The following is a 54,963-nucleotide window of genomic DNA, read 5'->3' as shown; positions in this document are numbered from 1 at the left end:
TTGGCTAAATTAACCTTTATTGATTGAGACACCTGTCTCAGTTATTTTTTGGTTAACACAATGCAGATAAAGTAGGATCCCTATCTCATATCACACATAAACATTAAGACAGATGGACCCAAGCCCGAAATATGGGGGATGCATTAGTAGAAAATACAGGAAAATATCTCTATGACCTTGGGACAAGGGCTGAGTTTTTAAGCAAAACACAAAATGCTCAAATCATAGAGGAAAAGATTGATAGTCGCCTGTGCCACAATTTTAGATTTGTGCTTCAAAAAGACACCCTAGGAATTAGGGGTGGAAAGGAAGCAAGCCACAGAGTAGGAGCAAACATTTGCAATTAATGCGCTGAACTAGTAAAAGACTGGTATCCATGAAATTGTAAAGAACTACCAATCAATAAAAACCACAACCCAACAGAAAAATGGGCATAAAATATAAACAGGCACTTCTCAGAACATGAAAACAGAGTAGCCAATAATTAAAGAGAAGTTCAAACTTTCTCAAAGTAGGGAAATGAAAATCAAAGTTATAATGAATATTACATTCCACACCCATCAGGTTGGCACGCTCAAACTTATGTTTAAGATGCTATATTTAATGTTATTACAATCAAACTATGTTCAAGTTTTTTAATATGCTATTACAATCACTGTAATAGCAAAAAACTGGCAACACTCCAAACGCCCGTTACAAGAGGATGGAACAGGATATAGAGTGGAAATTAGCGAATTAGGCCCATACATTTGCGTGGGAGCATCTCAGACAACGGAGAGGCTAAACGCCGGAAGGGCACACAAACCGAGCCCCGCCCCCGGGAACTCCGCCCTCCCCCCCCCCACCCCCCACAGGGCATGCTGGAGGCTGATAGCTTGGTTTGACCTCGCCAGTTCCGCCTTCGCCTGGCCCCTTGGAGCCCCGCCCCCGCGCGGAGCATGCTGGGGACGTACGCATTCACTTTCCTCGCCAACCCCGCCCTCCGAGGCTACCGGCAACCGCCAACGGGCAGTGAGCAACGGGCGCATGCTGCTCCGTTAGGAGGCGGTGACCATCTGCCAGTGCGCCCAGGGCCTCTGAGGGCGCTGGATGGCTCCGTTGTGTCCGGGTGGCCTCGGGAGCTGCAGGGAAGGGGCGGGGAAACTACCCGGACCCCATGGGGAGCGCAGAGGCGGAAAGGGAAGGGCCTAGGGACTTCAGACTGTTTTGAATCAAGGGCAGAAAGCTCGGGTCGGAGGGAGGGAAGGAAGTACTTCTGTGCCTTCAGAGGGAGTCTAGAGTCCCAGGCCGTGTCGGGTGGAAGGAACTGTGCAGCGTCCCAGAGGGAAGGAAGAAGAAGGGAAGAGGGGTGGACTCAGAAAAAGTGGAGGATAAAGAAGGGAGATGGGAGAAATGGAGGGCAGAAGAGGCAACGTTCCCCAGCCCTGTAAACCATAATGAGCCCATATGAGAAAGCAGAAAGGTGGTTGGGGAGTGGGGGGCTAGAAAGAAAAAGAAACAAAAGCTGTCTTGGTCTGAGTCAGGAGCCCAGCTGTTGGACAGGAAGGGACCTCAGAGATGGCTTTCACAGGTGGCTGTGACTGCAGCTCTTTCTGGTGCCTCAAGCTCCCTCTTAACCCTTGGGAGACTTTTACCTTCGGGAGAGATTTACCTTCGGGGTACGGAGGGGAAAGAGGGACAGAGGGACAGTGGCAAGGGATGCCAGGAGAAGGTGAGGGAGAGGACACGTGTTAGGTTTTTGAAAAAGACGAGGGTTAAAGACAGAGAGCTGACCACTCTACAACACAGGTTTATTAACACAACCTAGAGCAGTGGGGACCAACTTAATGCCAAAGCCCCACTAGCACTTACAGGCTGGAATCATTATAGGCCTGGATGAGGGTTCTGGAACGGTACGACTTACTGCCCAAGAGGATGTTAATAAAAATATTTCTTAAACCGGCCGGGCGCGATGGCTCACGCTTGTAATCCCAGCACTTTGGGAGGCCGAGGCGGGCAGATCACGAGGTCAGGAGATCGAGACCACGGTGAAACCCTGTCTCTACTAAAAAATACAAAAAAACAGCCGGGCGTGGTGGCGGGCGCCTGTAGTCCCAGCTACTCGGAGAGGCTGAGGCAGGAGAATGGCGTGAACCCGGGAGGCAGAGCTTGCAGTGAGCCGAGATTGCACCACTGAACTCCAGCCTGGGCGACAGAGCGAGACTCTGTCTCAAAATATATATATATATTTCTTAAACCTTTGTCCCAACAAGATGTGATAAAGAAGTCAGACAGTTGGGGAGGATGTTAACAGCCCAAACCTCTGCAGAATGTTTCACTATGACCAGGGTCTATGAAATGGCAGGAAGATTTACAAAATAATACAGCTTGGACTAACAATGAGGGCCCAGCCTGGGGAGAGCTAGGCACTGATTTTAAGAGAAGTCTATGTCTTTGGCTATGCCGGAAGCACTGCAATCTTATTTCAAGGGCTTCTGGATGTGGTGGACTAAGTCTAAGACTAGGGGGTCCAGAGAAGACCCCATGTTTAGTAACCCTTGTCAATAGGGAGACTTCTCATGGAATCTGCTCTTTGGGTTTGACCCTCTGTCTTGATGTTCATGCCTCATTCATCCTTGTTAGGTTTTGAAGGGAAGGTAAGGGTTAAAGAGTTGGCAGCTTAACAGCAACACGGGTTTATTGCCAGTACAAACCTGTGGAGGGGGGTCCAGCTTAGTCTCAGAGCACAAGTCTTGCTTACAAAGTGGGACATTTACTATAAGAAAGAGGAAAGCAACACAAAGGGTGGCTGGACAGTCAACAAGGACAGGTTTGTTTTAGAAAACAAACTTGAGAGGGGCTTCTGGCCGAGTTAGCTCAGACTAACTTCTGTTACAGACTAAGGATATTAAAGGGTTTTGGAAGGGGTCTTATCGTCAGTTCTAAATGTTTCTGTGTGAGGGAAAGTTTATTGTGGGGTTGGAATGTCTCTGGTCGGAGGGGAGGCTGTCTCGGGGTTGGCATGTTTCTGGTTGGAGAAGCGTTTATCTTAGGGTTGGAATATTTGTGGTTATGCTGACATTAGCCATTAGGCTGATGTTTTCGGGCTGGATTTAGGCGGCTTTTAATTAAGGGGGAACTTAGAATGGTGGTATTTGTTCAAGATGGCAGTGCTCCTGCTCTGTCAGTTATAGGTCTGGACGGGGGGAGAAGGGGCAGTATGGGTTGCTGCCCGGCAGGATGTTGAAGATGTTCCTTGGGCCCTTCGGCCAGCAGGATGTGATAGAGATGTTCCTGTAGTTAGGTGGTTAGGCAGTATTTTTTTTTACGACCTGAACCCCCATGGAATGCTTTACTCCAACCAGCGTCTGTGAAATGTTGGGAAACATCTGCGGCCATACTGTAAGGCTCTTGTGTTGGTTCGAACCCCGAGAGTTCGCTAACAAACACCACAAGGCAGTGTGGAGCAACACGCTGTTTTAATGAGTGCCTGGGTGCAGACAGGCTGAGGCCTAAAATGGCGTCAGCCCCAAGTGAGGACGGGGCAGGGGTTTTATAGTCTCCTGTAAACAGGAAGTGTCCCAGTCTGACGTAACTGCTACATGGTACCCAGATGGCCTCTCTCTCGATCTTCAGGGGTACGTGTCTCCTGGCCAGCGCTCATCCTGCTTCTGCTATCTTGCTGACACATGCTGCTAGCACAAGTGGCCTTGTGCCTTGAGACTGGGCCTGAGAAAGGAGGAGTTATTCATCCCCCCAAAATTTCAGGCCCTGGGGAGAATCTTTCACATACCACCCTGAACACGCCCAATCTCTTCTGATCTCAGAAGCTAAGCAGGGTCTGGCCTCGTTAGTACCTGGATGGGAAATCATCACAGGGAGGCTTACAAAATGGTGCAGGATATCTTGTGGTTTAAGCCCATTCCCTCAGGGAAGACCTTGTTGGTTTTCTCCCTACAGAACCTGCTGTGACATTAAGCGAACAGCTCCTGGGGGTGCATCACAATAGGGAAGTTATTGAGCTCCCAATGTTTTTGTGAAGCTGCGTTGTCAACTGTGAAATAATTATTGCCCTGCCCACTCACTCCTGGGGTTGTTAGAGACCCAGTGAGATGCTAAAAGCGTGTTTAAAGCGTGTAGGGTCTGCAAGTGGAATAAAGTGTTGTCAGAAAGCCCAACTCACGTGGCTTTGGGGGCCACTGGTGAGAGAAGAGACTGGAGGCAGCCTGTTGTGGCCAGAGCCTCCTGCTTTTGTCAATTTCTCCTCACTGTCCCCTTTACCAGGAAGGCTGTGTCAGTTTGATCAGCTGCCAGTCTGTTTGCCCTCATTCTCCCTGGCCCTGCCCTGAGTCCAGGGACCTGGATTTGAAACCTGCATCATTTACTAGCTGAGTGATTTTGGGCAAGACATTTCAGCCCTTTCCTGCTTAAATAGAGCTAAGACGGCCTATGAATGAAACTATATAAACCAAGGCATTTCTGGCTCCAGTAGGAGGCAGCTGCTCTGAGGGAGAAGCCCTGGCTAGGAATCTGTTACAGTTATTTTGTCACCAACTGGAATGGCCTTGGGACAAAGCACAGCAGCTGTCTTGACCTCATCAATAGCCTTGACCTCATCCCTCGTGTCATGCTGTGTCATCTTCAACATCTGTCACTTCCATCAGCCTTAGCATTGGCCTTGGCCTCAGTTTCCTCATGTGTGACTTGAGGATGATGATTCCTATAGGAATCAATAAGCTTGGGATAAAGAAGCTATTGGATCACATTATACTTTAAATGCATTAAGTGGGGTCTGCAGTTCCTAGAGATTAGCAGATTGCATGGCGTGAGAACAGAGCCATGGAGAATGTTTGAGGTCCCATTAATAGCTGATAAGAGGCTGATCAGTAAACACTGGGAGGGGAGGATTGAGTCTTGGGTGACGAGTTGGAGGGTGGAGGATTGAGTCTTGGGTGAAGGGTTGGAGGGTGGAGGATTGAGTCTTGGGTGAAGAGTTGGAGGGTGGAGGATTGAGTCTTGGGTGAAGAGTTGATTGGAAAACAAAGCTGAACAGAAAACCAGGGCATCATCAACACTGATGAGTAATTTTTTTTCTATAAAATGATTATTTAGATTAAGAAAAGGAATGACAAATTTTGAAAAGCTGACAAACACCACAAACTCCAGGAAAAAAAAGAATCCTGACATTTTTACTAAGTGACAGACACACCTTCGCCTTTAAAATACTCTGTCCCCCCCCATATTTCTTGGCTGCAGACTCTTTGAGCACATTTTCTTGTGACAGTGATTTTGTAATATTTTCTATGGAGAGAATAGAAGGATAATTCCGTCTCTCCTTTGGCAGTAGGCATGTCCCTGTGAGGCAGGAGATCAGCAGGACTTTTCCAAGCACCTGTCAAAACCCTGCTGATCAAAACAGAATGTAACAATGACAAAGAATGGCCAAAACCAGCTCTGAATAGGAATTAAAATGCATTTGCATAAGATACTCCCGCCAGGTCCATGACAGTTTACAAATGATCCCACGGCAATAACCCAGGAATTACCTTATATGGTTCCAGGAACTTCCTGTTCCTTTTCCAGAAAGTTTACGAATAACCTGCCTCTTATTTGGCATATAATTAACAATGGGTATAAATATAGCTAGCCAACAATCCTGGAGTGCTACTCTACCTGTGGGGTAGCCCTGCTCTGTCTGTGGAGCAGCCATTTTGCTGTACAATGTTGCTTTAATAAACTTACTTTGCTTTCAGTTTTGTCTGTTAGCTCACTCTTGAATTCTTTCCTGAGCAAAGCCAAAAACCCTCCTGGGCTGAGTCCCAATATGGGGATTCACCAGCATCAGCCAGAAGTAATTTATGCACAAAGATAACTATAGCAATTTTTAGTAGATACAGAAGTGACTTCAAAGCCCAGAAGTCTATCCCACTAAACTCATACAAAATGATCCCCAATTTTACCTTCTCCCTTAGCCATATCCAAAGTAGCCACAGCCATTCCAACAGGACAGATGCGTGACAGAGGGAGAATATGAACTGAAAAGAGACAGTGGGCCTCAACCAACTTGTAAAAATGTCTTCTACATATTTTCCAAAAGCACATGACAAAAGCATTGATAGGGCTCCTCCCAAGGCAAAGAGGGCCCCTGAGGGTTAAGCTTAATGTTGTCTCTGAAGCCACCTCTGCTCTGAATAATTGCAGCTGCATCAGTTGCAGCTCGCTCTTCCCCCATGTCCCACCTCACCCTCTCAACAATACAGTGGGGAGGTTCTGAGATTTGTACCCACCGCCTAAAAGAACCCTCCTCTGGGCGGGATGGGATTCTCTGGCCCATAGCATGGCTCTAGCCTGCGCTGTCCTCTCCTGCACATGCACGAGCAGTAAAAGCTGAACTTTGAACCACAGGTGCACTTCTTGAAAGGGGGCAGAGTGGGAGGCAGAAAAAACACGTTGGATCCTATACATGCCTTTGGGAACTCCGAGTGAACTCTCGGGGTTCCATGTCTGGTCACCTTTACACTCTCTTCTAAGACTGTTGGGAGGAGCTGTTGAACACTCTTGCATAAGATGTCCACAACCATAAAAAACATGGCAGCAGGGGAGGGGAAATGAGAGAGAAAAAGAGTAGAAGAATTTGAATAAAAGACTGTAGCTTGGAAGGGAAGGTAGTGGGGAGGGGCACCCAGATCTGGTCATCCTCACTGTCCCTCTGTTGCTGTGCCGGAGGCTGGCCCTGCCAGGAAAGCCTCATACCTTACCTCAGTTTCCCCTTTAAAACAGGGCTGCGGGATGCAGGAAATCAACATGGCACATGGATACATATGTAACAAACCTGCACATTGTGCACATGTACCCTAAAACCTAAAGTATAATAAAAATAAAAAAATAAAATAAATAAAATAAAAAAATAAAACAGGGCTGCTAATTCCTACCTCACGGGGTGGTTCTCATGAGGATAGCGTGAGATAACGTCTGGGGAAATTGCTTGGGGAAGTGTAAAAGGCCACTCACACAGAAACCCCTCATAACCCATTTGGCCAAAGTGGGGACGTGGACTCAGAGGCCCTGGACCCAGGCCTGGGCCCTGCCTTGCCTGTCTGGGGAAATGGTCCTGGCCTTTACTCAACACTGACCCTGCCTTAGAAGGAAGAGCCCTGCCCAAGCCAACCTCCCGCGCCCTGACCGAAGCAGGTGCTGTCAGAGTCCTGGCTTGGGAGTCAGAGGGATTGAGCTCAACACGTGGGTACCCTAGAACCTGCGCCTGGAAAACTGAGTTGCTGATGCAGCCAGGCCCCCACTGCTGGGGTAGCCCAGCCTACCCCTCCGGGGGCCTTCAGGGAAGAGAACCAGCTAAGGCTGGGGGGACCAGGAGAAGGGTCCCCCAAAGTTGGAAAGTGTATGCAGGAGGATGCTCAGCAGGGGCTGCAACAAGGGGGCTTTGGGAGCCCACCAGGCAGGGATCAGCAAGGGGTCTGACTCAGCAAGGGACTGCAAAGCCAAAGTCTCACTTCAGTCTCTAGGCCCAGGGATCAGGCTCACCAACTCCCTGCAGAGGCCCCAGCAGCAGGGGACCGCAGGCTCACAGCATGGACCGTGGGTGACATCTGTTGTAAGCTCTCCTCTTCCCTCTCCCGCTCCCCATGGCCTCCACTGTCAGAACATATTCTGCCTCTTGCAATATGGACAGAGTGGGTCCTTAAAAAAAAATTACCTGAAATGATAGTTCAGGGTTCATTTCCAGAAGAGAAAATAGGTGTAAGGGGTTCTGGGACAGGCCTGCGGAAATCGGGAGTGATACCGAGGCTGACTGTAGCGTTGGGGATAAAAAGGAGGGAGGAGTCCCAGAGTGGGGTGGGGACCACATAGGACACCACTTCCTTAGGGCGCAGATGGAGGCAGGAAGTCTGATAACAGCAGTCAGTTGGGACTAGGGGTCTAGGGTGGTGGAGAGAGACCTTCACAAGTTGGGCAGGCTGCTCTGCTTCACCCCAGATGAGAGGGCACCACTGGACACCCACACGGCAAAGTGGCCAAATCCCAAGGGAAGACCCAAGGAGCCGAGTTGAAGCTGCCCCCTGCTCCTGAACTCAGGGGTCAGCGATATTGCTGCCACTTGCTAAGCCCAGTTGCCCCTGTGTTATCCACTCCCCCTTGGAGACCTAGGGGCAGCATAGATTCCCCCCACCTAGGACTTGGAATGGGTCATCATTCAATGCTATTTAATTCCCAGGGTAGCATGGACCCCAGACTACACATTTTTGCTACTCTTCCTACTTTCCCATCCTAAATTAAGTCCAACCTCAAAGTTCAAATGAGTCAGCGGTTCTGCAAATATATAAAATGCCAGATACGCAGATAAAAAGTCAACCTAGAAATATCTTTCATAAATGTCCTAGGGTCAAATTCAAGTCAAAAAATTAAGTTCCCTTGTCCTTTTAGGTTAAAGTTGAAAGGGAAAAAAAGTCTTAAAGTCAAAGGATTCAAGCCCAAAGCATTCAAAGAGAGCCCAGGGATCCCTCAGAGCCCAGTGGTGTTAACCTCCTCTCCAAGGCTCTGTGCTCACCCAGTGAGCAAAGTGGCCCAGTAGGCACGGGAGGGCTGGTGTCTCCTGGAAAGTGAGATCCTTCTTTCCCCATCTCAGCATTTTCACTAGCCTGCCATGTGCTCCCGTTTTAAAAGACCCAGAGTTACTAGGAATGAGCAGATGGTGATAGCCTCAGCCTCCTGCTCGCCAACCACAGGGAAGTCCTTAGAGCAGCATGCAGACCAGATGTCTCCAGGATCCCCGACTCAGCCCCAGCCCCATGTAGCCCTCTCCTCCTGCTACCTCAGTACTCCAGCAGGAATGCCCTGGCAGCTGCTGGAAAGAGAGTAGACAGGGATGACAAACCCTAGACCGCACAGCATAGCTGACCAGGTGGAGGGTTAGCATTAGCCCTGGCGACCCCGCTGGGGTGGAGCAGGAAGCAACTTCTGCTGTCCTCCTCCCTGAGCGTATCTGTACAAGCAGTCATCACCTGCCTGGGTCTTATTTATAATACCTTCTTCCTTTTCATATGTGTGAAATCTCATCATTTCCATTTCCCTCTGTGTGCCCATTGCATGGGTGTCTTCAGTCCTAAGAGATCCCGCCCCAGTCAGTGCAGCGCAGCCCGGCAGGTTGCTGAGCTGAGCACCAGGGAGCAGCGGCTGTGTCCCACTGGCTCTCAGGACACTAGCTGTCCTCCACTGGGAATGTTCCCAGCCCCGAGCAGCACTGTTTCTGCAGCACAGTTGTCGGCAGCTGGGGCCCTGGCAGTTGTGCTGGCTGCTGGCAGTCTTCACACAGAGGGCTGGTCATTTGTGTTCAACCCCATTGCCTTCCCTCCTTTTACTTTCTCTTTGCTTTCCAGCCCATATATTTACTTTTTCTGACATGTTCCTCTAGATTTTGTCACTTGGGGGTCTCCCCTGGCAACAGAAAGCAAAACCAGGCAATCCCAGTTTTGCCACAAGAATTGCTGTTGAAACAGTCCCATGGCTGCATCCAAGAGATGGCGGCCATGGCCATCAGCCTCCCTGCCGTCAGCCCTTCTCTCCTTACTGGCTGTGCTCTCCTCAGGGAGGACTCCACTGAGCCCTCCTTGACACCTAATCCCTACATTTAAAAAATGCATTCCCTTAGGTCCTGAGCAACCCCAGTCACCCACCCACAGTAACTGTGCTGTCCCCAAGTGTACCCAAAATATTTTCAATGTTTGATGCTTATCTGTCCTTTAATTTGCCCAAATTCCCTACAGCCTCTGAGGGCTGCCCTGGCTCATGGAATGGCTTCTGGTTCTTACGGAGTCGCTGTCTGCAGCATTGAATGGCCCCCCCCTCAAGAGTGTTCTGGGTCACCCGGTTCCCTGGTGGTGACCTTGTCTGTTCCCAACATCTGCCCTCCCCTCACATCAGGGAGCTTAGCTTGCCTGTCCCCTAAGTTGGTCTGGCCCACTCCAGGGTCCCATGATCCCTCATCTCTGCCCAGCCTGCCTCCTGATACCACTGCTCCCATTCTAAGGGTAAGACTGTGGTGTGTTTTTCAAACCATTCCAGTTCCTTCTGATCTCCCAAGTAAACCCAATTCCCTGGTACAGACGGTTCTCGGCACAAGCCATTTGAATGGCCCTTGCTAGCTTTGGATGTGTATTGATTTCATTGTTTCTCTATCTCAACCCAAGAAAACAGCATATTCTCTGAAGGGCCCTGATTCCTTTTAATGCTGTTGTCCATTAACAAACTCCTGCCTTTCTGTGGGCAAAGCCACGACTTTAGTCTCCCAATTCCTGGGTCAAAATGTATGTAACAGCCGGGCACGGTGGCTCATACCTGTGATCCCTGTAAATATTCTGGGATGCCAAGGCGGGAAGATCACTTAAGGCCAGCCTGGGGAACCTAGTGAGATCCTGGCTCTACAAAAATAAAGATATAATTAATTAGCTGGGCATGGTGGCACAAAACTGTAGTCTCAGCCACTCAAGAAGCTCAGGCGGGAAGATGGATTAAGCCCAGGAGTTCAAGGTTACTGTGAGCTTGATTGCACCACTGCATTGTAGCATGGGCAACAGAGTCAGACCCTGTCTCTAAAAAGAAAAAAACAAACAAAAAAAAACCCAAAATGTATGTAAGGCACAAATCCACAGCCATGCTGAGCCGCACAAGGGGACTAACTCAGCAGACCTAGGGATGTGCTTTGTGGGTTCAGGAGGGACCCTCCCCAATCCCTGTTCTGGCAGGAGGCTTTGAGGACAGCTCATCTGGCACAACTCCACTGTGGGTGGTACAAGACTCACACCAGGGTGCACCGGTCCCTTGCTGCCTTCGCAGTTGGAAGTGGTGATCTCAGACCTGGCTGAGAACACAGTAAAGGCAGCAAGCCTGGGCCTGCCCTCCTCCATTCATGCCTCAGAGGTTGGGACCCTTCTGTAGCCTCCTCTGCACTGTCTCTGGTTTAACAGGAGGCCCGTGTGGGAGTCAGAGAACATGGCTCTGAGCTGTGGCCATCCCTAAAGCACTGCCCTGAGTTGCCAAAGGTCATATCCCCACATGGACCTTACTTTATACCAGCAAGGTGGGACCTCCGGCCTGGGCCACTAGTTAAAAGTCAACCCTAAGACCATAAGGATCAGCTTGTGGCTCCAAAGCACTGTGGGAACTGCCAAGGCCAGAAGCCAGCGTGGTCACCGTGAAGCCCCCGTGTACACACCAGGCATCCCCAAAGCCTCACTTTATGTGGTTACTTGAGGACTCAAACCTCAAAGCCTCTGCTGGATTTAAGGGGGCTTAAATAGAACACGCCTTTCTTCCCATTCCAATCCTGGGGCCCCCGCCACAGTTGTGAGGGTCGTAGCACATGCCAGAAGGCAGGGAGCACACGGCAAAGCAGGGCCCAGAAAGGCTGAGCTAGACGGGGGGCGCTAAGGAGGTGCTTGTTTAGGGACATAAGCACCTCATGGGGAAACAAGGAAGTGAGGAAGAAAGGCCCCCACTCCCAGCAGAAACACTGTGGTGGGAAGCTCAGGGAGGCTGGGGGTGGGCTGGGGAAGAGGCCAACAAAATGGGAACAGCCCTCCGTATGGGCCAGTGTCTGGCAAGGTCTTAGAGGGATGGGGCAGTTGGGCAGTGCCTCTGCATGGCATGGTACCCAACAGTCGGCCTGGTGGTGGTGCTCTTCACTTCCTCTTCACTCCCTTCTACAGTGCATGTTAACATTTGTATCAGGGAGTATGACATATGGAAAAATGCGTAAGGTTTAATAAATATACATAGGCACTTGTAATAACAGAGAGAAAAACACTGCAGCACCCCGTCACCTCCCAAATGCCCCTGGCCAGTGGGACCACTGTCCTGACTGTGACAGAAATCATTTCCTGGCTTGCATCACAATTTTCCCACCTACACATGGTCCTCTGAACAATACAGTTTGGGGCTCCTTGTTTTCAAACTTTATATAAATGGAACTGCATTATATATATCTTGTGGCTTTTGCTCAATGTTTATGAGATTTGTCCATGGTGATATTTGTACCTATAGCTTGTTCATTTCACTGCTGTTGAATATTCCATGAATGAACAAGCATAATTTATCTATTCAATTCTTGATGGACATTGGGTTGCTTCTAGATACAAGTTTCCCCAGGATAGACACAGCGAGGAGTGGGACTGTGGGCATGTTAGTTACAGCTGAGGGGGTTGGTAGTGGTGTGTCATGGTGGTTCTTATTTCCCTGATTTCTACTGAGGATGAACAACTTTTCCATTGGATATTCTGTTCTGTGAAGTGGCTTCTAAAGTCCTTTGCCAGCCTCGATGACAGTGGATAGGGAGGCAGGGACAGAGACAATGAGGATGTGTGGTCAGGTATCTACTTAGAAGTCTCCAGATGGAGCCGGGAAGTGCTAGGAGGCCAGTGAGGCCAGTCTGTGCAGCAGGGCAAACTGGAGCAGTATCCTGCTGGGATGCAACTGAAATGCCTTCACTGGGAACTGCTCCCCCACCAGCCCCACACTGAAGGGCTGGCTCTACCACTCACAGGAGCTGGCAGGGCAGGCAATGAGACAACCCTACTGCCTCTAATGCAGTAGATAAAATTAATGCACGGCCAACCCTCATATCAGAGTGGTTTTTCAGTTACCTGGACGTGTCAAGGGAGGGGCCCCTAGGGCCACCAGCCCAAAGACCACAGAACTGGGTGGAGCTCTCTATGTGCAGGAGACACACACAGAGATCAACTGATCCCTGGAGCTTGGGAGATTTCCAGGACAGTTTCTATAAAGCCCATATCTCCCATTCTCCTTGGCTGCAGCACCTGAATAAAGCCCTTCCTCCTGGCAGTGATAAGTCTTGAATCCATCTCCCTGACCGGCTAAAATTGGAGGGTTATATAACAGTGGAAGGGATGTAGCTACATTTGGAAAGGAATTAGGGAGGGGTAAGAACGCAACCATGATCGACGGATCTAGGGTCTCCTTGTCTGGATGCAGTGATCTGGTGAATTTGAGAAAGGATTAACCTGTGGAGGGAGGCAACAGGAGGGAGCCTTCTCTCTGGAGTCCCTTGGCATGCTTTGAATTTGAGCCATATAAATCTATTACCTATTAAACTGAGAAGAGAGCTAGGTACGCAAGAAGCCAAGTCACTGGGGCGGTGGGGACGATACTTCTTATTTGTAGCCTTTCAATTTGGTGCTCTATCTGGCTGTTTTGAGAGCTAAACTGTGAGTTGAGACCCCATGGTCACCAATGAGGTCTGAGGTTCCAGGACTGAAGGGACAGTCGGTTTCTGAAACTGACAATCTCTGTCTCTTTTACATGGGCTTCAAACACAGAAATGAAGTGGCTTGGCCTCACTCGCCAGGAGGGGAAATCTGGGCAGTTGGCTGGTGGGTTGACATTGTCCCTCACACCAGTCCTGTAAATTACTCAGGGAGGCCCAGGCCTGGAGAGCTAAGACTGGGCTTTCACTGCTCAGCCTGGAAAGGAACTGGTGCCACCAGCCCAACGGATCACAGAACCGGGTGGAGCTATGTGCAGGAGACACACCCAGAAACGGAAACCTCAGCTAACTGGACCTGGGCTGAAGCAAAGGGGCCTGTGGGTGTTGACCAGGTGGCCTCAGGGAAGGTATCCCAGAAGAATAGTGTGTGTGAGGCTCATAGTGGACAGATGGGGGACAGGCCTTGAACCTACAAAATGAGGTTCAAGGCCTGCCAGGCTGTCTGTCCGTTGTAAACAGTGGCCCTGAGGAGAGTGAGGGTCACCCTGTAGGCCAGGGGTCTTTCTCAGCAGATGACATGGTACAACCAGAGTGATGGAGAACAGGCAGCATGATGGGCCCCACACCTGTCTGTCCTATACCTCGAGGTATAGAAGCAGAGGAGTCACACTCCACTTACCTCGACCTCCCAAAGTGCCAGGATCACAGGCTTGTGCCACCGCGCCCAAACTGAAGGCTTTACAGACATGTTTGTGGCACCATAGAACACGACTGGTCCCAATGGAAACCCCACGCCCAATTTCCTCAGGGAACTGTTATGGCGGAGGCTTGGGTATCTGAGGGGAGCAGAACCCAGGCGCGGGGTTCGGGGTTGACGGGGCGGTATAACCAAGAACTCTGCACCTCCCCCACCCACCCGCCTGAAAACTCTCCTGAAGTCACCTAACAAAGTGGATGGCAGTGAGTGGCTCTGGGTGGGATCTTTCTGTCCTCTGGCTACCCTCTCTCTATCCATCAAGAAGGCTGGGGAAGGTGGGGCTGAGAGAAAGGTCTAGGCCTAGAAGACCTCGGACTCCACCCAACTCCAACTCCTCCTCCCCCTCTTCCGTGGTAGGCTCACCTCAAAGCACCCCACGTGGTGGCCCTAGGTAGAACAGATTCGGGAGGGGAAAGCTCCTTAGATCCCGAGTCCGCAGGCCAGGGCGGAGTGCCAACTTCTCCTCATCCCTTCATACGCCATAGAATGGAAAGACACTGGGGCTTCTCTGTTGGTAGCGTAGGAGGGAAAGGCTGGACAAAAGGGCTCCCGAACAGCAGGTTCGGAGGACAGCAACCCGGCCCTGACCCCCGCCCCCAACACCGTTCCCAACCTCGCTCCCCAATGTCCCGGCTCTGCACCAATTCCTCCCGCAAGCCAAGGAACCCCGAGGCACTCCTAGTCTCTAAACCGTTTATTTCTCCCCACCAGAAGGTTGGGGTGGGCGAGCCTAGAACACAGCGTGGGGCGGGTTCCCGGGTGGAGCCAGCGCAGACAGCGTGGGTCCCTGCGGCTCTTAGGCGAAGGTGGAGTTGTTCCAGCCCACATTGGCCGCGTTCATGTCGTAATAGTTGATGTAGACCCTGCGCGGGGAGGAGGCCGGACTCAGCGGGCGGCTCAGTCCCGGGCCTGGCCGCGCGCCGCCGCCCCTCCCCCGCCCCTCCGCGCCTCCGCGCCTCCGCGCCTCCGCGTACCTGTCCGGGCTGATGCGCAGGCGCTCGGCCAGCAGGCCGCACAGCAGCTTGCTGTAGGAGCGGTTCTGCGCGCTGCCGATCTTGCCGATACTGTGCAGGCTGCAGAGCGCGCACGGCTCGCTGGAGCCGCCGAAGGCCATGAGCTGGTCCGGGACCACGTGCACCGCGATGTACTGCGAGGAAGGGGCGCGGTCAGCCCGCCCCAGAGACCTCGTCCGGGCCCCGAGCGTCCACTTCGGGCCCGAGCCACCGTCCTCCCCCAGCCCCGCCCCCCAGCTCCGTTCAGGAGTCGCCTCCCCAGCTCCCAGCGCGGGACCCCTTCGTCCGGCGGGCACCCCCCTCTTCCTGTCCCTTCCCGCAAACCTGGGGGGGCTTGCCGGTGGCCTGCGCCAGCTGCTGGGTGAGCTCGGAGAGGAACCCGTCCGGCACGGAGGCGCGGGGCACGTTGGTGTTTACGATGAACATCGGCATGATGGCAGAAGGACCGGAGACCCGCGCAGAGGCACAAACGCACGCGCCGCGGCCGCCGCTGAGCTACGTGCCTGACTTCTCGGACACCACTGCGGCCCCGCCTTTTGTGACGCCACCGCCGGCGCCAGGCCCCGCCCCCGCTAGACTGCGGCTCCGCCCGGAGTGGTGACGTCACCGCCTGCCTCGGCTCGGCCCCGCCGGGCAGGACCCTGGGCGACTCCGCCCGTTCCTCCAGCAACGCCGCTAAGCCCCGCGCACCGCTCCAAGCTGTTCTCCACGTGGCGGCTAGAAATCGGCCTGTCCCGGCCTCGCCTCGGGTCTTTCTTAGTCCTTTCACTAAGTCACCGATGTTAGTCGCCAGGAGGCGCTGTGCCGGGGGTGGGGATGCGGCGGTGAACCCGGAAGATGGCCCCTTACCCTTCCAGAGATGAAGCCCAGTTCATTCCACTGCACACACTGAGCCCCTGTACCTCCTGAGTCTTTGGGCCACACGTCCCCAAGGGCTCCAGTCCCGCATGCGTGAGCTTGTGTGTTTGAGATGGGGAGGGGTAGTCATTGCGGCAGGTGAGAGGGGAGCTGCCCCTGCGAATCACCATCCAGGGAACTTCCCTGAACCCCTGCTCTTTAAAGAGGATAGGATGCTGGGAGGCACCAAAGGGAAGGAGGTGAAGTCCAGAGCAGGTTCAGTGGTTCAAACGTGCTCAGCTCCACTTCTCTGGGCCTCTGGGCAGCTTCAGCTCCTCAGGGAAGCCACACCCTAGTCAGGTCCACTGTGTATGGCCTCTCATAGAGCCCTTGGTGAATTTCTTAAATGCCTTTTCCACTAATGGTAAACTCGGGGACCATCTAGCAGGTGCCAAGCATACAAGAGACATTGACTAATACTGCTGAATGAATGAATGAATGAATGAATGAATGGGTGAAAGAAGATAAGCCATGACATAGCAGGAAGAGGACAAGGCAGCAACTAGATCACAGGCCAGGTCCTCAGAGATTTCCAGGGAGGTCCTGTCCTTGGTCTCTGATAGGTGCAATCTATATGCCAGTCTCGGTGAAGGCCATGTGATATAGTAAGGACACCCATGCCTGTGGGACCCTCGTGGCACCAGCCAGCCTCCAGCTGGGAGGCCCCATGGCCCATTTATACAAATAGCCTATGGGTGTTGGTTCCTGCAGCTGGGCCCCAGACTCTTTCCCTCCTGCTGTCACATCTTCTCTTACCTGTGCCCAGTGCTCCCTAACTGATGGCACTCCATGCCATGTCTCCAGCCAGGGGCACTCCCCTAAGCCCCAGGCGCTGACAGCAGCCGACTGAGTGTCCACTGCTCTGTAAAGTCCAAATGTATGACTTGTCCTCCTATACCTGATCACCTGCCAGTGAAATATGCCTCCTTTCACTATCCCTTTATTCCCACTTCTCTCCATTCCCTGAACTACCGCCTAGTCTACACTAGCTGCATCCCCTTTGGCCTGGACCACTGTGACTTCCCTATGGTGGACTGCTGCTCCTCAAGGGAGGAGTCTGTTTCCAGCCCCATGCAGCAGATTTAGCCCCTGACTCCCTGTGCCCTATGAAAGCTGAGCAGAATTACATAAGTGACTCCAGGCAGAAGACTGAAGAGCCAGGGCCTGGTTGACCTGTGCCCTGTGAACCTGAATGACAAGGTGCAGCCTCACCAGCAAGCACATGAGCTGCCCCTGGAGGTGAGCCCCTGCCAATCTCAGGTTGTTACCATAACAAAGGGTTGCCTTACCTGGCCAGTGACAGAGCAGGAGCACTGCCATCTTGAACAAACACCACCATTCTAAGTTCCCCCTTAATTAAAAGCCGCCTAAATCCAGCCCGAAAACATCAGCCTAATGGCTAATGTCAGCATAACCACAAATATTCCAACCCTAAGATAAACGCTTCTCTGACCAGAAACATGCCAACCCCGAGACAGCCTCCCCTCCGACCAGAGACATTCCAACCCCACAATAAACTTTCCCTCACACAGAAACATTCGGAACCTATGATAAGACCCCTTCCAAAACCGTTAAATATCCTTAGTTTGTAAGAGAGTGTGGCTCTGACCTAACTTGGCCAGAAGCCCCTCTCAAGTTTGTTTTCTAAAATAAACCTGTCCTTGTTGACTGTCGAGCCACCCTTGGTGTTTGTTTCCTCTTTAATTCTTATAGCCAGGACAGCCTCTGAGCCACTTGCCATCTCCTTGTACTTTCCCCAGCTGTTTCCAGTAGCAGTCAGCCTCATCCTTCTAGAAGGGTACCCAAAGAAGTGATATGATTTGCCTCTTACTAGCATGGACATTTGGCTCAGTTTCCCCATCTGTAATTTGGGGATGACAGCAGTGTTCACCTGACAAAGAGGTGTTATGAGCACCAAGTGGCCTAAATGCCAATGACAGTCTCCTCTGATACTAGGGGTAGTACTGTCACAAGGCCCTGGGGTGACCCAGTCCCTGTGAGCCTCCACAAACCCTCCCTGGTTCTCTGAGTCATGGTGCATTGTGTAGGGACCAGCCCCACAGGGTTGGTGGGTCTCTCCCCGTGTGCAGTGACGAGAGAGTGTAGAATTAAAGACACAAGACAAAGAGATAAAAGAAAAGGCAGCTGGGCCTGGGGGACCACTACCACCAATGTGCGGAGACCGGTAGTGGCCCCGAATGTCTGGCTGTGCTGTTATTTATTGGATACAAAGCAAAAGGGGCAGGGTAAAGAATGTGAGTCATCTCCAATGATAGGTAAGGTCACGTGGGTCACGTGTCCACTGGACAGGGGGCCCTTCCCTGCCTGGCAGCCGAGGCAGAGAGAAGACAAAGAGAAAGACAGCTTACGCCATTATTTCTAAATATCAGAGACTATTAGTACTTTCACTAATTTACTACTGCTATCTAGAAGGCAGAGCCAGGTGTACAGGATGGAACATGAAGGCAGACTAGGAGCCTGACCACTGAAGCACAGCATCACGGGGAGACAGTTAGGCCTCCGGATAACTGCGGGAAAGCCTGACTAATGTCAGACCCTCCACAAGAGGTGGAGGAGCAGAGTCTTCTCTAAACTCTCCCGGGGAAAAGGAGACTCCCTTTCCCGGTCTGCTAAGTATCGGGTGTTGTTCCTTGACACCTTTTGCTACCGCTAGACCACGGTCCGCCTGGCAACAGGCATCTTCCCAGACGCTGGCATCACCGCTAGACCAAGGAGCCGTCTGGTGGCCCTGTCCAGGCATAACAGAAGGCTCACACTCTTGTCTTCTGGTCACTCCTCACTGTGTCCCCTCAGCTCCTATCTCTGTACGGCCTGGTTTGTCCTAGGTTATGGTTATAGAGCGGGGATTATTATAATATTGGGATAAAGAGTAATTACTACCAACTAATGATTAATGATATTCATATATAACATATCTAAGATCTATATCTGGTATAACTATTCTTGTTTTATATTTTATTATACTGGAACAGCTCATGTCCTCGGTCTCTTGCCTCAGCGCCTGGGTGGCTTGCCGCCCACAGCACTGTCCTTCAGTACCATGGCTCCTAGCTCCAGGGTTGGGGGTTGGTCCTGAAATCCAGTTTGCCCACATTTTCCCTCATCTGACTCCAACTCATCCTCCAGTTCTTGGCTCAGCCTTAGTTCCTTGGGAAAGCCCCGGAGCACATGGCTTGGTCCATTCCCACATGTGCCCAGTACCTGTCCTGTCCTTCGAGGCTATCTCCATATTTCTGAGTTAAGACTGCGGGCGGTAAACTCCGAGTTTACTTAACTCTGAGTTAAGACTCTAGTAAACTCTAGTTTACTGCAGGACAGTAAACTCCGTCCCAGCGGGGACAGTCTCTTTTTGGGCATTGCTGTATGCCTACCTCCTGACCCCTTACCTCCGTGGTAGGCAGATGATGCCCTGCCCACTAAAGAATAGCAGGGGGAGGACAAGCGCTAATCCCTGGAACCTATGAGTATGCTATGTTACCTGGCAAAAAGCACTTCACAGATGCAATTAGGATTATGGACCTAATAGGGAGATTCGCATGGAGCATCTGGGTACACCCAATCTAATCACATGAGCTCTTAAAAGCAGATCATTTTCTCCAGCTAGAGTGCCAGATTCTAAGCAAGAGAAACACTCGATGTCCATTACTGGCTTTGAAGATGAAGGGGACCAGAGACCTCATGGTACAACCACAAGGAACTGAATTCTGCTCACAACCAGATTGAACTTGGAAGTGGATTTTTCCCTTGTCCCTACAGATACCTTGACTTTGGCCATGCGAGTCCTTACACAGAAGACATAGTCACGTCACGCTGGACTACTGACCCACAGAAACTGTGAGATAATAAATGTGTGTTGTTTGAAGCTGCTAAAAATGTGTTGATTTATTATAAGAGCAATACAAATAATACACCTGGGACCCATAGGGACACAATAATTATCTGCTAACCGTGGACAAATGCACTAGGAGGCATTGGCGGGCATGGCTGCTGACTCCCTCTTCCTCCTCATGGCAGCATCCCAGATCTGCTCGTTAGAAGGCTCACTGCCCCAGAGCCCCTGCCACCCAGGTGTGGCCACCTCATCTCCCACCCCATCCCAGCACGTCCAGCTGGAGGCACAACTCACCTCTCAGCTTCCTCACCCCTAGGCCTCTGAGGAAGCATTTTCATGGTCTGATTCCAAAGACAGCGGTGTGTGTGCGCGTGCACATGTGTGTGTGTCCACATGAGCGCTCACATGCACTATGAGCCTATGAAGCTAGAGTAGCTGAGAAGTCACCATCTAGCCCTGGAGCGTGCACCCAGACAGGAGCACCCAGACAGGTGCACCCAGACAGGAGCCTGGGCTCCTCCTCCCTAGGTGTTTGATTCTCTCTAATCTTCAATGATTCCCTGCTACCTGCAGAATGAACCAGAGAATGGGGGCAGAACACGACCCCTGAAGAGCACTGGCTCAAGCTCAGCTCCACTGGTAATCCACAGGATCACTCTGGACCCCTCGGGTGGCCTAAAGGCCTCCTCAATAAAATGGAGATCAAGGAGATCAGGAAGCACACAGACTCTAGACTACATTTCCCATGAGCACTCTGATTGATCAGCACCAGCGTGCCACGGACCTCAGGTACCAGGCGAGGCCCCAGACGCAGCGTGTGCAGTGATCAAGGTCTGGGGTCCATGGTCACCAGGTCTACTCCTGGCCATTCCAGTTATCTGTGTGACCCTAGACAAGCCACCGGCTTTTACTCAGTCTCTCATATGTACAACAGGGGTAACAAAAGTACTAATTTCATGGGGTCTTTTCCAGGATTAAAGGAGCTAACACTTGGAAGATACTCAGAATGGTCCTGATACATAGAAAGCCCTCCATAGATGTTATCCCTGAACATTGTTGTTATTGGGAGACTGTTTTGCAAGGTAAGGACCACTGCCGTCCTCACAACCCCGGGCACAGCCCGAGGACAAGGACTGAGGCGGAAGCCTCTGGATGTAGTGGACCCTAGGTGGATGTGTAAACTGAAGGGAAAAATGATTTGGCTGAGGCACAGAGTGATCTGGGTCCCAACAAGAGGGAACCAGAGACTCAGAGGGTCCAAGAAAGGAGAGGATGAGAACAAATACAAGAGAATGGACAACGGCCCTTTGGAGGCTGTGCAAACCCAGATCCTTGTGAGTGCCGCCTGGATCCCGGCAGCCAGGCAGCCAATTTGAGCCTGCCAGATGGGCGGGGCCCTGTCTCCTGGCCCTAGGAAGCTGGGACATATAGGTCCTGGTAATTAGCAAATGAGGGAGAGATTTGGGCTAGGAGAGGGGCTTGACCACATGCTCTGGGAGGTGGGGAGAGGCCACACTGGGTCTGGGGTCTGGGGAGGTGGGCTGGAGCTGGGGAGCATGGCTGTGGCTCCTCTCCAGCTACATGGGCTAGACATCGATGCTCACACCTGGAACGCAGTCTCAGCAGAGGCAGGTCAGCTCCCACCCTGGACCACCCCCTAGAAACCCAGTCTGGCTCTCTCACCCCTCTCTGCACTGCCCTTCCTTGTCTTCAAGGTCCTGTCCTGAGACCCTGTCTCCTCTCCCTAACTGAGGGGCTCCCTGGGCAACAAGGGACTTACAACCCCCACCCTGCCCTCCCAGAGTGGCCAGAGCCAATTCCAGCTGGGTGGGTGGTGAGTGAGAGGGCAGGGCTCAGGCTGGGGACCAGGGCACCAAGTGTGTCCGAGGCAGGCCAGGACCTGGGTATCACGTAATGCCTGCTCTGCTTGTGGCATGTACCCCAGGATCTCAGGGGTGCTTGTCAACGGATTCTTACTCATGACTCTGCATTGGAGGTCTGCAGCCAGGGCGGCCAGGGAAGTCATTTGGAGCACAAAGGTAAACTGGGGAGCAGGTCAACAGAGGCAGGATCAGGGTGGAGGGACACAGAGGGGCAAAGTGGCCACACACAGGGCTCCTGGGAGGGCTGCCCCTGCCTCCTGAAGACTCCACAGTGACTGGATATGGGGGCTTCAATCCCATCCTGCAATGCTGCTGCCTCCCAGTGGCTCCAGCTTTTTTTTTTCTTTTTTCTTTTTTTAGTAGAAACAAGGGCTCACTCTGTGGCCCAGGCTGGAGTGCACTGGTGCAATCATAGCTCACTGTAATCTCCAACTCTTGGGCTCCAGAGATCCTCCCACCTCAGCCTCCCGAGTAGCTGGGACTACAGGCACATGCCACCAAGGCTCTAGCTTTTAAAAGGCCCCCAGCTGAGCCTATCCTTGGGAAGCCAGCTCAGAGTCACCTTCTCCCTGAGACCTCTACTGACCCCCCAACCCAGAGATTTCTCTCTCCCCAGAGAACGCACGGCCCCACCACTTCTCTTTAACCATCACTGTTTCCTGACAAAAGCCAAATTCTTTCTTATACAACAATAGTCCATTGATTTTCTTTATTTAGGCACCAAAGTAAAATAATGAAGAAAAGATGCCTTTTTTTTAAGCAAATGGTGCAGATAGCCGTTACAAAAAAAAAGAAAGAAGAAAAAAGGGCCAGGCGTGGTGACTCATTCCTGTAATCCCAGTACTTTGGCAGACGAATGGCTTGAGTCCATGAGTTCAGAACCAGTCTGAACAACACAGCAAAAGCCTGTCTCTACAAAAAACAAAGAAAAACAATAAAACAAAACAAAACAAAAATTAGCCAGGCTAGCCGGGCGCGGTGGCGGGCGCCTGTAGTCCCAGCTACTCGGGAGGCTGAGGCAAGAGAATGGCGTGAACCCGGGAGGCGGAGGTTGCAGTGAGCCGAGATAGCGCCACTGCAGTCCGGCCTGGGCGAAAGAGCAAGACTCCGCCTCAAAAAAAAAAAAAAAAAAAATTAGCCAGGCATGGTGGCACGCACCTGTAGTCCCAGCTACTCAGGAGGCTGAGGTGGGAGGATTGCTTGAGTCTGGAAGGTAGAGGTTGCAGTGAGCTGAGATCACGTCACTTGCACTCCAGTCTGGGCAAAACACAGTGAGACCCTGTTCCCCCACCCAAAAAAAAGGAACCTCAACCCCTCACACCATACCCCAAAATTAACTTGAAATTCACCATCAGCAACATAAGTGTAAAAGCTAAAACTATCCAACGTTTGGAAGAAAATCTTTGCAACATTGTGATAGGCAAAGATATCTTATGGCACAAAAAACATGAATCACAAAAACCAAAAACTGATAAATCAGACTTTACCAAAATAAAAATTTCTGCTTGGCCGGGCCAGGTGGCTCACGCCTGTAATCCCAGCAATTTGCGAGGCCGAGGTGAGCAGATCACGAGGTCAGGAGATCGAGACCATCCTGGCCAACATGGTGAAACCCCGTCTCTACTAAAAATACAAAAAAATCAGCAGAGCGTGGCAGCACATGCCTGTAGTCCCAGCTACTCAGGAGGCCGAGGCAGGAGAATTGCTTAAACCCAGGAGGCGGGGCTGCAGTGAGCCGAGATCGCGCCACTGCACCCCAGCCTTGGTAACAGAGCGAGATTCCATCTCAAAAAAAAAAAAAAAAAAAAAAAAATTCTGCTCTTAGGTAGCATTAAGAAAATAAAAAAGGCAAGCTACAGACTGCAGGAAAATATTTACAATACTATATATTTAACAAAGTACTAGCTTCCAGAATGTATAAAAAATGCCCACATTTCAAAAATAATGACAACCAACCTGATAAAAATAGCAGATAAGGGCTGGGTGTGGTGGCTCATGCCTGTAATCCCAGCACTTTGGGAAGCCAAGGTGGGTGGATCACTTGATGTCAGGAGTTTGAAACTTGCCTGGCCAACATGGCAAAATCCCATCTCTACCAAAAATACAAAAATTAGCAGGGCATGGTGGCTCACACCTGTGGTCCCACCTACTTGCGGGGCTGAGGTGGGAGGATCGCTTGAGTCCAGGAGGCAGAGGTTGCAATGAGCTGAGATCATTCCACTGCCCTCCAGCCTGGGTGACAGAGAGAGAACCCTGTCTCAAAAAAAAAAAAAAAAAAGTAGACAAAATATTTGAACAAATTATTCATAAAAGAAAACCCACGAATGGCCATACCGAGCACATGAAAAGATGTCAAACATTATTAGTCATCAGGGAAATACCACAATTAAACAACAAGATACCACTACACACTCACTAGAATGGCTAAATTGAAAAGACCGACACTACCAAGTGCTGATGAGGATTTGGAGTATCCAGAACTCATACATTATTAATGAGAATGTGAAATAGTATAATCAACCACTTTGGAAAACAATTTTTATACAGTTTAATATACATTTATTATTAAGCCCAGCAATTCACTTACCCAAAAAGCTAGACTGACTGTTTATGTCCTCCCCAGGTTCACACCTTGAAACCTAATCCCTTGCATGATGGTACTTGGAGGTAGGGCCTTGGGGCCTCTTGGGAGGTGATTAGGTCATGAGGGCAGAGCCTGCATGAATGGGATTGGTGCCCTTATAAAAGAGACCCCAGAGAGCTCCCTTGCCCCTTCTGCCATGTGTAGGAGGACACAGCAAGAAGACTGCCATCTATGAATCAAGACATGGGCCCTCAGCAGACACTGAATCCACTGGCACCTTGATCTTGGACTTCCCAGCCTCCAGAACCATGAAAAATAAATTTCTGTTGTTTATAAGCCACCCAGGCTATGGTTCTTAGTTATAGCAGCCCGATGGACTAAGACACAAAAGAAATAAAAACATATGTTTAGACAATGATTTTTGTAGGAACGTTCACAGCAGTTTTATTCATGATGGCCGAGAATTAGAAACAGCCAAAATGTTCACCAACAGGAAGATGGATAAATCATGGTCTAACCACAGAGAGGAATACTACTCAGCAATACAAAGGAGTCTCTCCTAATACGTGCAGCAACATACATGATTCCCAAAAACTTCATCTGGAGCCAAGCCAGACACAAATGTGTACATACAGTATGGAATGACTTCAGATTCTGAAAAAAGGCAAATCTGACTAATTGAGGCAGAAAGCAGGTCAGTGGTTCCCCGGGTCTGGAGCTGGGGTGGTTATTGACAGCAAACAGGCATGTGGTGCCTTGGAGCAGGGTAAATGTTCCATCTTGATTGCGGTGGTGTTTCACAAGTGTATACACTCGCCGAAACTATACTTAAAACTCAAAACTCACCAAATATATACTTAAAATGGATGCAGTTGATTATGTATAAATTATACCTCAATAAAGTTGATTAAAAACATCAATTCCTCAGAAAATTATTTTCTGACCACTCCCCTCTCAGACTAGGTCGGGCTTCCTGGTATGCACACCCATACCCACTACAACCTGTATTTATTTTTTTTGAAACATCGTCTCTTTTGTCCAGGCTGGAGTGCAATGGCTCAATTAGGACTCACTGCAGCCTCGACCTCCCAGGCTCAAGTGATCCTCCCATTTCAGCCTCCTGAGTAGCTGGGACCACAGGCATATACCACCACACCCAGCTAATTTTTTTTTTTTTTTTTGGTAGAAACAGGATCTTACTATGTGGTCCAGGCTGGTCTCAAACTCCTGGTCTCAAAGCAATCCTCCCATCTTGGCCTCCCAAAGTGCTGGGATTACAGGCATCAGCTACCTCACCTGGCCAACCTGTATTTTTCTTTCACTGCATTTCCTGAGTCTGTAATTACTATGTTTTAAAGAGATGAAGTCTCCCTCTGTCACCCAGTCTGGCATGCAGTGGTGTGATCGTAGCTTACTGCTACCTTGAACTCTTGGACTCCAGTGATCCTGCTGCCTCAGCCTCCTGAGTAGCTAAAGCTGTGAGCACATACCACCATGCCCAGCTAATTTTTTAAATGTTTTGTAGAGATAGGGGGTCTCACTATGTTACCTAGGCTGGTTTGAAACTCTGGCCTCAATTGATCCTCCCACCTTGGCCTCCCAAAGTGCTGGGATTACAGTCATGAGCTGCCACAACCAGCCTGTAATTATGTTGTTACTGATTTTCTGTCAGTTAATTACCTTTAGCCTGGAACACCACTCTCACCATTGATTGCTAAGCACCTGGAGCCATGTCTGCACACAAAGGGTGCTCAATAAACACTCCTTAAACAAAGGAATGCGGGAGGGAGTGAGGACCAGGGCCCTGGCAGGAAGCAGAGGACAGGACAGTAGCTGGCTTTGGCTCTGGCCACCCCTTTGGGACTAGAGTTCTGTGGACTGGATAACCTCCAGGCTCCTCCATGTGGGGCCCTGGGCCTGCCTGGGGAAGTTGAGTCTGTGTAATTCCTCGGAGATCTCTTGGAAGGTCTTGCCTTTGGTCTCAGGAAGGAACAGGCCAGTGTAGATGGCCCCACAGACACAGACACCAAGGAAAGGGACATAGAGGAAGTGGGACAAGGCCTCCTGCGGATTAAAAGAGACCCCAAGACCTGGTGTGGCTCCATCAACCCCTAAACGGAAGGCCCATGACAGGTCGTGAGGAGGGATTTGCCCCTCTCTTTGCTCCCCTAAGACCCCTCCCTTTCAGTCGCAGTCTCCCTGGATGGAAGCCTCCCGCTGGGGTTCTCAGGATGACAGGGACACAGCCTAAGGCAGGGCCCCCAGCAGGAGGGGCGGGCCTACCATGATGAACGGAAATCCCAGGCCGACCAGGAAGAGCATGAGCCACATGAGCGCCCCGCAGACCATGCAGGCAGCAGGCCTGGCCGTCTGGTCAAACAGCTCTGTGGCCAGGATCCCCGTCACTCCGGCTGGAAGGAGGGGCAGGGACAGGGGGCTGCTGGCCAGGGCTCCCTGCCTGCCTCTCCCCAACCCCAGCCCAGACATGGGAGTGGGAGCCCAGGCCCAGTCTGTATGGGGGGCCCCTCAGTGCTCTCCTCCTGCCATTCCCTCCCAGAAGCCCCAGCACAAGGTGGTCTCTGAGGGCCTGCAGGGAACATTGCATTCACACCCACCCACTGTGCACCTAGGCACCCATCACTCCTTCTATGTGATGATGGATGCCCAGAGCCCCTTGGGCCCACTCACCAGGGCCAATGCCAAAGCTGAGGATGAAGGCAAAGATGCAGGCCATGGCCACGTAGAGTGTCCAGGGGAAGGAGCTCTGCCGTGGACGGGGTGGGGGTGAGGTGGAAGTCAGCCCGGCCTGGACCCCCCAGCCCTCATCCACCCCAGCTACCTGCAGGCACAGGGCCACAGTGAAGATGCTCCCCCAGCAGGTCATCAGGCTGTACCCACCGATGAGCAGCACGCGCCGACCCACCCTCTCGATTACCACACACTGCAAAGGCAGAAAGCGCAGACCCACACATCCAGCCATGGTCCCCGAGGTCTGGGGCAGGCAATGAAAAGGGGTCTGCTGAGAAAGCTGGTGGTGGAGGTGAGGGTAGTTTATTGCTTCAGTGTGACTTTATTAATTTCCTAAAGGAACTTGGTCAATCAATCACCCAACTTCAGCCAGTTTCCCCCTCTCAAAATGGTGCTGGAAGTGACCTGCAAACCATAGATGCTCAATAGATGCTCTCTAACTCGCTGCATTGATTGATTGATTGAGACAGGGTCTTACTGGTCTCACTGAGCTGAGACAGGGTCTCACTGGTCCAACCCAGGCTGGAGTGCAGTGGCACAATCTCGATTCACTGCAGTCTCAACCTCCTAGGCTCAAGTGATCCTCCCACCTCAGCCTCTCCAGTAGCTAACACTACAGGCGAAGACCACCATGCCTGGCTAATTTTTGTATTTTTTGTAGAGATGGGGTTTCACCATGTTGCCCAGGCTGGTCTCGAACTCCTGATCCCACCTCAGCCCTATTGCCTGGGCTGGAGTGCAATGGCACCATCTTGGCTCACTGCAACCTCCACCTACTGGGTTCATGCGATTCTCCTGCCTCAGCCTCCCAGTACCTGGGATTACAGGTGTCCGCCACCATGCCCGGATAATTTTTTGTATTTTTTAGTAGAGACTGGGTTTCACTATGTTGGCCAGGCTGGTCTCGAACTCCTGACCTCGTGATCCACCCGCCTCGGCCTCCCAAAGTGCTGGGATTACAGGCATGAGCCACCGCACCTGGCCCCTCACTGCATTTCAACACCATAAGCTGGAGTGTAAACTGGTTTAATGCAGAGGACCTGGGGGTCCCTCCCCGCAGGGCTGGTGGAGGAAGGGCGCCCTCCAGACTCACACTAACAACCGCCATAAGCAGCTCGCAGCTCCCAGTCCCAATGATTGCGTACTGGATCTTCGCTTCCGGCACTCCTGCTTTCCGGAACACGGAGGAGGCGTAGGCGTACACCTGGGAGAGGGTGGCTTTCAGGCCTGGGCTCCCTTCCACCTCCCATGGCTCCCAGCGGCCTGCAACACCAAGTACCCGGGGCCCAGGGTGTGGGGCGGGGCAGGGGTCTCACCGAGTCATTCCCACAGAGCTCCATGGCACTGCCCAGCACCACGAGGCTTGTCACCTGTCTCCTCAGGGCCCGATGCTGGAACAGCTCCCATGGGCGCCGGGCATGGCAGCCCTGGCAGGCAGCGCGCTCCTCCTCCAGCTCCTCCAGCTCCCCTGCCAAGTCCCTGGAGCCCCGCAGCCGCCGTAGTGCTGAGCCAGGGAGGAGGGTACTGAGCTCCCCGTCCCCAAGCCCCTCTTTGGTCCCCCTACAGGGACGCCCCCCTCCATCCCACCATTCCTTTCCTTCTTGGCTCACTCTCTATCTCTGAGTCTGTGTGTGTGTGTGTGTGTGTGTGTGTGTGTGTGTGTCTCTCTCTCTGCCTCTGTCTCTCTCAATCTCTGTGTCTGTCTGTGTGTGTGTGTGTCTCTCTCTCTGCCTCTGTCTCTCTCAATCTCTCTGTCTCTGTTTGCCTCCCTGGTCAGATGGAGATGATCTTCCTGGCCCTGACATTTCTCAGGGCTGTTGGGGTGTTGCCACCATGGATGAAAAAAGGCTTTAGAAAGAAACTCAGGGTTCTGCGGACATATTAGACAGGACATGACTATCGCAGCACATTATCAAACCCAATTCTTCACCCCTCCCTGCACCCACACTGCCTGCTGTGTGATTTTGCAGTTCCTGCCACTAAAGGGGCAAGTACTGCCTACATCCCTGCTCCTGGCTCCGGGCACGGCCAATAGGATGAGGCTGCAGTGAGGGCGTGCCATGTTCCAGCCTAAGCCTTAAGAGGCCTTGCTCACTTCTACTTGCTCTTCTGCCTTCATGAGAACATTCCAGGCTAGCCAGGAGGATGACAAGAGACATGGACAGCCAAAGGGGTGCAGCTGAGCCACCCTCGCTGGGACTGTTCTAGATCAGCCAATGCCCAGCTGAGCTGCAGTTGCAGGAATGACCAAGATCAGCAGAGCCATCAGCCAGAACCATCCTAGATCAGCCCAGCCCAGAGGACTTAGAGGCTTAGGCTAAATAATTGCTTTTTTTTGTTTGTTTCTTTACCACCGAGATGTTATGACCATCTATTAGCCAGCAATAGAAAGCTGATCAATAAATTGGCACCAGGAGTGGGTGCTACCATAACAAAGACCTGTGAAATATGGTATCAGTTCCAAGACAAGGCAGAGCATGGCGATGAGGTTGGAGAAATGAAAAGCTATGTTATATAGTGCAGTAACACGGAAGAAAGAAAATGGGCTCAGTGAACTTATGGACTTGAGCAAAGAAAACTCCAAATATTGAAAGCATGAACTGGTTGCTGTTAGATGAATATTCTAAGTTTGCTGTAAGACATAAAGAATTAGCTCAGAAAATAACTGGCCAGTTTGCAAGCAGAATTCAGAGGCAACAAAATTTAATTAAACGTAGCATATTTCAGAAACACTGGGTTAGTTCAAAACAACAAAAAATGTTTTCTCGCCTCTATCCTCTCCAGCTAGCAAAAGAATCCCAAATTAAGTAACAGCCTGTGAGCAAAGATCAAATCCAGAGCACTGCCAGGAAGCCGGACTCACAGTAAAGATCAAGTCGGCTGGGCGCGGTGGCTCACGCTTGTAATCCGAGCACTTTGGGAGGCCGAGGCGGGCGGATCACGAGGTCAGAAGATCGAGACCACGGTGAAACCCTGTCTCTACTAAAAATACAAAAAAAAATTAGCTGGGCGTGGTGGCGGGCGCCTGTAGTCCCAGCTACTCAGAGAGGCTGAGGCAGGAGAATGGCGTGAACCCGGGAGGCGGAGCTTGCAGTGAGCCGAGATTGCGCCACTGCACTCCAGCCTGGGTGACTGAGCGAGACTCCGTCTCAAAAAAAAAAAAAAAAAAAGATCAAGTCAAGGGTGTGGCTTAAAGCAGTGCCTCATAGGCCCTCACAGCTAGAAAAGGAGGCATTTAGGAGGCTTGAGGGCGTTGGTTCACGGTAGCCTGACATACCCTAAATACCAGCAATTAGGCCTTGAGAGAGAAGCCTGTCTCAAAAATAATTGTGAGCGTGGTTTGCTGGCACATGAGAAAACCTCAAATACACAGAAAACTCACATCATTTTTGAGAAAGTTGTATTGGCAAAAGCTCTGCCAGTTTGGACAAAAAAAAGACCAGGACAATTTGAAATATAAAGACTTCTGTGCCCCAACTTTCTTTTCTTTTCTTTTTCTTTTTTTTTTTTTTTTGAGATGGAGTCTCACTCTGTCACCAGGCCAGAGTGCAGCGTGCAGTGGCACCATCTTGGCTCACTGCAACCTCTGACTCTCGGGTTCAAGCAATTCTCCTGCCTCAGCCTCCCTAGTAGCTGGGATTACAGGTATGTGCCACCATACTCAGCTAATTTTTGTATTTTTAGTAGAGATGGGGTTTCACCATGTTGGCCAGGCTGGTCTCGATCTCTTGACCTCGTGATCCGCCCGCCTCAGCCTCCCTGGGATTACAGGCGTGAGCTGGCGCCTGGCCTGCCCCAACTCTCTGTAGGCAGGAAGCAGGCTGAGAAATTTGCTCAACCATCAAAAGCAGTGCATTGTGCAACGCCCTCTTCAGAAGGAATCAAAGAAGTTGATAGAAAAGGAAAAACATCTCAGAGGGCAGACGCAAGAAGCATGGAGAGCCACACATAGTGGTGTGTGCCTAGAGTCCCAGCTACTCAGGAGGCTGAGGCAGGAGGATCGCCTGGGCCCAGGAGCTCTGGGTTGTAGTACGCTAGGCAGATCAGGTGTCTGCACTAAGTTCAGCATCAATATAGTGACGTCCCAGGAGCAGGGACCACCAGGCTGCCTAAGGAGGAATGCACTGGCCCAGGTTGGAAATGGGACAGTTCAAAACTCCCGTGCTAGCTGGATACAATGGCTCACGCCTATAATCCAAGCACTTTGGGAGGCCAAAGGGGGTGGATCACTTGAGCTTAGGAGTTTGAGACCTGCCCAGGCAAAAAGGTGAAACTCCATCTTTACAAAAAATACAATAATAAAAAAAAATTAGCCAAGCGTGGTGGCACGGGCCAGTAGTCCCAGCTACTCAGGAGGCTGAGGTGGGAGAATTGATTGGGCCTGGGAGGTGGAGGTTGCAGTGAACTGAGATCACACCACTCCAGCCTGGGCGACAGAGTGAGACCCTGTCCCAAACAAAACCAAAAAAAAAAAAAACCAAAAAAAAAACAAAAAAGAAGAAAATTTCCATGCTGATCAACAATGGGGTCATGCCTATGAACAGCTACAGCACTCCAGCCTGGACAAGCGAGAATCTGTCTCTAAAAATTAAAAAAATAAAAGAACCATGGCCTGGGGTGCCCTTCCTAGGGGGCAGGGGACAGAGCTGGAACTTGAACAAAGAATACTCCCTACCCCCAAGGCAGGGGACATGGCCATATTTTCCTAGCGGCACTTCAGAATTGTTACAGATTAGTGACTGCTCCGTGCCTGCCTTGCTTCCTCGTTTTTGAAATGAGAGCATTAATTTTGGTTACCTCATCTTATTTTCACCATTGCATGCTGAGTGTGGGAAGGGAAGAAGACTTATCTTTCTAGATCCTAGGTTTCTGGATCAAGAAAAGGCCCATATAGACTTAATGTGGTCTGAGATCTGGGACTTCAAGCCTGATGCCATGATTGGATGAGACTTTGGGGGATCCTGGGATGGGACTGAACACATTTTGCACAGAGGAGAGACATAAGTAATAACTGTGGCCATGGTGACAGAGAAGAGTACACTAATGGGCCCTGGTCTTCACCCCTCCTTAAATCCACACCCCTTGTGATGGGAGAGGATATGCCATCAATTTTCCCATCCCTTGACTTGGGATTCGGCAGCATGACTGACTCGCTTTGGCCAATGGAATGTTGAGGGGACCAAAGGTTGAAAGCGCTTATGCAACTGGATTTGCTTTCTTGTTTCTCTGCCATCACCATACTATTCCTAGGCTAACTCATTGGTACCAAAAGTGAGAGGACAGAAAGTGCGGCAAAGCTGAATGGCTCCAGTCCAGACCAGCCTAGACCGGCCAACCCGCAGCTGAACCTCACCACTGCTCCCCTCCCCCATCCCACACTGTGAACTAGCCCAGCTGAGATCAGCAGAGCTGTGCAGCCACCCAGGCAAGTACATGAATAAAAGATGCAGTAAATAATTGTTGCTTTAAAGCAGAAATGTTGCAATTGTTCCTTAGGCATTCTTACTATAGCTTAACTGATAAGATGACCACCACCCAGTTGGCATTGGGTAAGTGAGGTCTCGCACAGGTGTTTCACCGTGTGTGTGCGTGTGTGTGTGTGTGCGCGCGTGTGTTTCTCCGCACCACTCTGGAGTACTTGAATAACAGTGGCTAGGTCTGATCCATTCTGCTGCCTGGCAGTTAGGACAGCCACTTGATAGAGTTCTGATGGAAGGCAGGTATGGGCAGATCATGAAATTGAGGCACAAAGAGAGGGATAGCTTTTCCTTGATAAATGAAACCCACAAAATGGAGACCCATATACTCTGGGGAGATGCACCCCTTGGTCAAGGGCAGTCTGGGAGCCCAAGGACAGAGACTCACCTGCCAGGCAGGCCTCGGTGTCTCCACAGTCAATGAGGAGGTAGCGCGGGCTTTCAGGGAGCAGAGGCAGGGAGGCGAGCTGGAGCACCCCAGGCACCAGGCAGCTGGCCAGCAGCAGGGGCCAGGCCTGAGGGCCACCTAGGAGCTCTCTAAGGAGAAGGAGAGGCCGGGCCAGACGCCTCTTTGCCAGAGTCCTACCACCCTGCTCTCCTGCCCACCTGCACACCTCCCTGCAGAGGGTCTGCAATTGCCCCGTGCCTCTTCCTATCCAAGTCTGGGTCTGAACATCAAGATCCTTTCCACCCAGGTTGGGACCAAGAGAGGACAGGGCCACTGCCCCACCTCATCCCTAGCAACTCCTCTTCCCAAGGGTCCAGGCTCTGCCTTCTCCTCTTTTTTCTGGAATGACTGGAACACGTTTCTCTTTGAAAGCCCAAATCTTCACCCTCTCCTCTGTCAAGACCTGTTCTTTGCTCCCTGACCTGGAGAGGATGGGAAAAGGTGATTCACATTGCAGTGTGTTGACTGATACCCATTTTGTGAATTGGCAGCAGAGATGTGGATAGAGGATTCGATGCCTTCATGCAAAGCAACAATGCTTTAATCTATGAGTGGGTAGTGGAGACATTTAGGTGAAGAAACGCTTTTACTAGTATCTCTGAAATACTCAATGCATGTGGGGGGAGGGGTGCTTACCTGAGTCCGACCACCTGTCCCATCACGATCCCCAGGGCGGTAAAGATGGCTGAGCTCATGGCCACAGCTCCTCGGAGCTCCTTAGGGGCGCTCTCCCCCAGGTACATGGGCTGGATGTTCATGCTGACGCCTGGACGTGTGCACAGCAGAGGCACATCAGCCACCAGCTGGGACCCTCCTCCACAACATCGGCCTGCCTCCCCTGCCCCACTCAGCACTGTCCAGCCACTCAACTGGATCCTGGCACTGAGGGCTGATCCCTCACCCCCACACTCAGGGGTTCTGCTTCACCTGCTGAAGGGCCGACAGGACCCCAACTCTACTCCTCACAACTTCTGAGAGAGGGCTTTCTCAGATCGGCTCCCATCCTGGTCCCTGGCCACAGTCCCACATGTTCATGGGACCTTCCTAGGTCCCATCACTGGGACCCGAGTGTGAAGGGCTCTGAGGGAGCTGTGTTGGAGCCCCTAAAAGCCCAGGTGGATGTGCTCAAAATTCTGCTCTCTCACATGAAAAGCCCCACAAACCGAGGAGTACCTAACAGGCCATTCTGCTTCTGAGGGAAGATCAGAAAACTCATCCTATATCCCTTTATACTTTGGCTGCCAGGAAGCTCATGGCTTAGAGTGTTACTCAAAACATGGGGCCTCTGTTAGTATAAGTTTGGAGATGCTTATTCTCCCACCCCTACACAACTTTTCCATTGTTCTGTACCTACTTTAAATATCTAGTCATATGAGTCTTTTAAGATAAACTATACTTCATCCTTTTGTGACAAAGGTAGGCATAAATAAAAAATAAATAAATAAGGCTGGTGTGGTGGCTCACGCCTGTAATCCCAGCACTTTCGGAGGCCAAAGTGGGTGGATCACGAGGTCAGGAGATCGAGGCCATCCTGGCTAACACGGTGAAACCCCATCTCTACTAAAAATACAAAAAATTAGCTGGGCATGGTGGCAGGCGCCTGTAGTCCCAGCTACTCGGGAGGCTGAGGCAGGAGAATGGCGTGAACCTGGAAGGCGGAGCTTGCAGTGAGCCGAGATTGCGCCACCGCACTCCAGCCTGGGCGACAGAGACTCCGTCTCAAAATAAATAAATAAATAAATAAATAAATAAATAAATAAATAAATAAGGAAATGAAGGAAGAAATGAAAGGAATTAATGAATTTATGAATAAATAGGCATAGAGAGGCAGGACGAGAAGCCCCCACCCCATACCTGCATTGACTCCCACAAGCAGTCTTCCCAGCATGATCATCTCAAAGGAGGCTGCTTTACGGCTGAATCCAAACAGGATCGCTGCCGACACCACAAAGATGTTATTCACCAGGAGGGACTTCTTCCTTGGGGTAAGTGAAACACACAGAAAGAGAGGCTGTGGTTCAGTCCAGAGGGACCATCTTTGGGGACCACTCTTTGCAACTCTAACAAGCCCTGATCAGACACAACACGTGTGTATGTGTGTGTGTGTGTGTGTGTGTGTGTATCTGTGTTTCAAAGAGTCTAAACTGCATGAATGGAAATGACCATTATACCTAGGCTCGCCTATGGTATGCCTTGAGGTGAATATTCCCACTCCCCTCCCCCGCCCATGCCCCCAAATTATTCTCCTTTCTGTCTACAGCAAAGGTTGAAATAACAGAATTCATATGGCATGGCTTTCCCCCTTCAGATTAAGTATTGTTCTCCCCAAACTCCTTTTTAAAATGAAGGGATTGGCCAGGGGTGGTGGTTTACCCCTGTAATTCCAGCACCTTGGGAGGCTGAGGTGGGAGGACTGCTCGAGCCCAGGAGTTTGATTTTTTTTTTTTTTTTTTTGAGATGAAGTCTTGCTCTGCTATCCACGTTGGAGGGTAGTGGTGCAATCTTGGCTCACTGCGACCTCTATCTCCCAGGTTCAAGCTATTCTCATGCCTCAGCCTCCAGAGTGGCTGGGATTACCGGCGCATACCACCACACCCAGCTAATTTTTGTATTTTTAGTAGAGATGGGGTTTTGCCATGTTGGCCAGGCTGGTCTCAAACTCCTGACCTCAGGTGATCCACCCGCCTTGGCCTCCCAGAGTGCTGGAATTACAGGCGTGAGCCACCGCGCCCGGCCAAGACCCTGAATTTAAATCCTGACTCTATCATTCATTAGGTCATCACCTCAAATACTGGTATCCTTGCTGTCAAATGAGATGAGAGTTCCTACACTTACAGGTCTGTTGTAACACATAATTTTTTTTTTTTTTTTTTTTTTTTTGAGACGGAGTCTTGCTCTGTCGCCCAGGCTGGAGTGCAGTGGCACGATCTCGGCTCACTGCAAGCTCCACCTCCCGGGTTCACGCCATTCTCCTGCCTCAGCCTCCCGCGTAGCTGGGACTACAGGCGCCCGCCATCACGCCTGGCTAATTTTTTTGTATTTTTAGTAGAGACGGGGTTTCAACATGTTAGCCAGGATGGTCTCGATCTCCTGACCTTGTGATCCGCCCGCCTCGGCCTCCCAAAGTGCTGGGATTACAGGCTTGAGCCACCGCACCCGGCCCATAATTTTTAAATATATATAAAAATTGGGCTGGGTATGGTGGCTCATGCCTTTAATCCCAACACTTTGGGAGGTTGAAGCGGGCAGATCACCTGATCCCAGGAGACCAGCCAGGGCAACGTGATGAAACCCCATCTCTACAAAAAATACAAAAAAAATTAGGCCGGGGGCAGTGGCTCACGCCTGCAATCCCAGCTACTCGAGGCTGAGGCAGGAGAATCGCTTGAACCCAAGAGGCAGAGGTTGTGGTGAGCCGAGGTTGCACCATTGCACTTCAGCCTGGGGCAACAAGAGTGACACTTCATGTCAAAAAAAAAAAAAAAAATTAGCCGGGCATGATGGCGCACGCCTGTAATTTCAGCTACTCAGGAAGCTGAGGTGGGAGAATTGCTGGAGCCCAAGAGTACGAGGCTGCAGTGAGCCGTGATCACGCCACTGTACTCCAGCCTCGGTGACAAAGTGAGACCCTGTCTCAACAGCAACAATGAAGGAACTAATATGTAATTTCTGAGATTCAATAAAACTCCAGGGAGGAAGAACAGGGACTTTTAGAGTGAAGCAAGGGACGCATAGAGAGTCAAGTAGTTTCCTTATATTTTCCTCCATGTATTACAGATACACTTCTCACAACTCAGAATGGCTGTATGTCTCAATGCCTCGGTCAATGGGACAGACACCAGTCCAAGGAGGGGACATTGGAAATGTCACCTGCTCCATCATGATGAAGCATTAGCTTTGGCTGCTCATATTGAGCTCAGAAGTGCTGTCATACAGATTACCCAGGAGAGCTCACTGTGATCATATAGCTCACTGTACTGAGAGGGAAACTGAAGACCAGAAGTGGCCAGTGTTCTGCTCAAAGTCACCAGCACATTGGTGATAAAATATGAGCCAAAGCTTAGGTCTCTTGTGTCTAGAGAATAAAAAATGACAGTAGATTATAACAAACTTGGTCCAGTGGTAACTCCAATTGTAACTAACAATTATAATTACAATAATATACATTTTCCTCACTGGAATTAATAAATCCATTAATAATAATTAAGTACTTCAATCTGGTGAGTGCATTTTGCTCCATTTCAATACACAGACATTGCCAAAAACACTTAGCATTCACCTTGCTGGAACAGTCATACACCTCCACCGACCTGCCTTAAGTATATAGCAGCAGCTGGGTGCAGCAGCTCATGCCTGTAATCCCAGCATTTTTGGAGGCTGAGGTGAGGGGATCACGAGGTCAGAAGTTCGAGACCAGCCTGGCCAACATGGTGAAACCCCCATCTCTACTAAAAATACAAAAATTAGCCAGGCATGGTGGCAGGCGCCTGTAATCTCAGGTAGTGGGGAGGCTGAGGCAGGAGAATCACTTGAACCCATCTAATAAATAAATAATAAATAAATTCAAGTTCTTCCACTGTGCTCCCCCCACCATGCTACACACACGCGCGCGCGCACACACACACACACACACGTCTGTAATCAGCAGCTTGGGGGGGCCAAGGCGGGTGGATCACCTGAGGTCAGGGGTTTGGGACCAGCCTGACCAACATAGTGAAACCCCGTCTCTACTAAAAATACAAAATTTAGCCAGGCATGGTGGCACGTGCCTGTAATCCCAGCTACTCAGGAGGTTGAGGCAAGAGAATCTCTTGAACCCAGGAGGCAGAGGTTGCAGTGAGCCGAGTCGCACCACTGCACTCTAGCCTGGGTGACAGAGCAAGACTCCGTCTCAAAAAAAAAAAAAAGGGATATAGCGGCTGTCCAGCTGTAGGCCACAGTCCATTCCACAGGGAGCTGTGCATCCCACAGGACATGCTGCTGTCCCACTATTTTGATGAGTTCATACAGAAAGGACCTGGAGAAGAGGAAGCAGCAAGTGCACTAGAAGTCTTGGTAAGGTACGGTGTGACAAAGAGTAGAAGATTAATAAAGAGATAGGGGGCTGCCACTCCAACGAAGTACCTGAGGTCTAGAGGACTAAGAGGTGGCAGCGTATTTTCTCCAAAGTGCATGACAAATTGCTGCACCTTGGTCCCCTTCCTCTAAGAAGGAGGGACAAACCTCTGAGAGCTTCTTTCCATTTTGGAGGCAGCAGAATACCACATCAGGTGTCATGACCTGGCACATTTATCAGGTGACTTGAAAACCTGGTAGCTTTGAGTGGTGCTAAGCAAGAGAAGTATATTCTCTAGTGGGTCGAAGCCAAATTCACGTCGCAGAGTACTAGCAACTATACATGATCATGGCCCCAAGCCAAGTTCAAAGAGCTCTGCCACTCAACCCTTGAGCTTTAGGAGAGCCTGTGGTGTTCAAAGTGGCAGTTAAAATACCCTAAAAAGGGATCACAATGCAAAACCACAGCTTTTTAGTTGAGCTACTCTCCTTCAGCAAATTACTATCCTCTTTTATATACATATATATATATTTAGAGATAGGGTCTCACTATGTCACCCAGGCTTGAGTGCAGTGGTGCTATAACAGCTCACTGCAGCCTCAACCTCCCAGGCTCAAGTGGTCCTCCCACCTCAGACTCCTGAGTAGCTGGGACCACAGGTGTGTGCCACTATGCCCGGCTAATTTTTTCTATTTTTTTTTTTTGTAGAGATGGGGTTCTGCTATGTTGCCCAGGCTAGTCTCAAACTCCTGGGCTCAAGAGATCCTCTTGCCTTGGCCTCCGAAAGTGCTGGAATTATAGGCATGAGCCACCATGCCCAGCCTGCTATCCTCTTAAGGAGAAAGAGCTCCTGGCCTTGTCACTAGGCCCTAGTGGGGAATAAACACCAGGCTGCAGGATGCCACAGGGCCATGTACTCATCATAACTGGGTGCTGTATGACACCCTCCTACTAAGGTTGCGTGTGCCCTGTAGCACTCTATCACTGAATAGAAGTGGTAGAAACCAAACTTGCCCATTGTGGGCCCCCAAGTGTCCCATGAATAGGTCACTCACATCAGCTTGGACCTAAAAGGTATGGAAGGACTTAAACTTACCCTATAGACAGATTGTTTAGTATGAGCTCTTTTTTTTTTTTTTTTTTTTGAGACGGAGTCTTGCTCTGTCGCCCAGGCTGGAGTGCAGTGGCGCGATCTCGGCTCACTGCAAGCTCTGCCTCCCGGGTTCACACCATTCTCCTGCCTCAGCCTCCCGGGTAGCTGGGACCACAGGCGCCTGCCACCATGCCCGGCTAATTTTTTTGTATTTTTTTAGTAGAGATGGGGTTTCACCGTGTTAGCCAGGATGGTCTCTATCTCCTGACCTCGTGATCCACCCGCCTCGGACTCCCAAAGTGCTGGGATTACAGGCGTGAGCCACCGCGCCCGGCCTGCTAGCATGGACTTCTTTTGCCTCTTTTTCTGTTTTTTTTTTTTTTTTTTTTTTTGTTTTTTTTTTTTTTTTTTTTTTGAGATGGAGTCTCACTCTGTCACCTGGGCTGGAGTGCAGTGGCGCCGTCTTGGCTCACTGCAACCTCCCTCTCCCGGGTTCAAGTGATTCTCCTGCCTCACCCTACCGAGTAGCTGGGATTACAGGCGCCCACCACCACGCCCAGCTAATTTTTGTAGTTTTAGTACAGATGGGGTTTCACCATGTTGGCCAGGCTGGTCTCGAATTCCTGACCTCAGGTGATCCCCCCGCCTCAGTCTCCCAAAGTGCTGGCATTACAGGCAGGAGCCACCTGTCCCTTTTTCAAAAGGTTTGGTTGGACAAAGTCTTAGATGAAGCAGAATTTGAAGACTGGTTTCAAGGAGGTACAGGGAAACACTAAGTGGGTGTATATTTTAAAATTAGCCCAGAACCTGAAAATATAGCTGGGTGCCATGGCTCACGCCTGTAATCCCAGCACTTTGGGAGGCTGAGGTGGGTGAATCACCTGAGGTCAGGAGTTCGAGACCAGCCTGACCAACATGGAGAAACCCCGTCTCTACTAAAAATACAAAATTAGCCAGGCGTGGTGGTGGGCGTCTGTAATTCCAGCTACTCGGGAGGCTGAGGCAGGGAGGCAGAGGTTGCGGTGAGCTGAGATCACGCCATTGCCCTCCAGCCTGAGCAACAAGAGTGAAATTCCGTCTCAAAAAAAATAAAAAATAAAATAAAATTAGCCCAGAACCTGAAAATATACATAAATATGTTTCTGCTTATCTTATCAGAAGCCCCCTCCCACTGCAAAGAGGCTCTTCATAATCAGATGGACAATATGACCCTCTATCTGTAGATGGCATTCAACTGCCTTCCTTGACCATCCTGCTGCTTACTCAATTGGGTGATAAACAAAGCAAATAGGGTAGCAAGGACAGAAAATGCACATGGGCTGAACAATAGGGGCTTCCTGTCACCAAGATGACTAACCCACCCATTCCCCTACACAACCAACCCTCAGCACCCAATGATGGCAACAATTTCAGAGCTCCAGTCAGCTGCTGAATTGAAGAACTACATCCCCCTGTCCTGGGGAGGAGAACAGACATTTGATGTAATTAGAATAAGCATATGTGCTAAATTTGAATTTTTAATTTCTTCCTTTCGTGCTTATGCCAGCTGTACCAGGTATCATGAGGTAGCCACACAATAGTTATTACCTCCGTCTTCTTCATGGGAAGAGCCCCACTTTTGTTTGCGACTGTTCCCCTACTCCCCACGGTGCAGATATGAGCCCAGTGGTCTAATCCAGTCTTGGTGATCCTGTGCTGGTGCTATGGTTTGAAGGTTTGTGTCTCTTCCAAAATTCAGGTTGAAATTTAATTTCCAATGCAACAGTATTTAGAGGTAGGCCTTTGGGACATTGATTAGGCCATGAGAACTCCACCTTCATTGATGGAACTAGTGCTTTATAAAAGGGCTGGAGGGAACTAGGCAGGCTCTTTTTGCCTTTTGCCCTTTTGTCTTTCACCATATGAAGACACAGCATTCACATTCACATGTGCCATGTGAGGACACAGGGACAAGGCACCATCTTGGAAGCAGAAAGAGTAGCCCTCACAGTACACTGAATCTGCTAGTGCCTTGATCTTGGACTTCGCAGCCTCCAGAACTGTGAGAAAGTAAATTTCTGTTCTTTATACATTACCCGGTCTCAGTTATTTTGTTATGGCAACAAAAATAGACTAAGATAGACTGGGCGTGGTGGCTCACGCTTGTAATCCCAGCACTTTGGGAGGCCGAGGCGGGCGGATCACGAGGTCAGGAGATCGAGACCACAGTGAAACCCCGTCTCTACTAAAAATACAAAAAATTAGCTGGGCGTGGTGGCGGGCGCCTGTAGTCCCAGCTACTCGGAGAGGCTGAGGCAGGAGAATGGCGTGAACCTGGGAGGCGGAGCTTTCAGTGAGCCGAGACTGCACCACTGCACTCCAGCCTAGGCGACAGAGCGAGACTCTCTCTCAAAAAAAAAAAAAATAGACTAAGATCGCTACTAAGCCAGCTGTTTTGAGACGGGCTTACTGTGTCATCCAGGCTGGAGTACAGTGGCACAATCAAGGCTCACTGCAGCCTCGATCTCCTGGGCTCAGGTGATCTTCCTGCCGCAGCCTCCCAAGTAGCTGAGTCTACAGGCATGCGCCACCATAACTGGTTAATTTTTTTTTTTTTTTGAGATGGAGTCTTGTTCTGTCACCCAGACTGGAGTGCAGTGGTATGATCTTGGCTCACTGCAACCTCTGCCTTGTGGGGTCAAGCGATTCTCCTGCCTCAGCCTCCCAAGTAGCTGGGACTACAGGAGTGTGCCACCACGCCCTGCTAATTTTTGTATGTTTAGTAGAGATGGGTTTTCACCATGTTGGTCAGGCTAGTCTCAAGCTCCTGACCTCAGGTGATCCACCCGCCTCAGCCTCTCAAAGTGCTGGGATTACAGGCATAAGCCACTGTGCCCAGCCCATACCTGGCTAATTTTTTGTAGAGATGGGGGTCTCACCATATTGCCCAGACTGGTCTCAAACTCCTGGACCCATGCAATCTGCCCCCCTCAGCCTCCCAAAATGCTGGGATTATGTGGGTAAGCCACCATGCCTTGCCAGGCCTGGCTTCTAAGAACTTCTTTCATGCTATGAGCTGCCCCAATATCATTCCAGCTATTACATGTTTGATTCTGTTAATCAGAGTCAGTTTGTATTGTTTGAAATCCAAGAACTGCATTAGATATGCAGGAGGAAAGTGAGGCCCAGAAAGAAAATACTTGTTTAAGGTCAATTAGCACTTGTTGGCAGACATGAAATTAGAAACCAGGAGTCCTCCCTCTCTTGTAGCACGGGACTGTTTGCTCTACCAAATCCTTGAAGATGTGTCTTGCAAGGTGAAACTCCAGGCAGAGTAAGAGGCTGGATGAGGAGCTGATCTGGGCCTGGAGCTTCCCGGGCCTCTCCCTTCTTCCACATTCCTCGGCCTGCAGGCTGCAGAGCTCCTCATTAAAGGGCATTCAGGGGGTACACAAGAAGCACTTACCTTCCCAGCGTGATGGCCAAGGGACCTGCAAGCAGTGCGCCAAAGAGGCCTCCCAGGGGATACAGAGACACGATGAGGGACCACATAAGTAGGACTAGGTGGTCGGGCAGTGGCTCTCCAGTACGCGCCTGCCACGTCTCATTGGTGAATTCCTGAATGTGCTGTGGACAGAAATGCCAGTCAGCCTTCTGGGGATGGTGGCATGGGGGTGCTAGTCGAGACAAGCCTTCTCCCCAACAGGGCTCCATGCCTCTGCAGAACAGGCAATGAGAACAGGCACCGTGTCTCCTGAGCTGCCCCTGGAGCAGGAACCAACTTGCCTGAGCACCTCCCCCTGTGCGGGGCACCATGCTGGTTCTTTCGTGGGCAATATCCCTCGGAGCCTAGCACTGGACTTGCTCCATTTGCCCCTCTCTGCGAAAACACTATTTCTCTCTACTCACACAACACTTCTGACAGCAAATGTGTGGATTTTTTCCACATCAAGCAATTCTCTAACTCTCCGGACACAAGCTGGGTGTACTACAATGTAATTCCATTCTGACACTATCCACCTGCAGTTAGCATCAAATCCCACAAGTCAAAGGGCTCCATTCCACAAGACTGTCCCCTCTTCAGATGCCAAGTGCAACTCCTGCACTTCTGACCAACTGGCCATCAACTGGGGATTCCTAGGATCCTTTCTGTGGTTTGATAATTTGCAACAATGGCTCACGAAACTCAGGAAGGCCCTTTACTTACATTTACTGGTTTGTTATGAAGGATACAACTCATGAACAGCCAGATGGGAAGGATGCACTGGGCATGATCCTGGGGGAGTAGGTTGCTGGAGGCTTCCATGTCCCCTCCAGGAGCACCACCTTCCCAGCACCCCAATGTGTTCACGAACCTGGAAGCTCATCAAATCTTGTCATTCAAGAGTTTTTATAGACCTTAATCTTCAGCTCCTCTCCCTTTCCTAGAGCTCTGTGAGTGGGGCTGAACATTCTGACCCTCTAATCTCTTGGTCTTTTTGGTGACCAGCTCCATCCTGAGGCAATCTAGTGGCTCTACCCTGTCATCTCATTAGCATAAGTGCAGGTATGATGAAATGGGGCTCATTGCAAATAACAAAACATGCTCCTATAACTCAAGAAATTCTGTGGCCAGGCACGGTGGCTCACACCTGTAATCACAGCACTTTGGGAGGCCGAGATGGGCGGGTCACCTGAGGTCAGGAGTTCAAGACCAGCCTGGCCAACATGGTGAAACCCCATCTCTACTAAAAATACCAAAAAAAAAAAACAAAAAAACAGCCAGGTGTGATGACAGGCACCTGTAATCCCAACTACTCGGGAGGCTGAGGCAGAAGAATTGCTTGAACCCGAGAGGTGGAGGTTGCAGTGAGCCAAGATTGCGCCATTGCACTCCAGTGACAAGAGCAAAACTACGTCTAAAAAAAAAAAAAAAATCCAAGAGTTTTAGGAGCTCTGTGCCTGGAACCAAGGACAAAGATCTATTATATTTCTTATTATACCATACCCAAGGAATCCACTGCAGTCCCCTCCCACCCTGCTTTTGCCCCAGGGAGTCACCTGTGCAGCCCTCATCAGTGAGCTCCCTTACTGACCAACTTGGCCGATGGTGAGCACCAGCAGGATATCAGGAGGCAGGAGAGAGAAGTAGGAGTGTCTGTTCCCCGGCTCCCTCCCTGGGAGGTCGCCTCAGCCTGGCTGTGATCCTCTCAAGGGGGCCTATGTCTCTTTCCTTCCAGTTTCCGTAATCTCTCCATCCACTGGTCATAGCTCACAGCAGCCTCCAGCTCCTGGGCTCAAGCGACCCTCCTGCCTCGGCCTCCTGAGTAGCTGAAACTAACAGGCACATACCAGCATGCCAAGCTAATTTTTAAAATTTTTTGTAGAGACAGGGTCTTACTATGTTACCCAGGCTGTTCTCCAATTCCTGGCCTCAAGCAATCCTCCTGCTTCAGCCTCCCAAAGCACTGGGATTACAGACATGAGCAACCATGCCCAGCCTTGGTCACTGTCAAGACTGGGGATTAGGTTCAGGGAGAGGTGAAATGACTTGCTCACAGTGTTAGCCATAGGTCAGAGTTGTACCAGGTAGTTTGGACTCCCCAGACTCCAAACCTCAGGTGAGTGAAGGGAAGCCACATGGTTAGGAAAGACATGGGGAAGACATGGACACCCTTCTCTTGGTTAGAGATGAAATGTCATTTGCAGGTCTCCTGACACAACAGAACACAAGGGAGGGCAGTGGGTTCAGGTGCTGGGCCAGCTCTCCCCTGCCCACCTCAGGGCAATGACTGTCAGCCTAGTGCCCACCAGCTGCCTCTCGGAGGAGGGACTGTCCACAGGAGCTGGGACCAGGGCCAGCCTCCCCTGACATTGGGTGGAACTCCTCAAGAGTGACCATTGACAAAGATTCTCCTCAGAGTTTTCTAAGCTCTTTTTTTCTTTTCTTTTCTTTTTTTTTTTTTTTAAAGATAGGGTCTCCCTCTGTTGTCCAGGCTGGAGGGCAGTGGCATGATCATAGCTCACCGCAGCCTCGAACTCCTGGGCTCGAGCTATCCTCCCATCTCAGCCTCACAAGTACCTACAACTACAGGCCCATGCCACTGTGCCCTGTTGAATTTTTTTTACTTTTTTGTAGATACTGGGTATCGCCATGTTGCTTAGGCTGGTCTCGAACTCCGGGGCTCAAGCAATCCTCCCACCTCAGCCTCTCAAAGTGTTCGGATTAGTAGCGTGAGCCACTGCACCCAGTCTTCTGAGCTCTTTTTCAACTAGGTCTCAGCTTTTGGACTTCTGTGTTCATCTCTGCTTTGTTCAATTTTAGCAAGTATCCTGCTAAGTTGGTTTAGCTAGAATCCTCATCCTCCACATCTGATCACTCTCAAAATCTAATCGGCCTCCTTATCCTCTGCCATCCTCCATGATGTCTGATTACTCTGGCCTGCCCTCAACAAGAATCCTGTTAGGACAATTTAACCAGAATCCCCCACAAACGCCTGATGATCCTCTTAGTCATTGTGTACCCACTGACCCCACTCTGCTCCTTGGCTATCAGTTCTCGCTTGCCCATGCTGTATTTGAAGTTGAGTCCAATCTTTCTGCCTCAGGGCAGGACCCCATTGCCACAGTCCCTACTACTAGCGCTATGGCCACCTCTTGAATAACGTCTTCATTACTGTGCTTTGACAAGTGTCATTGAATAGTTTTTTGTTTTTGTTTTTGTTTGAGATGGAGTTTTGCTCTTGTTGTCCAGGCTGGAGTGCAATGGCGCGATCTTGGCTCACTGCAACCTCCGCTTCCCGGGTTCAAGCAATTCTCCTGCCTCAGCCTCCCGAGTAGCTGGGATTATAGGCACGCGCCACCATGCCTGGCTAATTTTGTATTTTTAGTAGAGACAGGGTTTCTCCATGTTGGTCACGCTGGTCTTGAACTCCTGACCTCAGGGGATCCACCTGCCTCGGACTCCCAAAGTGCTGAGATTACAGGCGTGAGCCACTGCACTCAGCTTTTTTTTTTTTTTTTTGAGAGGGAGCCTCCTTCTGTCGCCCAGGCTGGACAACAGTGGCGAGATCTCAGCTCACTGCAACCTCCGCTTCCTGGGTTCAAGCGATTTTCCTACCTCAGCCTCTGGAGGAGCTGGGATCACAGGCAGGCGCCACGTGCCCATCTAATATTTCTATTTTTAGTGGAGACAGGGTTTAATCATGTTGGCTAGGCTGGTCTCGAACTCCTGACCTCAAATGATCCACCTGCCTCAGTCTCTCAAAGTGCTGGGATTACAGGCATGAGCCACCACGCCCAGCCTGAATAACTTTTTCTTTAACAGTTAGAACTTAACACCATTCAGCAGGGTAGGGGAAGCCTCTGAGCCTAGGAAAGTCTCCTTTGTAGGGGCTGGTGATGGCCGTGGGAGGTAAGGTCTGAGAATGCCCTGCCCAGCCCGGGATGGACCCGTCTCTAGTCTGAGTGTGCACTGAAGTGGGTGCTCAAATGCTTGATGAATTAATGAATAAATAAACCAATGCATCACACCTGTAATCCCAGCACTTTGGGAGTCCAAGGCAGGCGGATTACCTGAGGTCAGGAGTTTGAGACCAGCCTGGCTAACATGGTGAAACTCCATTTCTACTACAAATACAAAAAATTAGCCAGGCATGGTGGTGGGTGCCTGTAATCCCAGCTACTCGGGAGGCTGAGGCAGGAGAATCGCTTGAACTCGGGAGGTGGAGGTTGCAGTGAGCCAAGATCGCGCCATTGCACTCCAGCTTGAGCAACAAGAGCAAAACTCTGTCTCAAAAAATAAATAAATAAAAAATAAACCAATGCAGCCAGCTCAGATCTCCCTTTCTAAACTCTTATCCTTTCTTTAAGAGGCTGGGCTGCTATCATTCTTTCTATCCCCACCTCTATCTTCTGCTAGCAAATATTACTTTGGAGAAGTTCTCTCGATGGTCAATTACAGCTCTTGGTTCCCCATAAAGGTGATCACCTGGCCCAGATCTGGCCAATCTGAGCATCCCAGCCTCCTGACCACATTACTGGTCTGGGAGTGGACATGTAATCCAAACCAGCCCCTCAGGCTCTTCCCTGCCTTTCTACATGAGCTAACCTGAAATACTTTTGTTGGTGGGGGGAGTTCTCAGCTGGCAAGAAGTGAATCTGGTCACAGCAGCTCCCCAACTGGGTATGAAAACAAGGCCAAGCTGGGCACGGTGGCTCATGCCTGTAATCCTAGAACTTCAAGAGGCCAAGGTGGGCGGACCACTTCAGTTCAGGAGTTTGAGATCAGCCTGGGCAACATGATGAGACCCCATCTCTACTAAAAAATACAAATAAAATAGCTGGGCTTTGTCGTACATGCCTGTGGTCCCAATTACTTGGGAGGCTGAGGTGGGAGGATTGCTTGAGCGCCTGAGCTCGGGATGGGGTGGAGGTTGCAGTGAGCCGAAATTGTACCACTGCACTCCAGCCTGGGTGACAGAGCAAGACTGTCTCAAAAAAAAAAAAAAAAAAAAAAACGAGAGAGAGGAAAAACAGAGGCAGGACAGCCACAGTTCTGTCCTGGGGCCTGCTGCTCTCCCCCAGTGCTGTGTGAAGCCCCACATCCCATCATTCCCAGTTACGTAACTAGGTACTTGCCCTTCTTACTTAAGCAAGTTAAAGGTGGGCTTCTATCACTGGGACTGAAAGACCTATCCTTTCCACAGACACTCACAGAACATCGGCTCAGGCCAGGCTACCATCAAGTGCCAGAGATTCAAAGATGACTCAGATGCTGAGAGCAAACCAGCGGGAGAGAGGAGATGGACACAAAACAGCCCTCACACAGCCTGAGTGAGGACAGCCTGCACCAAGGGCTGGAGAGGGAAGAAGGTTTCAAGAAGGTGGTGGTATCTGGGGTGGGCTTCTACAGGTGGAAGAGAGGGTCCCTCCATGGAAGGAGGCTTAGAGGAAGGACTGTGTCATAGGTATTTGAGGAACTAAACTTAACTTGCTTTGGTATCAGGGCTGGGGGAACAAAGGTGTGAGACAGTGAAACCACGGGGTTCATTTCATCAGGTCTGCCTGCCCTGCTTGCTTTTGGTCAGTTGGCTTTTTAAAATTTCTTCTTCCTTTTTCCATGAAGCTGAGGCCGTGGTAGCTCAAGGCCTCGCCGCTGAACACAGAAACTTAACCTCCACTGGCTACTTTATAAATAACATTGATGAGACCGGGCACAGTGGCTCATGCCTGTAATCCCAGTACTTTGGGAGGCTGAGGCAGGCAGATCACCTGAGGTTGGGAGTTCGAGACCAGCCTGACCAACATGGAGAAACCCCATCTCTACTAAAAATACAAAATTAGCTGGGTGTGGTGGCGCATGCCTGTAATCCCAGCTACTCGGGAGGCTGAGGCAGGAGAATCGCTTGAACCTGGGAGGCGGAGGTTGCGGTGAGCCAAGATGGCGCCATTCCACTCCAGCCTGGGCAACAAGAGCAAAACTCCGTCTCAAAAAAAAAAAAAAAAAAAAAATTCTGAGCAGGGGAGTGACTTGAAGAGATCAAGATTGGGAGAGGCTGAAGGCAAGAAGGCCCAGTGAGGAGGCTGGGCCAGAACTGGGAATGTGGTGGAAACATGGGGAGAAGTGGCTGGATTCCAGAGGTAGTTAGGAAGGACTTGGTGTCCAAGAGATGAAGAGAAGAGTCAAGGCTGACCCCCCATCACTAGGTGGAAGATAGAGTCATCCGCTGAGATTAGGGACTCAGGAGGACCTGCAGGTTTGGGGAAGATGTATGCTCAGTTTGAACCTGCAGGAACCTGTGGGCCAACCCAATGGAGACAAATTTGTGGCAGAAAGCGCCACCTAGTGGATGCCTGGCTGAAGCCCCTCGGTGGGCAGCTGTTAGCCAGTACCCACTCAGACAGGGACAGTCGACACAGAGAGGATACATACCGAGGTCGGGGCATTGATGATAGAGAGGTTATAGCCAAACTGAAAAGTCCCACCAATGCCGGCAGCGCAGATGGTCAGGAGCAGGATCCTGCCCTGAATCTAAGGAGAGAGGAGAGAACAGAGTGACCAACAACAGCCTCCACCCCCTCCCTGGACCAGAGCTGCCAATCACAGCATTGCAATTTATTCGAATTAGGCAGTGATGTCTCCACTTTGCAGATAAGGAAAGTGAGGCACAGAGAGAGTTACCTGGGTCACATGGCTGGCAGGTAGCAGAGGAACCCAAGCCTCCTGCTGTGAGTCCAGGACCCCACTTTGCCCTTACCCCACCCATAGCCCCAACATTTCCCTGAGCTGGAGAGCGGTTCCCATCCCTCCTTGTTGGGCTGCCCCTGAGCATGTCTGCTGTGTTGGAGAAGACAGTCCCCTGAGCTGGGGCCCCAGCAGAGTAAAGCTCTGCCTCCAGCAGGACAGGAGCCCCTGACTTGCCCCAGGAAAACTTTCTCCAACAGAGTGGCCAGGCTCCAGGAATCTGGGCTGAGCCTCCTTCTCTTACCTCCCACCAGCATGTTCCGCAACGAGGCTAAGAGAAGAGGCCACATGGACCTGCAGGTGCAAGGACTTGGGGACATATGAGTAGCAGAGAGGCAGCATAAATGGCCCAGGTGCCTGGTCCCTATCCCAGCTCTCCCCTTCCTTCCTCATCCTAAGTCACTTCCTTACCTGGACCTGCAGATAATGAAGCCTACTTCTAGGCTGGGTACACATGAGTCATGCACACTTGGTTCACAAAAGGACAGTGAAACACCCTTAGAGATGGAGGAAGAATTCCCCAAGGCATCCCTGATGCCTCATCCTTTGTAGTTGGGATTTTCTTTTTTTTTTCTTTTTTTTTTTCTTTTTTTTTGAGACGGAGTCTTGGCCGGGTGCAGTGGCTCACGCCTATAATCCCAGCACTTTGGGAGGCTGAGGAGGGTGGATCACAAGGTCAGAAGTTTAAGACCAGCCTGGCCAAGATGGTGAAACCCCATCTCTACTAAAAATACAAAAATTGGCCGGGAGTGGTGGCTCATGCCTGTAATCCCAGCACTTTGGGAGGCCAAGGTGGGTGGATCACGAGGTCAGGAGATCGAGACCATCCTGGCTAACATGGTGAAATCCCGTCTCTACTAAAAATACAAAAAATTAGCTGGGCCTGGTGGCGGGCGCCTGTAGTCCCAGCTACTCGGGAGGCTGAGGCAGGAGAATGGCGTGAACCCGGGAGGCTGAGCTTGCAGTGAGCCGAGATCGCACCACTGACGAGACGCGCATAAAAAAAAAAAAAAAAATTAGCCGGGTTTTGGCAGGGTCTGTAATCCAGTATCGGAGGCTGAGGCAGAGAAAGTTGAAGAGAGACGGAGTTTTGCTCTGCCGCCCAGGCTGGAGTGCAATGGCGCAATCTTGGCTCACTGCAATCTCCGCCTCCCAGTTCAAGCGATTCTCCCGCCTCAGCCTCCCGAGTAGCTGGGATTGCAGGCATGCATCACCACACCCAGCTAATTTTTGTATTTTTAGTAGAGACTCCTGACCTCAAGTGATCTGCCCACCTCGGCCTCCAAAGTGCTGAGATTACAGACGTGAGCCACCACACCCGACCTGTAGTTGAGGTCTTCTTAGGGATTCACAAAAGTATTTATCTTTCTCCATTTGTGATTTTTTGTTTTGTTTTTTGAGACAGGGTCTCATTTTGTCACCCAGGCTGGAGTGCAGTGTCACAATCTTGACTCACTGCAGCCTCAACCTCCTGGGCTCAAGTGATCCTCCCACCTCAGCCCCCCAAGTAGCTGGGACTACAGGCACACACCATCATGCTGGGCTAATTTTTTTGTAGAGACGGGATTTCACCATATTGCCCAGGCTGGTTTCAAACTCCTGAGCTCAAGCGATCCACTCGCCTTGGCCTCCCAAAGTGCTGGGATTACAGGCGTGAGCCACCATACCCAGCCCACTCTTTGGTGATTTTTAATTACAAAATGACACGTTTGTTAAGATTTTTGAAAATTCAGTATATACTGAAAGTTCTCCACTCCTCCAAAGGCACAACAATGAACTCCTTCCCTCAGGTATTTTCCTAGGTATTTGCAAAGTAGTTGACTTCACAAAAATTGAATCGTTGATATCCCCCCAAAAAATACTGCCTTTCTTGTTCTGGCAAATTGTTCTGTAGAATTATATGTATTATTTTTGAAAACTTCGATAAAATTTTCATGACAGAAGGATGTTTGGCTAAGGTTTTCTGAAGTTTCCAGAACCTACGGACTATTTATTCATTCATTAGTCAAATACTAAGTGTTGGCCGGATGTGGTGGCCCACACCTGCAATCCCAGCACTTTGGGAGGCCGAGGTGGGCAGATCACTTGAGGTCAGGAGTTCGAGACCAGCCTGGCCAACATGGTAAAACACTGTCTCTACTAAAAATACAAAAATTAGCTGGGCGTGGTGGTGGGCACCTGTAATCCCAGCTACTCAGAAGGCTGAGGCAGGAGAATCGCTTGAATCTGGGAGGGAGGCGGAGGTTGCAGTGAGCCCAGATCACACCACTGCACTCCTGCCTGGGCAACAGAGTGGGACTCCCTCTCCAAAAAAAAAAAAAAAACTGAATGTTTATCTCAGCCAGGAAGTGTGCTGGGGGGCAAGATACAGCTGGGAAAGAGACAGCTGTGCTTTCACCATTCAGTGAGATACTGCACTGGAGGGTAGGGCAGCAGAGGAAGTGGCTCTGGTGGGCAGAATCCTGCTGAAGGCCTTGCCATAGGTCTGGAGACAGGTTGGTGACAGGGGCCCTGGCTGCCCATAGTTCCAATAAGGCCTAAGTAACTTTCTCTTAGGCTGGAAGCCTTAGGAAGAAGCCAGGTGAGAAACCTGGCATCTGGTCCCATTGAGGCCAAATTACAGCTCCACGGGGGCTGCATGGAAGTGAGAGCTCCCTTAAGACAACAGATGTGAAGGAAGCAACGAACGCAGTGCTTGATGGCAGCTGAGCTCATGTAGCAGGAGATACTGACAGGTCTCTAAGACTACAGGAAATTGTTGAATTCAATGAGATCATGCATGGAGATTGCCTATACCGTGCCTAGTCATGGTAAGCATTCAGACATTAGCTATGATAGGGACCATTAATTCAGCAAACAAAGATTTATTGCCTCCCTATTATGGTCAATAATCCTACTGTTATAGGTGTTGGGATACAGCAGTGAACAACAGACAAAATCCATGAGCTGTCAGAGCTTTCCTTCCAGCAAGGAAAGACAAGCAATCGCAAAATGAACAAGCAAAATATATAGTACATCAGCTGGTGCTACAGAGACTTAAAGCAGTGAAGGGGAGTAGGAAGTGTTTGGACCAGGTGGTTCTATTTTATTTTATTTTATTTTTATTTTTTAGAGACAAGGTCTCGCTACGTCGCCCACGCTGGAGTGCAGTGGTGAGATCCTATTAGATCCCTGCAGCTTCGAACTCCTGGGCTCCAGCGATCCTCCCACCTTTGTTGGTGCTATTTTAAATAGGGCTGTCAAGGAATACAAGTGCAAATCAAGACAAAGGAAGTGGGGGAATGTGCCATGCAACTACCTAAAGAAATCAGTCCAGATTGCGGAGGAACCCATAGAAGTGGCGGGCAGTGCGGCCGCTCTCCTCTGGCTGCGCCCTTTCCCTCTGTGAGGCAGGACGCCAGGTCAGAGCTGAGGGAGCATGAGCAGGAAAGAGGCAGGGGTGACAAACAGTCTCGGGAGGGGGCGAGCGGTCAGGACTGCAGTGCTGCTCGGAGGGCTTCTTTCCTCTGAGGTCAGGGCTGATCAGCAGAGGATTTAGCATCTCTGGGGGCTGGGATGCCAGGGTCCAGCAACCTTGCTCTGGCTCACAGGCCGACCCTGGGCGTAAACACCTGCCTATGCACATCTGAGCCTAGCATCTAACGCCACTGTACATACAAGCACGATATTTTTGAATATTTGACGAGTTAGTTAAGCCTCCAAGGTGGCTGCACTTGCGCAGTTCACTCAGGTCCGCAATCCCTCATCTGAAACGCCTGGTCTGGGCAGGTATGAGAATTCAGACCATTCTAGATCGCAGGAGGGCATGGAGCATTCGAAAGGGGGTCCTGAGCGGAAGTCTTGCTGTCCCAGGGAGACCCTGGCTGCCATTAAAAAGCTGTGAGCCGGCCGCCTGCGCGCGGAGGGAAGAGCAGCGCGCGGAACCCAGTGGTGAAAGAGGTGCTAGCGCACGCGCACTGAGCGTTTGAGAGGAGCAAACCAGTCGAGACGAAGCTGCAGCGCAAGCGCAGTGGGTACTGAGAGCGGCCGCACAAGCTGAGGGTTCGCGCAACGCTAACCGGTGGCCGGGACTAAGGCCTGAAACTCAAACGCAGGCGCAGTGAAGCGCAGAGCCGCTAGACTGTCGTGGAGGGCGCCTGAGGCGCATGCGTGGACCCACAGCGTTTTAAGAAGGGCTGGGGGTGCTGGGGAGTTCGCCCCCGCGGGTTGGCGGGGGTCGCCGCCGTGGTGAGGGGGTTACCGCCGCGGGGTTTGTCGCCGCCGCTGGGAGCTCACCTGCGTCCGAGGCCGTAAGGACGGCTCTAGTTCCTCCTCCATCCGCCTCTTCCGCAGCACTGAGGCTGAAAAGCCGCTCACTCCTTACTCGGCTAAGCGCCAAGCTCATCTCTGCAGGCCGGAAGGGAGCTCTGGTCCAAGGTCATCTCGGCCAAGCCCCTCCATTCGCCCCCGCAGGTGCCAGCAAGCGACTCTGGTCGCCGCGCTCCCAAGTCCTCCCCCGAAATTCCAGCTCCGGCCCCTCGTCCCCCTCCTTTGCTGCAGTCTCTGGACTAAATGTCTGCGGGTCTATGTCTCTCGCAGGTCGGACCTCAGCCGCAAACCTGCGCGACTCCCTGTGCCGGTCGCCCCTGCCGGCCGCCAGAACCTCGGAGACCCCTGCCCCTGGGCGTTCCCGGGAGGGCCAAGCCCTTGGTTGTGCACAGATGCACCCCCCACCTGCACCCCCCCCACACACACTTTGGTTCAGGTATCCCTGACCTTTCCCCAGAGGACGGGAAAATTAGGAAAGACCGAAAGATAGACCCACCAGTCTGCGGAGCGCTCTCATCTGTGCGTCCTGGGCACAGCGAGAGACTCGGCGGAATGCGGGTAGGAGAACCGGTCTCCGGTTGCCGCCAGGGGATCCACTGCGTGAGAGGCAGGTCCGACCTATGGTGGGGGCACTTGGAGTTGAGGAACCAGAGTCCACTGGACCGGATTCATCTTTTATCTCTCAGGGCTTCTCAGGCCCTGCATGGAGGAATCCAGGAGCTGGACAAAGACCAACTGAAACTAGACTTGCCAAAGATGCTATTTGTGGTCACAGAAACATAGAGCTGGACATGACCTTAGGAAGTCATCTGAGCAAAGACTGTGATGGGCACAGTCTACTGTAGTAGCTCTATTGCTCAGACTTGGTTTTTGTTTGACTTTTGCTGCTCTGAACTTTAATTCCTAAAAACACTGCATTTTAAAGGAAAAACACAAAATATTAGCAGTTATCATAAGTATTTTATTGCATGCTTTTCGTGCATCTATTAAGATGATCATATGGGTATTCTTTAATCTGTTAATGAGATCAGTTACATCAATAAACTTTCTAATGGTAAACCATTCTTGAATTCGTGGGGTAGATGCAACTTGGTCATAATATTATTGTTATTAATACATTGTTAGTTTCAACTGCTGATATTTAGATAGGTTAATTTTTTTCAAAACAACCATTGCCTTTTCCCCCTTAAAAAATAAGTGGGAAGTGACGGGCACGGTGGCTCACGCCTGTAATCCCAGCACTTTGGGAGGCCGAGGCGGGCGGATCACGAGGTCAGGAGATCGAGACCATCCTGGCTAACACGGTGAAACCCTGTCTCTATTAAAAATACAAAAAATTAGCCGGGCGTGGCGGCACGCGCCTGTAGTCCCAGCTACTCGGGAGGCTGAGGCAGGAGAATGGCGTGAACCCGGGAGGCGGAGCTTGCAG

General features: G+C 50.8%; 2 protein-coding genes and 2 long non-coding RNA genes across 8 annotated transcripts; 2 read left to right on the top strand and 2 right to left on the bottom strand.

The window, feature by feature from the left end:
- Nucleotides 1–14,649: 14,649 nt before the first annotated feature.
- Nucleotides 14,650–15,506, bottom strand: MIF (macrophage migration inhibitory factor). Its single transcript, XM_032139475.2, has 3 exons — nucleotides 15,308–15,506; nucleotides 14,945–15,117; nucleotides 14,650–14,833 (listed from the first exon to the last, which is right to left on the bottom strand). The coding sequence occupies exons 1-3, from the start codon at nucleotides 15,413–15,415 to the stop codon at nucleotides 14,767–14,769; spliced, it is 348 nt and encodes a 115-aa protein (XP_031995366.1). The 5' UTR covers nucleotides 15,416–15,506; the 3' UTR covers nucleotides 14,650–14,766.
- On the top strand, nucleotides 15,503–19,763 carry LOC131382055 (uncharacterized). The gene is made up of 2 exons (XR_009211210.1): nucleotides 15,503–17,119; nucleotides 19,502–19,763. It is a non-coding gene; the product is annotated as an uncharacterized LOC131382055 (long non-coding RNA).
- Nucleotides 15,794–54,241, bottom strand: SLC2A11 (solute carrier family 2 member 11). Of its 5 annotated transcripts, none has more exons than XM_058431950.1 (13): nucleotides 54,031–54,241; nucleotides 53,502–53,612; nucleotides 48,915–49,013; nucleotides 42,468–42,628; nucleotides 34,728–34,852; nucleotides 33,510–33,639; nucleotides 32,814–32,962; nucleotides 28,265–28,452; nucleotides 28,042–28,152; nucleotides 27,040–27,141; nucleotides 26,889–26,964; nucleotides 26,484–26,611; nucleotides 15,794–15,939 (listed from the first exon to the last, which is right to left on the bottom strand). In XM_058431950.1, exons 2-13 carry the CDS (start codon nucleotides 53,541–53,543, stop codon nucleotides 15,829–15,831), a joined length of 1,422 nt encoding a protein of 473 aa, XP_058287933.1. In that variant the 5' UTR covers nucleotides 53,544–53,612; nucleotides 54,031–54,241; the 3' UTR covers nucleotides 15,794–15,828. The 5 variants fall into 5 exon arrangements, with proteins under 5 accessions (XP_058287933.1, XP_031995357.1, XP_031995359.1 ...); XM_032139466.2 differs by lacking the exon at nucleotides 15,794–15,939 and adding an exon at nucleotides 24,619–26,264; XM_058431949.1 differs by lacking the exon at nucleotides 15,794–15,939 and adding an exon at nucleotides 25,966–26,264 and having other exon boundaries at nucleotides 28,319–28,452.
- LOC131382054 (uncharacterized) lies at nucleotides 53,250–54,593 on the top strand. Its single transcript, XR_009211209.1, has 2 exons — nucleotides 53,250–53,678; nucleotides 53,805–54,593. It is a non-coding gene; the product is annotated as an uncharacterized LOC131382054 (long non-coding RNA).
- Nucleotides 54,594–54,963: the final 370 nt, after the last annotated feature.

Source organism: Hylobates moloch, unplaced genomic scaffold (genome assembly GCF_009828535.3).
Source record: "Hylobates moloch isolate HMO894 unplaced genomic scaffold, HMol_V3 SCAFFOLD_19, whole genome shotgun sequence".
NCBI classification, from domain to species: domain Eukaryota; kingdom Metazoa; phylum Chordata; class Mammalia; order Primates; family Hylobatidae; genus Hylobates; species Hylobates moloch.
Note: the sequence above shows the minus strand (reverse complement) of the source record. Positions and strands in the feature narration are given on the sequence as shown.

What these genes read in the sequence shown, in the direction of transcription:
- MIF (XM_032139475.2), bottom strand. Translation starts at nt 15,415, where the DNA reads ATGCCGATGTTCATCGTAAACACCAACGTGCCCCGCGCCTCCGTGCCG. An exon ending in CCACCGGCAAGCCCCCCCAG is followed by an intron (nt 15,118 to 15,307) that starts GTTTGCGGGAAG and finishes CCTTCCTCGCAG; the next exon opens with TACATCGCGGTGCACGTGGT. An exon ending in CTGCGCATCAGCCCGGACAG is followed by an intron (nt 14,834 to 14,944) that starts GTACGCGGAGGC and finishes CTCCCCGCGCAG; the next exon opens with GGTCTACATCAACTATTACG.
- SLC2A11 (XM_032139466.2), bottom strand. Translation starts at nt 53,543, where the DNA reads ATGGAGGAGGAACTAGAGCCGTCCTTACGGCCTCGGACGCAG. An exon ending in GGACAGGTGGTCGGACTCAG is followed by an intron (nt 32,963 to 33,509) that starts GTAAGCACCCCT and finishes CCTTCTCCTTAG; the next exon opens with AGAGCTCCTAGGTGGCCCTC. An exon ending in CTGTGGCCCTGTGCCTGCAG is followed by an intron (nt 26,965 to 27,039) that starts GTAGCTGGGGTG and finishes CGTCCACGGCAG; the next exon opens with AGCTCCTTCCCCTGGACACT.